Here is a 72,089-nt window from a genome sequence, read left to right on the forward strand (position 1 = left end):
TCTCAAGACATCACACAGCTTTTTTTGTGGGAAATCTCTTTAACAGAATAAAATATTATACAACAATAAATGACAAAATTGTCTTTACTCTACAATAATTAACAATAAATATCGAAGTAACGTCATAACACATACCAGCTAAACTTGACAGCGGTTATAAAGCATACGCAGACGCTACACTCACGTATGTCCCGAACGTGTAACGTGATTTAGACAACGATCCAGATGATCACATTAATCTCAGTGCTGAATAATCACCATACTAAGTACAAGAACTTAACGGCGTACTAGTTCCCGTAGTTGACATCATACTTGCTTATGTAAACATTTCAAATTAAAGTTTAATACTATTTGTAAGAGTTAATCTAATCCGTAAGGAAGAATATCTTAATATCCTACCTGATCTTCAAATAAATAATACTCAATCCTATTTCGGGTTGTCTGGAAGAAATGACTAACTAGCTATAAGACCGCCTCTTGTACTACATATTTTTAAGTTGTCTGTGTTATTATTATTTTGTATTTGCATATTGTTGTGTACAATATATTTTATAATTTCGACGACCCGTTGGCGCAACGGTTGTCGCACTGACTGTTGCGCCAGCGGTTGCGGGTTCGATTCCTGCTCACGACGGACATTTATATCGACCGATCGATTTATATATGTTAGTCGTGGTCTGGGCGTTGTGTTTGTGTATTGTGTGTTTCCGGACCCCCAACACAGGAGAAAATCCTACTGGGGAATCCGTTGAGTTTGTAGCGTTTATTAATTTAAAAAAAATTAAAAAATAAAGAGTAAATAAATAAAATAAATAAATAAATAATATGTTCATATTTAGTTGGTTTCTTAACAAGAAAGACGAGAACAACTATTACTGAATTTTGAAAGAAATGATCGTGAACATTTTAATACAGAGATAGCGTGTGATGATTATTGAAACCAATATAGTGGCCGACAAGCCTACAATCTGCTTGATGATAAACAAATACCGCGTCCAATAGCCGCTTGCAGTACCAAGGACATAGCGTGTTACTACCTAAGCTGTTAATTCAGCGCATCTTTAGGAGTTATAACCGTACTCACAATAAGAACAAAAATATACTTGAGAGTGGTAATTTTCGGCTCTGATCGTCTGTAAGGTAGAGAGAAATTTTCAGTCGCATTGCTCTATATATTTAGAAAGATACTAGATCTTTCTAACTACTATCTACTCTCATCTAGCTCATAAGAATATAGGTCTAACAATTTGATGATAAAATTGACAAATAAACCTCTATAAGACAAAGGTCTACTCCTAGGCACATATTGTATTTACATGTCCCTTAGTCCTGTTATCATTAATGAATATATAATTGTTACTTCCCCCGAAATTGGAACTAAAATACCGAGATCCCGAGGATTCCAACATAGCAAACCGTCTCACCTAAACAAAGCATATACCTACACATATTGTATCGATCACGCCCATAACTCACGAGTTTGGCTAGTTGCATTATTGTGAAAATAAGCCAGTGGCCGCTAAATTGTCTAAAGTGTATAATATACGTTGTCGGGGGCTTTTCTGAACTATTTTTACGATCCACAAATCTTCCATACAAAGTTTTGATAGATGTGCTTTAGTTTTGGCAGCGTTCACCACTAAAGCCCGGCTTATTTCCTTTTCGGCTACATTGACAAAATTAGTTATAAGAATATCTCATAAAATACACAATACGTAAATACAATACATGGATTATTTATCTTGGACCGGTAAGCTATTGTAGTATTGAAATACTTCGAAAATAAAGTGTCTTATCCAATAAAAGTTGTTCTATGCTTTTTTATAAGTGGCTGGCTGGTTTAATAGCATTAGGTCGATTCCAGTACTGGGCAGATATTTTTTATTTGTTTTTGAATAAATATTTTTTCTGATTTGGGAGCGTATTATTTTTGGTAACTCTGCCATATAAATATGAGTCCTAATTTGTAGAACAGCAGAGTAGTAAATCCCTGCCCTTCCCCAAATGGAAAAAGCGGCCATTCCGTGCATTTTTTTTTACACGTTTGCAAACGGATTTTTCCAAGTATTTTTCCAAATGTCTCATTAAAAAAATCGCTTCTTCCTCTATAAAGGAAATAATTTAATTCCAAAGCTAGTCAGTTAGATTAATCATTATTAAAGATTTAATTATATGATTTTGAACAAATGACCACAACATTTTTCAACCATATTGATCCATTTTTTTGTTGACCATACTTGCTGTAAATTTATTTTCAAAAATAAATAAAAATATTTAAAAAAATTGAGGCTTTTGCATGTCGATTGCGCAATGGCCCTATTGTCTAGGTCAAGAAAACTTTTAACTATGCTAAAATCTCAAGAAATATTTTTTTATTTGAGCTTGTATTAGAGGCAACACTTTAGCTTATTTGTACCTCTTCCAGAACTTTTCAGTAACTAGCCATCGACCAATAGAATAATAACAACAGTATGAAATCATTATAATACTAAATAATACTGTTCTCAAGGTTTTTTTTGTCCCTTTGAGTAACGTCCGGATGCAGAGCTCCGGGGGAGGGGAATTGGAGGTACGGTTGGCAACGCGCTTGCGATGATTTTGGTGTTATATATATATATATACTAGCTGACCTGGCGAACTTCGTATCACCTTATTTTTTTCTGAAATATAATAATAACATAATATATCAAAATAAAATATAGCCTATCTTTTAAGTTGGATCAAACTGCACACGGTGTGTAAATTTGACTAAAATCGGTTAAGTAGTTTAGGAGTCCATTGAGGACAAACATTGTGACACGAGATTTATATACATTAAGATATATAGGCTGCGATATTCAGTTACCATCAAGTGCGCTATACGCTTGTTTGTTAACCTTGCCTAAAACTGTGCGAGTTATTTTGTCCACATGCATAATATACAGATCATTACCCGCAATATTCCATTACACTAAGAGCCGCTATTCGCTGCAAACGAATAACTTTATTCATTTTAATGTGGATACCATAATATTAATTGCATTTTAATATGTTATCAACACTGAAAAGTGATACAGCGATGGTTTTACATAATACTCTCAATTCGATGTTGATTTTGTTTTATTTAGCAATGGAATTGAAATGACCCAATAGTGCAATAAATCAATGTGATTAAATCTGGGATAATTTGTCAGGGCTCAATGTATACTTAAAATTAATGACGTGATTAATGAACTCTTGTTTTATATGGTCAATTGTGTTTTTTTATCAATCCACAGTGAAGAAGTAGTGTGTATTAATTTCCTTTTTACTTTGCAGGAGACAATAATGTATAAAAAGTACATTTGATAAAATACTAGCTGTCCCGCGGTTTCACCGGCGTTAATTAGAAAAGGAACTTTATCAAATTTTATATTTGAAAAAAAAATTGAAAAAAGGCGCACACGTATAGAAAAATTAAATATATTAATATATAATATTATAGGTATGTAACATACAGATATGATGTCTCCAAAAAACTAAAAGTAGTCAATACAGTCAAAGAATATAGCCACCCCTCTCTTCCCGTGGGTGTCGTAAGAGGCGACTAAGGGATAATACAGTTCCACTACCACCTTGGAACTTATAAAGCCGATTGATGGCGGGATAACCATCCAACTGCTGGCTTTGAAATACACAGGCCGAAGACGGGCAGCAACGTCTTCGGTACAACATAGCCAGCTCTGCGGTCACCAACCCGCCTGCCCAGCGTGGTTACTATGGGCAAAACACATAAGTTCACGCCATTTTTGGCTCGAACTTGTTGAGGCCTATGTCCAGTAGTGGACTGCGATAAGCTGATGTGATGATGATGATGAATACACAATACAGTAATATACAAAGAATTAAACGAATTTAATTGACAGCATAAAATATTCCTCCATCAATTTGTAAGTCGAGATAATGACAATTAAGAAGCTTAGCTAAATTAATTTCTCTATTAATTAAATCGTTCCAATTACGTGTCGACGTTTTCGTGGATGTATTACGTTCAAGTTTGATTCGTGATATTATCATACTCGGATCAACGTACGAGCTACGTCACTTCAATCTGAAGTGACTTTGGTTTTACAAAGATTTTCTTTACTTACATATATATATATATATCTTGTTCTTTAAAGGAGTCTAAAAGTAGAGAGAGATAATTCGAGATTAAAAGGAGTTAAACTCGATAAGTTAAACTTCATTTGAAATCAGCTTCTAACTGTCAGACTGCTGCAAAGATATGTATCCATAGTAAGGACAATATATACAGTAAGGACTGTATATATTGTCCTTACTATGGATTTAAGGCTTAATCCACCGCATGTACACTACAAGATAACAATTAATTTCCCTATCGTGACGATTGCTATTATATCTTTGATAACGACTGGCATTTGCCTTCTCTACAATGTACATAGGGGAAATCACAAACATGTGATCAAAAATCTTACCCAACCGGGATTCAAAATCGTGTTCGACGAAAAGTTATTTGACCACACTATTGTAGTCGTAATAGCTTAAAACTATATTAAATATACACACTACAACATATAAAACATTTCTTCATAAATAAGACGCCATCTTTTTATATGTCATCATGTTTGTAAGTCGGCTAGTACTCAATTCACAGGTATTCAGGATGTCTATCATATGTTATCCATCCACTGTTTACCGGGTGTGTTTGGTGAAAAGACACGTAATTAATTTAATAACAGATTTATTAGCTTTTGCTTTACTGTAACAAGATGGAATCTCCTTTCAATGTTTCTAATATAATTTATTCTAATTTTATCAGTAAATAAACTGGAAGTAAATAAGTAAATGAAAGTCTTAATAAAAAAAATGTATTTAATTTCGACGAAACGTCGGATACAAGTTATGTTCGTGACGGAATTTTGAATAGACATCAGTTTGTATCGACCCTCACCGCAGGTATACCCATATCATTACTGAGGACTTGATGCCGACCTCCCGACCCTAATCTACATAGAAAGGGACCCCGAGGTACTGGTCCCGGGAAAATGTCCTTGATATCAATTGAAATGAAGATCAATTTCAATTTCGGTATGAAACACTTTTTATTAATTGAAAATATGGTAATATATGTTGTTGAAAATGTTACTCGGTTTGGGATTTTTTTCCTTAAAGAAAAATTTTTCTATCAATGTATTTTGCTCATATGTCATTACGACGCTCATATATGATATCACTCTGGTACAGTGGCGTGTGTTCCATGCACGCACTCAAACACCGGCAATTCTAGTCCTTAACTTAATATTTTACCGAAAATAAATTCTGAAATTGTGTTTGCTCGCAAACGAAAACAAGGCGACTTCAATTACATAACAACAAGACGGACAAAAGAAAAAGAAAGTAAATACGCATTATTAGATAAAACTCGATAAGTATTTGTCAGATATCGATTATGTTTAAATGGGACCTCATGACCAGCTTTCGATTAATAAAAGAATCATCGAAATCGGTCCACCCAGTAAAAAGTTCTGAAGTAACATACATTAAAAATAGAGTCGAATTGAGCTCTCCTTTTTGTAAGTCGGTTAAAAATATTTGAAAAGCGGTCAGACTGATCCTTCCATCAGATAAATATTATAGTTATGAAGATTTTTATCATAGCTGACATTGATGCTAAGTCATCCTAAGTTTTAACTTTATCTGGTTAGTTTTTATTACCAGTCATCACTTAAGAAATGGAGAACAATGGGAAACTTTTTAAACGAATTTTGCCGGAAATTTGTATAACGTCAGCATACAAATTGATTTCAAGTAAACTAAATTATTAAAAGTAACAAACTCCAAGCCTCAACAACAAATTCCAACAGCAACAAATAAAAGTTAAATCCAAAAAAAAAATTAGAAGCCTAGAATATCCTTTTCTTATTTTTATATGCAAATATATTATTTAAAGTTGTACCATCAAAAGTAAATCAAAAACTTCTTTATTAAAATAGGCTCTGCAATGTACTTTTGTCGTTTGTCTTTTGTCTTTTGTGTAATAATATTTATTGTTTCATTAATTATAGTAAATTTGACTGACTACCACTCAAAATCAAAATCAAAAATAGCTTTATTCAAATAGGCTCCAAGAGCATTTTCGAATCGTCATTTTACAAATTAAAACTTTAAAAATAAATTATTATATTTGTAAAAGTAAAGCTCCCACTGATTCGGAATGTAATTTCTGCAGAGAAGAATCGGCAAGAAAATAACTTATCACATTAATGATTATTACAACACGAAATATAGGTTCTGCTGTTTCAATTTTAAAATCCGTTGATACACAACTAAATAATACCGCTTTCAAACAGTGTTGTGTTCCTGTGGTGAGTAAGGTGATCAGAGCTCCTGGGGGAAGGGGGGTAGGGCCGGCAACGCGCTTGCGATGCTTCTGGTGTTGCAGGCGTCTATAAGCTACGGTAATCGCTTACCATCAGCTAAGCCGCGCTTGTTTGTCGACCTAGTTGTTTAAAAAAAAGTAAAAAAAAATAACCATTATAAATTCAGTTATTTAAGTCAGTGTTGATAACCCTATGTGGGTTTTCTTGCTCCTTGATTGACGGTATCAAAATGAATACAATTCTCATACCAATAAATACATGTTATTATTATAAAACCTCTTTCTCTTTGTTACGTTAGTAAATATTTCGATTAAATGTCTCTGATTGATCAAATTTCCAGTTTATGAAATAATTTCTTTTTCAAATTTTTTCTTCGCCATTTTTATTGTGTGAAATCTTCATTGTGTACACTTATACAAATGCTTCTAAAAGGCAGATTTTATGCTGCTGAACTTTTGTCAGCTAACTTAATATATGCCATTGTTCTTAGGCAATTAGGAAATGTTGTTAAAATTGTTTATTGAACTCGGACAACACGTGTGTTAATCTGAATCTGATCCATATAGATAGGATACAATACAAGTCAATACCCGCGTTGATTCCAGTATAGTGATTGCAGCGCTATTGGCTTTGCCACATTAATGACAGGATCCTAATTAATTTATGTATAAACTGACGTCAGTATGTGATCGTTTGTAGGCTACAATTATAATTGTAACAGGATTTATTGCTTCTAACTGTCTAGATTGCTATTTTGATTTTGGTGTTAGTTTTTAATAAGTATTATAAAATATGCTGGAATTGGTCGAGAAAAAGAATCGAGGTCAAGAAGAATATCCACAGCTGCACTAATTTTTCATTACATGTCTGTCTACATTACACGATTAGCCCGTTGGCGCAGTTTGTTGTAGCCTTACTTTTTGTTCCATGGGTTGCGGGTTCGCTTCCCGCCTGATTCTCTGTATATTTGTATTTATTTATTTATGCAGTTCTATGTATAATTATCAAAACAATATTTAGTTATATCAAACGGCTGTTACCTATAACACAAGCATTAAGTTGCTTACTGTAGGAACAGATGATCGTGTGTGTATGTTATAAGATATTTATTTATTTATTTATAATAATTTATAATATCCTCCACAGACTTATAACAGATCAGATTGCCATAATAATCACGGCATTGCCACAATGAATGCGACGCAATAATATTTCAACCTGTCCAGCAATCCCCTAAGACATATCTATTATAATATAACCGTGTCATTTTATATTATAAACATATAATTTTGATACATCTTTGTTTTGTGAAAATAAAATTATAGCTAATAACAATGTCAAATCGTCAAACTTCATAAATATTTACAATTTGGAAACAAATATTGCGCCATCGCGTTATAACCTGTCAGGTGTTCACACGTGATAAGTTAGAGGTTCAGTGGCTCAGCGATGTGAAGATAACTTTTCTGCAACTTTTACGACAAAATACTTTTAATACTATTTATCAATATCAAAATAGAAAAATCCCAATTTGACAGACTTAGCTTGGACTTCATATACAGTTGTAAGACAGAAAATTCTTAATTTAGCAGATTTAGCTTGCGATTTCTTAACAGTTGTGATGGTGACAGGATAATTATCAAATTAGTTGACAAGCAATAACACAACCGCTCTGGTGTAATGATGCGTGTAGGCGCCTAATAACCGACAGTTCGATTCCAGCTCGGGATGGATATTTGTCTTTGTACAAATATTTTTTTCAGGTTTGGATGTCTGTCCTTGTGGGTCTCCCCATCGTACCTAAGGAGAGTACTTTAAGCTGTCGGTCGGATTGTTATGATATACGAGAAGGAATAACAAAATTGTAACTCCAAGTTTCCGACTGCGCAAAGTAAACGTTTCCTTTCTGGGTTACGGTATTCGCATGTTTAAAATCCCACAAACAATTTTGGAATCTTTTCAACATAAATTTAAAGTTTTTATTAAAAAATAATAATAGATAAAGCTTATTACTCGGTGCAGGATTACATAGTTGATAAAGATGTGTAGACTTAGTGATGCTGTATTTTATGCAACATGTTACTTATTTTGTACTAAAACACGGTTTATATATTATTTTTAAAAAGAGTAACTGCGGAGTTTCTTGCCGATTCTTCTCTGCAGAATCTACATTCCGAATCGGTGGTCGCTTTACTTTTACATACATTATTTTTAAAGTTTTAATTTGTAAAATGACTATTCGAAAGTGCTCTTGGGGCCTATTTGAATAAAGCTGTTTTTGATTTTGATTTTGATTTACACCATATAGCGATCGTTACTTATAGTATGGAATATATTCGCCAACCCGCAGTGGCGCAGCATGGTTAAGCTTCAATCCTTCTTCTACAAGGGGAAAGAAACCTATGCCGTGCCTATGCTAATGGGATGTCACAGGCTGAATCGTAAATCGTGATTAAGCGTGAAGACGTGAATAAAGCTTTTAAAGCTTCAGCGCTATTGTCATTCGAATGAATTTTCTGTACATAAGTTTTTTTTACTAATTGAGTTTATTTCAAAGTACATGCAGATCATCATCATCATCATCATTTCAGCCTATTGCAGTCCACTGCTGGACATAGGCCTCCACAAGTTCGCGCCAAAAATGCATGAACTCATGTGTGTTGCCCATAGTCACCACGCTGGGCAGGCGTGTTGGTGACCGCAGGGCTGGCTTTGTCGCACCTAAGACGCACATGCAGATGAACGTTTTAAATTATTTAAAAAACGGGACGCAACACTAAAACCCCATGTATGTTGTCTTATACAGCAAAAATATTTATTTAACACACGTGTACAAGCAAACGGTAACGGTATTGTCGTCACGATAAATCCATCGAATTTCGAATTTCACGTGCTGTCCACACGAAAAGAAAATTTGAGTTTCATTTCTATTGAGGTAAAATGTTTCGGGGTTATTGCATGGCGTCATGCAATACAATTGAAGTTTTGACACGAAAAATAAACTTTTATTCCCAACATGAACTTATGTAATCATAAACAACATTTTTACATACAAATGTAATAAAAACTAACCAAATATTCACTGAAAAGTTATAAAAAAAATCTGTAAAAGTATTGATAGTCATACGGGCGCTTGAAATGAGTATCTTTACTGTTAGCTAGTTACCTTTGTATTATTATTGGAGGAGGGCACAGTTGAATATATCCTGCTCAAAATCTAGAGCAGCCTGATTGGGGAACTCGGCCTAGCCGTTTCAGAGATTAGCCAGAACAAACTGACAGACAAAAATTGAAAAAAATGTTATATTGAAAAAAAAAACTGGTAACAAAACACTGCTTACGTAAGATAAAATTCAACAAAATTCAATCCTATTACAAAAATACAAAGTTTTACACAAAAAAAATAAAAAAAAAAGAAATTGTGATGTCACCAATCGGTACTCAGTGTTGTTGAGACATCGTTGCCCCAACACTGATTTTCAGTGAGCACTGTTTATATGTAGACAGCAAAAAATTATTGGTTAATGGAAATTGGTAGGTATATGTCCATTGTATACATTCAGATATATTTAATAAAAAGCGGTTATTTTAAAATTACAAACAGACACTCCAATTTTATTCGTTTTTATAAATACACTAGCTGACCTGGCGAACTTCGTATCACCTTATTCTTTTCTGAATAATAACATAATATATCAAAATAAAATATAGCCTATCTTTTAAGTTGGATCAAACTGCACACGGTGTTCAAATTTGATTAAAATCGGTTAAGTAGTTTAGGAGTCCATTGAGGACAAACATTGTGACACGAGATTTATATATATTAAGATTTTATTTTATGAACACGTGCTATAATGCTAAAATTGTAACTGAAAAAGAAAACTGAAGCAAAAGAAAACTTAACAAAGTCATATATATCAAGGAAATTCAAGATAAACATTATTTTATTCTTGATCGTGTTCTTTATGTACTAAGTTAGTTCATCATTTTGGCCAAATTCTCATAGTAAATATGATTTTCATTTTTTTACTTTTCCATCTGAGGTAATAATAGCTGCGTCGAAATACACGTTAGGACTCGGAAACGCTATTTAGTCTTATGAACGACAATTACTGATTTATCAGAAAGTTTTACGACATCTATAATGTTGAAATATAGTTAATAATTTGCTGGTATTTCGTTATGTTAAATATCGCATTAAATCGTAGAGCAAACGGGCTTATATGGGTACAAAAATCTAAGACTTGCCGACTCACCATTAACCGTTTTCCTTATTCGTATGCTAAATTAATCGCCTTTTAACTTACTTCACAAAAGGAGGAGATTCTCAATTCAATCATTGATGGAGACAAAATTTTACGTATTCTCGTGTCAATCTTAGCCAAAAACAGGTTTTATCGTTCGTTTCAGCCTGTAATATCCCACTACTGGGCATAGGCCTCTTTCCCCATGTAGAAGGGTCAGAGCTTAATCCACCACGCTGCTCCAATGCGGGTTGGTGGATATATTCCCTACAACAATAACAACCGGGACCGATGGCTTAACGTGCTCTCCGAGGCACGGTGAGGAGACCCACAAAGACTGCACAAACACCCAGACCACGGCAAACACCTATATGGCCAATACAAATGTTTGTCATGTGCGGGAACCGAAACCGCAACTGCCAGCGCAACAGGCAAAATCCATGGCTGTGGCCGTTGCGCCAACCCGGCGTCAGGTTTTTACCAAAATTTCTATATTAAAACTACCGATATTTCAGCAACGTTGCAGGCGCCATGGTCGTGACTCATATTCACGTTGAGCGTAAAAGTTTAAATATTAATATTTTTCTAGTGATATTGTTGTCCAAATAGAGGAATATGCTGATAGAGATTTTGTTTCAGCCAATCGTCGCGTGATGGCGCATGGAGTGCGCGCGGACGGCGTGGTGCGCGACGCTAGCGCTGGCCGTGCTGGCGGCGGCAGGCCCGCGTTACAGCTCGCGCATCGTGCACACACACGCTGGTAAACATGACCATTACAAATTCACCTGATATCACATATATACCTGAATATGAGCACTGTGAAATTTGGTAGTAGAAATTAATTAAAATGAACGGGGATGAGTTCTTACTTAAGGAATGTAATTTGCTTGTAACTTCACGTTGCTAACTTCTTCTTCGTTGACTGGCTAACTTCAGGGTGTCGGTTTTTTGTGACGGTGTGCGTCCCCTAACGAGTCAGAAGAGAGAGAGAGAGAGAGAAGTAGAACTTCAAAAAAATGTAGTATATTATAATTTTTCAACACGTCTGTATTACTAAAAAATATTTACCCTATATATGTATAAAAATTGTTAGGTACTTCTGTGAATGACTTCAGGTCTTTTGTATGTTCACTCGTCGATCTCTTACAGAAAGGGTCACAGTATTGTGAAAGAGCTCCGTGATGATTAAATCCAAAGCACTTGTCATTTACAGACAATAGTCAACTATGAATATAAATGCTTAAAGTATCCGCAACTTCTAAGTAAATTTCCCACATATTTGTTTTATCAATGTAAGAACGATTCAAAATCATCTGGTTTTTTTGAAAAATCTTGAAAGAACAATGTCGGTGATTTTGTTTAATTTGAATACAAGAGTAAAATATATAAATGCGAAAAAAAAAATATGAGAGACAAAATATACTTAGCCATTTTATACGCGCCAACGTAGAAGTGAAACTGTCGTTCCATTTCATAATTCATGACGTAGCAGGTTTATACGACAGCGCACAAGCGTTGCGGAAAATTTTTGTAAAGTTCAAAATCATCCAAGCAGTCCACAGATAGTTACATACTACAATTAAAGTATCATATTCTATTATATCATATTCACTTACTCAAAAATTTTAAAAGATTTACAAAGTAAAAAATATTCACAAAAATGTAAAGGTGTAATACATTACAATGCGTATTAACAAAATTGCGTTCTCACATGTTAAATTCAATTTTATATACATATCATTAGCATTCAACAGTTGTCGTTGACTTCGTGACAGAAGCAACTAAAAATTCTCTCTAGTACATTTTAAAGCAAAACCGTACGCCAAATATCGTTGACACAAATGGAAATTGACGTAATCAGCTTAAACCGGCTCCAATTTAGTAATAACTGTTTAACTTCCGAATCGTTTACTGAGCAATGTACGCAAAGCAATTTAATCTGTATAATTTCATTTACCGCAAGAAATCAGGCACCATTTACCCGTGTCTAGCGTATGAGGTAGTGACGCTTCTGGATCAGGTATCGGGTTAGCATAATCCCGGAACAATTCAATCAGACTGGGATCCCGGGGTTGAATCCCGGAATATTGTGGGTGAATGCTGGATCTGTTTGGCAACACTGAGTGTACATGTCATAATAACTTCTCCCAATTATTTTATTTATTTTTGATAAATTTTGTATATTTAAAATAACTAGCTTAGTTTAAATAAGTAGTAATTTACTCGAAGTGCCAAATTTGTAATAAGTATTCATAAAAGGAATACCCAAAAGATAAATTGTGTTCGTCGGCTGTCATCGTACAGGTAACGAACTCGAGATTTAAATTGTATCTTTGTCATTGTAATTTCTTTCCTTGATCTTTTCATAGATTGTTGAGTATAATACATTGTCCACACAACCTGTACATACGTTAGAGATTGTTACATTTATCTAAATTCTTAAACATAAAAAATAAAAATGATGACTCGTGGATCCAAGGCGCGCCAGGCGGAGGAACAACTCCAGCTGGCGCTCCAGGAGCTAAAGACATACAGGGTACAGTGTGAGCAATTACTAAGGGAGAGAGACGAAAATGAGAAGGAGTTGGAGAAGATTTTCAAAAAAAATACAGAATTAAAAAAACAAATGTCACAAATGTATACTGAATATACTAATGTAAAAAATGAAAATGAAAATCTTCTCAAAATAGTCAATGGGTTTGACCAGTGCAGAGATGAGTATGAGGAAACCCTCAAATTCAACAGTGAATTGAAACATCAGCTGCATGAGGCAAATAAACAAGTTATTCAGCTTAAAAATATAAACCATAGTCTAACAGCCTCTCAAACCCAGTGTCTATACAATGAATTGGTTGAAAACGCACCAAACTTAGTGTCTTCTGTCTCAAACTTGAAAAATAATATTAGTGTAATAGATTTAACCAGTGATGACTCGAACACTACCATCCCTATGCCAAGTAAAAATAAATTAAAAAAATATATCAAAATTAATAAACTCATCAAAAAATGTCACAAATTCTTAAAAACAAAAAATATTTATAAAAAGTATAATAATATTTGTAAAGAGAAAATAGAAATTAAAACAAAAATGATATCATACTGTCAAGAAATTAATATATTAAAAAAAGACTATGAGGCGGATGTTAGCTCACTGCAGTCTGAGATTGGAAATTTAAAGCATAGTTTAGAAATATTAACATCTAAATACAGTACTGCTCAGAAAGAAATTGCTGAACACATATCTGCCATGGATGACCTGGTGAAACTTGGCAACAATAACCTCGAGCGTTTTGACTCTTTTATTAATTATCATAATTGCGAATGCCACATTTCAGCCTCCGGTCCAACAGGGCAGATAGATACTAGCTTAACTAGTGAATCCCTTACTCGGCCTGCGGGGACTCACACCGACCCCAAATATTATAATGTACAACTACCTGTACATTCCATATCTATTCCTGAGGAAAAAAATAAAATAAAAATTTACAGTGATGAGTTAGGAAAAGGTATGGGAGTATTATTGAGTGATTTTTGTGTGGGCCAGCGAGTAATCAATCATTGCATGCCCGGAGCCACTTATAATCAAATAGTAAATAGCATTTTGAGTGAGGCTCACTGTCCCAACACAACTATTATTTTATTAATTGGGAGAAGGGGTAATGTAAACAAACACCTAATGGAAAACATTTTAAATAGATTGAATCAGTTAAATATAAATAAAATTTTATTGTTTACACTACCTTATTTAGCTAAATTGCCACAGGAAAATAGGTTAAGATATGACATTAATAATCTAATGCACACAATAACTACTTGTAAGTATTTAAATGTAAATATTAAAAAAAGTAACAAAATTGATGTTATTGACATAAATAATTTATGGAACAATAATAATTATATGTTGACATATAGTAGGCTGAGCCTACCATTTTTCTTTAAACGACAGATAGCATCTGTGCTATCATATTATATACAAACAGACATAGCCAATAATCTGGTTACTTTGATATCTGCTCATATTGAGCAAAACTGTAATATGACATTTTCTGACGTGGAATCCGTTCCAAATAATAATTTAAATTAATTATTAAGACAACAGAGGAAACCTCTAGCATATTAATAATCCATGACATTAAATCAGATAAATGTCATAATAATTTGGTAAGGAAAGCCCACAGTTGTAAAAATTTATATACTGTAAACCTGGTGCACCAAAATATACAGGGCATGCTAGGTAAAGATCTTGAACTGGAGTTATTTATGAATGGTGAAAATATCAATATTTTATGTTTAACAGAACACTGGCTCTCTATTTCCCAGTCCATATTTAACTTCAGCGGTCACCAGGTAGCTAGTATGTTCAACAGAGAAAAAGCTATACGCGGTGGCTCTTTAATAATTGTAAGTAAACTTTTTAAATATAAAGAACGTAAAGACATTGTGAGCCTCTCTGTTGAGCAAACTATTGAATTAGCCTGCGTAGAGCTTGAGCACTTCATTGTTGTATGCGTATACAGACCTCCTAGTGGGTTATATGAGTACTTTGAGAAAGTATTGGAAGAAGTTTTGTTAAAATCAAATAATTCTAATAAGGCTATTGTTGTATGTGGGGATTTTAATATTGATTTATTAGATAATTCTAATATAAGTCTGAGATTTAAGTCTATGCTTCTATCATATAACCTACATAACTTATTTACTGAACCCACTAGAATCACTGCTACTAGTGCTACATGTATTGACAACATATTTACAAACTGTAAACCTTATTCTAAAGCTATTATTAATAAGTTAAGCTCAGACCATTGTGGCCAGTTAGCTTCCTTTTCTTATTCTTTAAATGTCAACAAAAATATTTTAAAAAAGACCTTTGTACCTATAAGTGCTACACGTGTGGAGAAGTTTAGAGGTAGTATTGTGGCAAAACTTCCTTATTTATCATACATTAATGACCCTAACTACTTATATAACTCTTTATTTAAATTAGTAAAAACTGAATTTTCTACAATATTCACTTCAAAAACAGTCAATTCAGGGGGTCTCTTGACATTTGGTGAATGGGCAACTACTGGCATATACAAGAGCAGGCAAAGGCTTTATGAATTGTACAGTGAAAAAGCCTATAATCATAGTGTATCGTTTGCTTCTTTTGTAAGTGCCTACTCAAAAATGTTTAGAAGAGTATGTTCCATGGCAAAATCCTTGTATATTAAAGACAAAATAAGAAATGCGCATAATAAAATTAAAATGACATGGAACATAATTGCTTGTGAAAGTGGAAGAGTCACAGATCGCAGCTTCGATTTTAAGTTAAATGTCAATGATAAATTTGTTACCTCAGACCGAGAAGTTGCATCTGAGTTTGAAAAATTTTTCACTGACATTCCGCTTTCTACAACGCAATCACTTAATTCGTCTCCAGGCATTGCCGAATTTTTGCTAAAGAAAAACGTTAAAGAATGTAATGTAATATTTACATTTAAACCTGTAAACCCCAAAGATATAATAATAGCCTTCAGAAGCCTGGACGTCAAGAAAACAGCTGATCTATGGGGTTTATCTGTAAAAGTCGTTAGTTCGATAATTGATGTTGTCGCACCTCATCTAGCTACTATATTTAATGGCTGTATAGAACATGGTGTGTTTCCTGATCTAATGAAACACAGTAAAGTAATTCCTATTTTTAAATCAGGCAGTACCCTAGATCCTAATAATTTCAGACCAATTTCAGTACTCCCAACATTTAGTAAAATTTTTGAAAAAATCATCCTCGGGCAAATGTTATCGCATTTTAATGCACACAATCTACTACATAAGAAACAGTTTGGTTTTACAAAAGGTCGCTCCACAACAGATGCTAGTGTTGAGCTAATTAAAAATATTTTTGAGGCATGGGAGAGGTCGCAGGATGCTCTTGGGATATTCTGTGACTTATCCAAGGCCTTTGATTGTGTGCACCATGAGACGTTGATCAGGAAACTGCATCATTATGGGATTAGAGATAAGGCACTCGACCTCCTGAATTCCTATTTGAATAATAGAATACAGAGGGTTGATATAAATGGTAAGAGATCTCCTGGGGCTCCTCTGGATATGGGGGTTCCACAGGGCTCTATCCTTGGCCCATTTCTCTTCCTTATTTACATAAATGATTTGCCATTTTTTGTACAGGACAAGCATGAGATAGTATTGTTCGCTGATGACACTTCACTTATTTTTAAGGTGAAACGTAATTTACTTATATACGACGATGTAAACGATGCTCTCTCAAAGGTTGTCTACTGGTTTGATTCAAATAATTTATTATTAAATAAAAAAAAAACAAAATTAATAAAATTCACGACACCTAATGTTAAACTTGTTGATAATGGTGTAGAATTGGGAGGAGAGATGTTAAAACCGGTGGAGTCCACTAAATTCCTAGGCATCACTATAGATTCGAAATTGCGGTGGGATCTTCATATTGAGGGGATAGCGAATAGGCTCAGCTCTGCAGCGTTCGCGGTTAAAAAAATTAGACTTATTACTGACGTAGATACAGCTCGCGTAGTATATTTTAGTTATTTCCATAGCATTATGTCATATGGAATCTTATTATGGGGAAATGCAGCTACTGTCAATACTATTTTTGTCCTGCAGAAAAGAGCTATTCGTGCAATTTATAGTTTAGGCCCTAGAGTATCATTAAGAGATAAGTTTAAAGAAATAAAAATATTGACTGTTGCTTCTCAATATGTGTACGAAAATGTTATGTATGTTCATAAAAATATACACGAATTTCCCAGGAATTGCGACATGCATAGCATTAATACTAGGAACAAACATAAACTTGCAGTGCCTGTAACTCGCTTACGCCGAGTCAGTAATTCCTTTTATGGACAATGTATACGCTTATACAACAGGCTCCCAGAAAACGTTCAAAAAGCTTCTATTGCTAAATTTAAAAAAATTGTGAAAAAACGATTGTGTAGTAAAGGATATTATTCGATTAATGATTTTCTAGAAGACAGTACGCCTTGGGAATGATGTGATCGCTTCCAGGCTATTTCAACTTATAAAATTATTGTTCAATTCGATTTGCTTTGGGAAAAAAAAAAAAACATTACTGTAAAAAAAAAAAATATGATATTAGTCCCGCTGAGTTTCTTCCGCCAGTTCTTCTCAGGTCAGAGGCTTCTTCTTTCCGAACTGGTAGTAGACTCATGACGTTCAGTAAGAAATTGTAATAATTTTATGCTGAATAAAATATTTTGAATTTTTGAATTTTGAATTTTTGAATGGCGTCATTCCGTTTTGTATTACAAGAGACGAGGGTGTCGGGCCCAATTAATAATTGCTAGGGCACCTCGTGACCGCTTAATTGGGTGGCGTGTTGGTTCTGATTCGACCCCGTCTAACCAGCCTTGTTTGATTTGAAATTGCTTTTTTTATTCATTAATAATATTTAATTACGTGGGTCTGGTCCGTTCTGTTCAGTCTTTTTTGTTTTTCGTTTTGTTTAATTTAATCATCATTTGTCGGTCGAGCTGATTTATTTTATTTTGAATCCGTTTTATCAAGATACAACATTTGGGGTTAAATTTTATTTTAATACTCTCTGTGAATGAAAGTTCTCGAAACACGACTGGTTCAATGTAAAAAACCAACATCATATATTGTTTATTATTTTATGCAAATTGGGCTTCTGGTAATGGTCAATGCCGGTATTAAAATTATAACATTTTCCATCTGTTCATTGTGCATCGTATTCGTTCATGTTTGTAGATTAGTGAACATATTATGCATTGTGGTTAAAATATTATACTTAAATGTTAATTTTGTAATGTGGTTTTTCGGTGTTTGTTCAGAACTTATATATTTTTTAAGAGGCAATCACAATTTTGTAAAATGTCCGTTGCATGAAATTACCAAAAAAAGGTTGAACATTTTGATGCCTAGAACTTAAAACAATTAAATTTAACTTTAGTAAACTTTGTTCTTTTCGTTTCAAATCCTATTTAAAATGTAAAATTTAATTTTTAATAAATATATAAATCAAGAAACTTCACTTTTTCAAAGTTATATTAACTTTGATTTACTTAGTTTTAAAATATTCCGACGAAATTAGAAGTTTCACCGAAGTCAGGGTTAAAATATTCAGTCCCTTCCATTCCATCAGTTCTTCGTCAAACGAGTGTTGAAAAGGGTGTGAAGTTTTCGGTTTAAATATAACCTACCTCTAAATATACCGCAGCTATCGAATTTTGGTCTTGACTTATTCATTTGCTCGAACCTCTCTTAAACGGTACCTCGTTCAGCTTCGGCACTAACCACAACTGCATGCCCTAAATGAAGTTATAATTAAACTTTGAAATATGTTGCGTAACAAGTTTACTTCACTTTAGAATATAATTTACTTTGTTACCCCAGCTACCTCTTCATTTTATGCTCATGTAAACTCGTGTATACGTCGCATCGATCTTTGTTTAATTTATTTAAAGCTGACTTCTCGTCCTGGGCTTGTATTTTAAATTAAATTTGTATCCATACTACTTTTGATTGCAACAAATTTTAATATCACTTTTTATTACGTTTTAGCTATGAGCTATTTAACGGATGGAGTAATGGTTCCTGGCAATTACCAAGCTATTATAACTTGGTGATTGCCTGAAACTTTTAATTTAAGAATAATAAAATCAAGAACAACGTACATTTATCAAAATATATAAAACAATGAATCAAAAATATAAATTTTAAGGAAGACGAACGTAAAATATAGATTCTTGACAACTATAAAAAAAATATTTTTATAAAAATAAAAATGAGGTTTGATTATTATTCTAATATAAAAAAATTGTCTATGTGTGGGTACGTCACAACGCTCTTCAATAGATGCCCATAAGTGAGATATGTAATACCAAATTAATTGGTTTTAGCAGAGTTGTGGTTCGGACATCCATCTCCATTGTCCATTATGTATCAATTTTGTATGTTGTACTGTATGTTGTTTTCTGAGTATGTTTCTGTGTAGTGCTTTGTAAAGTGTTAAATAAATAAATAAATAATTTAGATTACCCTAAAGTAATTATATGCAAGTTAAAGACAATCCATTGAACTAGCTAGTTTCATTCATATAACATCAGCATACAGCAGCAACTTTGGCGCAATGATCACAGCACTGGTTTGTGGCTGTTACGCTGGCGGTTGCAGGTTCGATTCCCACACATGATAATCAATTGTATTGGCCATACAGAAGTTTGTCGTGGTCTGGGCGTTGTGCTTGTGTATTCTGTGTGTTTCCGGACCCCGGACACAGGATAAAATCCAACTGTGGGCCGTAGAATGTGAAGGGTTTATTTAATTTATTTAATTTTTGTTATACAATAATGAAACAAAATAACTCCTTAACAATGACACTTCCAGTTGCGCATATTGCTGTTAGCTTGTGTATATATATTTTCATACTACCCTACATATTGTTAATTTCTTGTCTCGACTATGAATTGTTTATATAGTGTTTTGCGATGTAGCCAACATATACATTTTTGTTTAATTTTAGTATGTGTGATTTCTCATGTAAGTTATTTCTATTGTTTTGAAATAAATGATCTTTAACCTTAATCATTTTGTTATTTAGGAGCAATCAGAGGTATCATAGTGGAACCTGCATCGCGTCGGCTGGAGCCCGTGGAAGTGTTCCGCGGGGTCCCGTACGGAGCCCGACCGCCTCGCCTCGGCCCACCCCCGCCCCCGCCGTCCTGGCCGGGCACACGTCTCGCGGACACGTTCGCACCTGTCTGCCCACAGCGTTACCCAGACATATCGAACAAGTTAGTATTTTAGATATAATTTTTTAAACTTTCACAGATGCTACGAAAACTTTTCGTCTACGGAAATTACGACGATGCAGGCGCCTTGATCACGGGTGAGTCACTCGTAATAGTGACGTCTCAACGTTGCTGAATTATCGAAAGTTTCAAAATTACAACAAGTTTCCATATTGAATTCTTGATAAAGTTAGATAGAAAGGTACTAGATGGGTTGTAATGACCCAACTTCTTTTAAGCCCATAAGAGTACGATGTATTTTATTTCAATACGTTTTTTATCAGATAAAGATGGCGTACGTTATTAAAAGTAATAAATGTATATGCACCACTGATTGTTTTTTCTAATAAAAAAAATATCAGATCAATTTATGTGTGTGATCAGACGAATGAAAAAAACATGAGGTGTAAAATCTAATGAACGAATGACCTCTTTACGTTTCTCGTAACGACATCTATCGGAAAGATACTAAGAAAACGTCGTCGTCTATCCTATTAGATTCCGATAGACGACGACGTTTTCTAATAACGCAATCTATCAATCGATAGATGGCGTTATTTGAATTGTTTATTTACCATTTCATATGTTATTAATCTTTTTCTTAGACTAGTAAGCCTTTTTTGTGCCTATTTGAACAGTCTATCTGAAGGAGTAAATTCCAGTTATGCGTCGGAGCCGACACACACACTTCTTTTTTAATTCTGACCGAACGTATCGAGTCGTACCATTTTTCCATTCATGTCTGTTTGACTGTTCTTAGACATATCTACAATCATCCCTTATCATTGTTTGAATATCTACTTCATTATTTTTATTAATCCTACTTTCATATTTCTCTTCAAGCCAATAAACATTTTGATTATTATGATATCACATTAAATGAACTCATAAGCATTAATAAGCTGCACGCTTTGCTGTTTCGTGACACGTTATGTAATGTTTTCCATTATTATTTTCATTTACGTTAATTTAATTCACGAAATACTCTATAATGTATGTAAACTTTGTTAATGTAGAAATATTAAAAGCTATGAAAAGCTGTCATGCAACGCTATATCGTTTGTTATCATTTTTATTTTAAAAGCTGTTATTATGGGAGCGTCAGGCCAAGCCCATTACAGCCTACAAGATAGGTTAGCATAATGGTCATAGTAACTAGCTCTTGCGCTAGCGTAGTAGGTTCGATCCTGAAATGGATTTTTATAGTAGTTTTTTTAATGCTGGTCGTTTGTTCGATTCTGTGTTTATGGTGTGACCGCGGAGTATGAGGCGCTTAATATTGTTAATTCAAGTCAGTCTAATATCATTTTACGGTTTACGCTTTCATCTTATAGTGAGAATTTACGAGTATTTTACAATTCAGTTCTAGAACAAAGCGGATAGATTACAAAGTTCAAATAGTAGTAGGCACTAATACAATACCATATAAAACATTGTCTTGTTTCTTAGTATTTTAAAAAAATAATTTCTACTTTAAACAGGAGTGCAGCCCTTCAAAAGATGCCGCTAGGACTGTACAACGAACTCAAGGTCACCATCCCACTGCTTGCAAATCAGAGCGAAGACTGCCTATACCTAAACATATACGTACCCGGTAGCGGTAAGTATACAAATACAACATTACTCAAAACTTTATATTTATATTTTAATTTATTTGTCATTTTATTAATTATCGTTACAATAAAATAAAATAAATAAAATAATAAACGTTTCACACTCAACTCAAATTAAAAAAATAAAACATTCTTCTCATCTCAAACTCTTCAGCAAAAATGTATTCCATTTAAGCACCTATTTTATTATAATTAATATGAAATTATTATTATTAGTTGTAGGATGAGAATGGTAATGTACATTGCTGTTTTCGTTGTTCAGGCGCGCGTGGGGTGGAAGCGCCCTACGCAGTGGTGGTGTGGCTGGGCGCGGCGCACGAGTGGGGGTCGGGCAACGCGCTGGACGGCGCCGTCCTCGCCGCGCGGGCTCACCTTCTTGTCGTCACTCTTAACTATAGGCTAGGTTTATTAGGTCGGTTTACTTCAGGCAAATAAATGTCTTTGCCTTTAATAAAAACAACTAAAAATAGTGTAAGAGTAACCATGTATGCTTCAGGGGAATTAAAAAAATGATTTTAGGAAGCAGCAACGTGTTGAATTAAACCAACATATTTTATATTTTGTTGTTTATCAGAAGCATCGCAAATGCGTTACCGATCCCAACCCCAAACCCCCCAGAAGCTCGGTCACCTAACTCACGACAGGAAAACGACACTTCTTGAAAGCAGTATTATTTATCTGCGATCTTCTGTCGATCGAGGTATTTCCCCATTCGGGCTTGTTCAGATTTTGAGCAGGACGTTTCCTGCTGTGCCCTACTTCAGTTTGTAGAGAATAATAAAGAATAATAGAACTACTCAGCGGAATTTAGAAGTTTATTCAGCAGAAGCAAGCGTAGTCTTAAGTTTTCTTTTATTAGATAACTCTGAATAAGTAATTTACCACAAATTTAAATAGCTATGTACATACAAGCCATTTTCATTTTACCAAGTATTTTTCTAGGCTAAGTTTCAATTTTTCCATAGGTTATTTAACAACAGGCGCTTCAGACGAAGTGTCGATGTCTGGTGGCGCTGCACCATTAGACATCGCAGCGGCACTCACGTGGGTTCGACGGAATATCGCAGCATTTGGTGGCGACCCGCGGAGACTGACGCTAGCTGGACACTCTGCTGGTGCAGCGCTGGCCAATGTCATGCTGATGCTGCCTTTGACTAAAGGTTACTAATTGTGATAGTTAAAAAAAAAACTAACTTAAGTTCTTAGTGATAAAAAAATAATAAAAGTTAGGGTACAATGCATATTACTAGAAATAATCCAATGATAGTTTGAAAAGTCAATTTGTACTTAAATATATTCTTTGAGTAGTTTCCAATACATCATCTACTGTTAACCATTTTTTTTTTTCAAAATATTATGTCGTATTGTTGAAATTAATTAGTGCATTCTGATATTAATAAATCAAATACCATCAATTATCAAAATTATTTTAAATCAAATAGTCTTTCTGCGGGGACAAATCATTTAAATTACACGTATTTTTAAAAATAATAATAATAATAATAAATAAATATTTATTTTGTTTTCTCTCACACAAAATAGACACAAAATACAAATTTCAACATTAACGAAGCAAAATCTGTGTGAGCGACTGGCGACTGTACTAGGAGACCTGTATTACAGATTGCCAGTCCCTCCACATCTGGACCGAATGGAATTTAAATACATCAATTTGATCAATAAAATTATTAAATATATTATTATTAAATATCTAAATATCTAATATATTCTAAACATTTTTGAATATCATATCAAAAATTGACCGCTCCAGCGGGGTTCGAACCCGCGTCTCCGACGTACCGTGTCAGCGCTCTAGCCAATTAAGCTATGGAACGATACAGCGCATACAACGATTTCGCTTAAACCGTAATTTAAAATTATCATATCGAAAATTTCGCTCGAGCGGGTGTATCGTTCCATAGCTTAATTGGCTAGAGCGCCGACACGGTACGTCGGAGACGCGGGTTCGAACCCCGCTGGAGCGGTCAATTTTTGATATGATATTCAAAAATGTTTAGAATTCCTAATGTGGGTAACACAAAAATAAAATCTTAGATATTAAAAATAGCACGGTGTCGTCTCCTGTCAAAGATTTTCATTGTAATATGAAACTTTGAATAGTTACGGGTTTCTGTAAAGAGCTCACTATAGACGGCGCCACGGTTCGCTTAAACCGTAATTTAAAATTATCATATCGAAAATTTCGCTCGAGCGGGTGTATCGTTCCATAGCTTAATTGGCTAGAGCGCCGACACGGTACGTCGGAGACGCGGGTTCGAACCCCGCTGGAGCGGTCAATTTTTGATATGATATTCAAAAATGTTTAGAATTCCTAATGTGGGTAACACAAAAATAAAATCTTAGATATTAAAAATAGCACGGTGTCGTCTCCTGTCAAAGATTTTCATTGTAATATGAAACTTTGAATAGTTACGGGTTTCTGTAAAGAGCTCACTATAGACGGCGCCACGGTTTCGCTTAAACCGTAATTTAAAATTATCATATCGAAAATTTCGCTCGAGCGGGTGTATCGTTCCATAGCTTAATTGGCGAGAGCGCCGACACGGTACGTCGGAGACGCGGGTTCGAACCCCGCTGGAGCGGTCAATTTTTGATATGATATTCAAAAATGTTTAGAATTCCTAATGTGGGTAACACAAAAATAAAATCTTAGATATTAAAAATAGCACGGTGTCGTCTCCTGTCAAAGATTTTCATTGTAATATGAAACTTTGAATAGTTACGGGTTTCTGTAAAGAGCTCACTATAGACGGCGCCACGGTTCGCTTAAACCGTAATTTAAAATTATCATATCGAAAATTTCGCTCGAGCGGGTGTATCGTTCCATAGCTTAATTGGCTAGAGCGCCGACACGGTACGTCGGAGACGCGGGTTCGAACCCCGCTGGAGCGGTCAATTTTTGATATGATATTCAAAAATGTTTAGAATTCCTAATGTGGGTAACACAAAAATAAAATCTTAGATATTAAAAATAGCACGGTGTCGTCTCCTGTCAAAGATTTTCATTGTAATATGAAACTTTGAATAGTTACGGGTTTCTGTAAAGAGCTCACTATAGACGGCGCCACGGTTTCGCTTAAACCGTAATTTAAAATTATCATATCGAAAATTTCGCTCGAGCGGGTGTATCGTTCCATAGCTTAATTGGCGAGAGCGCCGACACGGTACGTCGGAGACGCGGGTTCGAACCCCGCTGGAGCGGTCAATTTTTGATATGATATTCAAAAATGTTTAGAATTCCTAATGTGGGTAACACAAAAATAAAATCTTAGATATCTAATATATTATTAAATATATATAAAATAATTATTAATTATTAGCGGTTTTCAAACATTTAAGTTGCTTTGAAACGCTCTGAGTTCCTAGCCTTCACCCAGGTCTAATCTCCCGAGTGCTAGTGCTCAGCGGCTCGGCCCTGAGCCCGTCGGCGCTGGCGCCGGAGCCCGCGCTCGCGCGGGAGCACACCGCGCAGGCGCTGCGGTGCGCTCGAGATGCGAGTGGTGAGGAACATTGGTGAGTCCTAATAAGGCAACAAATCACTCAAAACCCAATTAAGTGCCATCATGAGATTGTTTTTACACTTCAGCCTGTAATATCCCACTATTGGACATAGGCCTCTTTCACCATGTAGGAGAAGGATCAAAGGTTAATCCACCACGCTGCTCCAATGCGGGTTGGCGGATGGGGTTGGGAGATTGTTTTTACTAAATTGATTTTGGTAATCTTATACGATTAAAATGGTTATACCAAATCATAACATTTAAATGAAACAACTTTTTCCTCCTCCCGTGACCGTGGTTGCTGTAAAGTAACCGAAATGTCGGGAATCAAAAAAGTTAAATCATTAAAATGAAAATACGAAAAATTTGTTTAATTTAAATTAGTAAAATTCGCGTAAACATTAGAAAACAAAATCATAACATATTCTATCAATATAGTGATAAGATGAATGAGAAACAGCACCTATAAAAAGTATAACATAAAATAGCTTAGAGCATATGTAATTCAGGTATCATTAGTCGACATCATAAAACTTAGCTAACGTAGACTATTTTATTCAGGTTAATAGCATGTATCCGCTCCCGTCCTCTGCCGGTACTGCTAGCCGTCGAAGCCCCACGAGCCAGGTTCCTAGCTGGCTGGGCCCCGTCAGTACCTGTGCGAGACTCGCAACTTCAGACCCCAACAAAGGCCCTTCATGCTAGTGAAGTGTTCTTAGATTGCGCGCTCGCGGTAGTCGTAACGACTACAGAAAGCTACCAGTACTTCAGCGAAGATGAGGTGCGACATGGCTTTGAAGAAGAACACAGGTGTGTGACGTAAATTTTTCCATCATAAAAATACTTCATAATTTTTTATTTGACTTCATTGCGTAAAATATTCAAGAAGCACAAATTGTAACTGTTAAAATTTAAATTTAAAAATAATTAGGACGTTAATAATACGATTTTATTTTCTACTCCCCGTAAAAAAAAAGAAAAAGAAGAGAACACGAAAAGATAAATATTTTTTAAAGTTAAATTTCCTTCCTAAGAAAAAGAGACATATCTTATATATGCATATATATTTTAAAGGGGCGCTTCTTTATATGTATTACTAGCGACCCGCCCCGGCCTCGCACGGCTGCAAAAACTATCAGTGTTCCTCTACTATATTATGCATGTATTACACATATATTCCTTTCTCCGGAATCACTCTATTTACTAAAGAAAATCGCATCAAAATCCGTTGTGTAGTTTTAAAGATCTAACCATATAGACAGCGGGAAGCGACTTTTTTTATACTATGTAATGTTTTGTAGCCTGACTTAGCTTGCTACATATTTAATTTAAAGAAACCCAAGAAACAGAGAATCAAAAACAAAATATAAAAATAAAGATTACAAAGATGTATAAGGAGCAACATCTAGTTTTGTCTTTAGACAAATGTTTCTTAACAACAATTTCACGTCCAAGACGAATTTACAAAAAGTTTAATGTAACAAATAATTAAATAATTCAATCGTATCATCAAATCAGGAACCGCGTCCTCCGAACATACGTCAGAAACGTGTACCGTTACCATCGCAACGAGATTTTCGCCGCCGTTCGTAACGAGTACACGGATTGGGAGAAGCCGATCCAGCATCCGATCAACATCCGTGATGCGACGCTGGAGTCTCTCAGTGACGCCGCTGTGGCTGCTCCTGCGCTCAGACTGGCGCAGCTGCACGCGAAGCGGGGCGCGAAAACATATTTTGCTCATTTTGCTCATCAGAGCAAAGATTCGGATTATCCTCAGGTGAAATTCACTGTTCAACGATCTAACTCAACACATTAAACATATACGCCATTATTGTATGTAAGTTTTTATAAATCAAAGATAATATCTTACTTTAAGGAATGATTTAGATAAATAGATTCGTTATAAAAAAAACTAAGCATGACATTAACGCCGGCAATTTTTTGCTGATCACTTTTCATATATCTCTAAATCTTAAGCAGTTAAGTGACTAGCTGTTCACACTGACTGTGTTCAATTGTAGTTCTTTAAAACTAGTAGCTTACTAACTTAAAACTATTTTGGACAGCGTCTTGGCAGTGTCACTAGTGAAACCTTGCCCTACTTCCTCGGTTTGCCTCTTGTCGGTGGATTGCCCTTTTCGCCGAGGAACTATTCGAGGGGGGATGTAGCTGTGGCAGAAACTACCGTCGCTCTGTTGGCAGGGTTTGCTAAAACTGGAGACCCGACTCCTAAAATTGATGACCAAAGAAACGAGGCCGTCAACTGGCCTCAGTACGAACTGAACACGCAACAGTATTTGAGTATAGGTGAGTGTTGCCAATCTTCAAACACAGCAGATTTAGTTCGAAGCATGCTGCTTTATAAAAGCCTTGCCCATCGCCGTCCAACAGTATAAGCTTTTGTATTATGGAAAGATTTTATACTGTACAGAATGTTAGTGAAAAGCAAGACAAAAATTTTCAGTGTCAGAAATATATTAGAATTTTTTTACAGGTTCTGAGTCCAACACGATATAAGTGATCATCATCATTATTTCAGCCTATCGCAGTCCACTGCTGGACATAGGCCTCCACAAGTTCACACCAAAAACGCCATGAACTCATGTGTTTTGCCCATAGTCACCACGCTGGGCAGGCGGGTTGATGACCGCAGGGCTAGCATTGTCGCGCCGAAGACGCTGCTGCCCGTCTTCGGCCTGTGTATTTCAAGCCAGCAGTTGGATGGTTATCCCGCCACCGGTCGGCTTTTTAAGTTCCAAGGCGGTAGCGGAACTGCGTTATCCTTTAGTCGCCTCTTACGACACCCACGGGAAGAGAGGGGTGGTTATATTCTTTATTGCCGTAACCACACAGCAGATATAAGTGATAGATCATGCATTACCTGAAAACAGAGAACAAAATCATATACATTTTTATATAAGTTACGTATCAACTTAATGATACACAATATTACTATTTATAAAATGTTAAATAACCTATAATAGTAATTTATATACGATTTCGTGCAGTTCTTATAGTTAAAACTGCGGTAGGGCTCAGCAGGAATTTCCTGCTCAAAATATGGAGCAGCCCGACTGGGGTAGTACCTCGACCTTACAGAAGACCACAGCTAAATAATACTGCTTTCAAGCAGTGTTGTGTTCCTGTTGGTGAGTAAGGTGACCAGAGCTCCTGGGGGGATTGGGGATTGGGTCGACAACGCGCTTGCGATGCTTCTGGCGCAGGCGTCTATAAGCTACAGTAATCGCTTACCATCAGGTGAGCCGTACGCTTGTTTGCCTAGTGACATAAAAAAAAAGTTAAAATCAAACATTGGACTATCCAAAATGCTGCTATCAACTAAATTAACAATTCTTTCGTAGGCACAAAAATGCGCGTGAAAAGTCACTACCGCGGGCACAAGATGGCGCTGTGGCTGCACCTGCTGCCGCAGCTGCACCGGCCCGGCGCCGCGCCGCGCCACCACCAGTTCCGCGCCGCGCACCCCGACATGTTCGCAGGTGGGCTACTCGTCAGATTGTACACTATATACAAAATTCTATATATATTTCTATTTGTTTTGTCTTTAAAAATTGTGTAAACCAAATACTATGTACAAAACCGACTACTATGTTCCGGTAAGGTCACGGTTATTCTAGCATTGACAAACGTCAGCGATTTTGCTGAATATTCAACAAGTTGTTAATGAAATACTGCTGAATTCATTAAATATCCTTCTCACAAATTTATGGATTTTAGGGTTCCATACATTCAAATCAAATTAAAGGTTATATATTATGTCTTGTTATACGTATGTTGTACCCTGGTTCATTTACTATTTTTATAACTAAGCAGCTACAAACTAACTGAGAAGAACTGAACTCTATTAAAACTAACTGTATTTATAAACTTTATCGTAAGAACATGTCATAACAAGTGATAACAGGCTTTAACTTCATGCAAAAAAATTTACATACCATCATAACGGAAGCAATTTCGTTTTTTGCCAAGCATTAGAAAATCATTTCGTATAAATGTAAGATCGTAATATACATAAAAGTCACTGACCTATTCTCCAAACCACAACTCAGATGGCCTAGACACATTCACACATATCTTACACACATATCTTTGAGCCACGCGGACAGTAATTTTCTTTTAATTCTTGCTGTTAAACATCGAAACTGTTTTAAAATATGCCCAACATTTAACATAACCACCGCTCTGGTGTAGTGGTGCGTGTTGCTGCCTAAAACACCGTCGGTTTGCGGATTCGATTCCCGCTTGGGATGGATATTTGTACATTTGAACATTTATTTCTTTCCGGTTTGTATGTCTGTTTTTGTTGGTCTCTCCCAACATGCCTCGGCGTGAAACAGCGTGATTAATTAAGGTCCAATTCTTCTCCAACATTTAGAAAGAAGCCTATGCCCAGCAGTGGGATGATACAGGCTGAATGCACATTTTTCATTTCATACCTATATTATTTTTTTCTAAAAATAATTTCACCTCGAAACCTCTCGAACCAATCTACCAATAAGAATGTTGACCATATCGTAACTTTTTAATATCCCGACATCTGTGTTTTATAGAGACACGTATTTTACGGTCATTGTTTTACGTCGGATGAGGTATTACGAGGATGGTCCGCCTCGTAACGGAAACTCATAAAACACGTCGCTCTGTTTATCCTACAGTGTAAAAATTTCAGGAACTTTCTACTAACACGAAAAAAAGTGTGTCAGCTCCGACGCACGACTGGAGTATACTCGTTTAAATCGACTGTGTAAATAGGCACAAAAAAGGCTAAGAAAAAGATTAATACCAAATCAAATTGTAAATAAACGAATCAAACAACGCCATCTATCGAAACCCTATTGAGTTCCGATAGATGGCGTTACGAGAAACGTAACGTCATTCGTTCAGTAGATTTTACTCCTCATAAGATTCTTAAGGAGTATACACCAAAGAAAAACATGACTACCTAATAAAAAAACCAACTACTAACAACATAACGACGTATGTACCAATGAAGTACGATAAAATTAGAAATAATTTCGTAGTTTTTAAAATAAAAGGTTTTAAAACTAAAAGTCTCTCTTCATGATTTCCCAAGCATAATCTGCAATATTCGTCATTGTATAGAATCCGACAATCCGTGCTCAATACAAAAGAAATATAAATATTACGCTTATAAATTGTATGTTTATCTTAATAAATTAAAATTTAAACTCGTATTTAAATGATTGCTCTTTATATATATACTAAAGTATATTTCATATTTCATTCCAAGCTAAGCTTACTATTTTTATCTTCAATATTAAAAATTATCAAACCAACATTCCACACGACTTAATACAAATAAAAATTAAAATTTAACTCACGATAAAAATACTCAGATAAATATTTTTCCTGGATTATTTTCACAAATGACAGATCACGAATAATTATATTTTTCAAGGCTCAATATCACGACGGCATACGGTTTGCTTGGCGATTTTAAAATGGTGGGTCTCCTGACCTTTGTTTGATTCGATCCATTTTCGTGCACAAAGCTCTCAGTTGACGCTTACTTGGAGACGAAAATGGGAATACGTAAAGGTACATTGTTTGTGTGGAGACACGAAATATATTATGTTACAGGAATGTGCTTGATATGAGACAAATTGTTATTGATATTAATATTGGGTATAGATTTAATGAGGTATCCAGTGGCAAGAGAATCACAATATATAAAAATAATTATGTATGCTTGGATAGCCTTTATCGTTTTATTCTAATTATAATTGATTTAGTAATTGATGTTTAAAAAAATTGTCCAAATTAGTGATTTGAAGTAGGCTATGTTTTAAGTAATTTTATTAATTATAATTATATTCAATATATTTTATCTATAAACATAATTAAAATTGAAGTTTCTGTCATTGATTTCAAAATAACTGTTTTTAAAGTGCGTATATATTATACTTGTAGTTACTTACTAGATACTAAAGCACAAACAAACGATTTAAAAAAAATTGTCTGTCTGTCTCTCTTTTTGTTTGTACGGGCTAATTTTCGGAATGGCTCAACCGATTTTTATGGAACTTTCACTGGAATAAGAGTAGGTTATGGAGCAACATATACGCTATACAAAAACAAATAAAATCCCAAAGTAAGAAAAAAGAGGTCACGTGGCATCATATAATTTTTATATTATAATTCGCATTCGTATAATAAATAATGAGTAACCAGATACAATCTCCCACGCGAACGAAGTCGCGGGTACAGATAGTTTTTAATAAACATACATATACGCTATGCATAGATCTATATTTATTTAAATGACAATTTCCTAAATTTCCTCGCAAACGAAAAGCAGGACAATAGCAAAATTCGCCAAAGAGCCAGATAACCTAATTTCAAATATTTAAGTATTGATTAGTAAAACTAATTTCACTTCTTGCTACAAAGCAAATTAAAAAAAATACGGAAGTATGAGTTCTGAACGTGCTCGAAATACGATATTTCCAATTTTTATCAGCGCTGCGTTGATCATTAAAATTCATAACAATAACTCATTTTAATTAATATATTGCTACAATGTACTATAGTTACAGTTATCAAGATATAATTAACTTAATTAATAATTACTAAATAATGTAAAGTTATTTCACAAATACCATATTACAGTGAAATTAATATTTGCAATTAACCGTTACGGATATTCATTGACTACAATTGCTACCAACTATTGCCAACTTTTTTATTTATACAACTAAGTCGGCAAACAAGAGTACGGTTCACCTGAGGGTAAGCGATTACCGTAGCTTATAGACGTCTGCAACACCAGAAGCATCGTAAGCGCCTTGCCGACCCTATCCGGAAGCACTGAACACCTTACTCACCAACAGGAGCACAACACTTCTTGAAAGTATTATTTAGCTGTGGCCTTCTGAAAGGTCGAGGTCGAGTTAGTACCCCAGTCAGGCTGCTCCATATTTTGAGCAGGAGATTTCCAGCTGCGCCCTACCTTCAGTTCTAGTGATATTACTATACTTAGTAATACAATTAATTAATTAATGTAACTTTGTTTAAAGTTGATACCTACAATTGGTAGTTAGTGTTGAATTCAGTTAATTTTAATTCCATTGTTCCAACTGCCGGTTGAAATATTTCGTTCTCTAAATTTAAACTAAAAACTAAATATAATTTAATAACTGTGCTGGAACATTATCCTCCTTTTCGTTCAGTCGGTTAAAACTAAATAACTCACTTCCGCCTGACTATCTTGTTTAATATTTAGCTTTAATGGATGCGTCTAGTTAGCGAGGTGTGTTGTCTCCTATCCACGGCCATTAGAGCCATTACCTCGCACTTTGCAAACTACACCCTCATTAACTGCTCCGTAAAAGTTCTTCCCCTAAATAGTGCAGAAATTCCCGGATTTTCCAAAAGATTTAATAGATTTTAGTTTACGCGCGAAAGCGTATCGCTCGCAATTTCCTTCCGTCATCTAATGATAGCGTATCATTTTTTTTTTTTCGTCGTTTAGCAATATGACTTTCGATCTTCCGTCGTATACTTTCTCCAACATTTATTTTCCTCCAATCTGTTACAATATGAACATGTTAAGACTTGCGAAAACATAAAAATCGGAGATAGATCTACGCCCTAATATCATATCACATGGCTCATATAATAATACGAGTCTTGATGGCACATCAAACGATTCGGAAGGAAATAATCGCGAAGATTAGAAAAAACATCGATGTAACTGATACTCACTAGAGGGTGATAGGGAGAAATTGGGTGTGGGGGGAACCGGGGAATGGGGGGGGGGATGAATTCATCACTATTTTTTTATACACGACTAGATTTGCAAACAAGCGTATGGCACAGCTGATAGTAAACGGTTATCGTAACCTACAGTCACCTGCTACACGAAATGGCATCGAAAGCATGTTGCCGACCCCTTGACACTCCCCAGAAGATCTGGCTATCTTCCTCACCACAAGAACACAACACTGCTTGATAATAGTATTATTTAGCTGTGATCGTTAATTATAGATACTCATCGCCTCTTTCTCCATATCGAGTCCGCCCTCGGTAGCAAGCGAAACGCTTCGACAGTGAGCGTCGCTAATTGTTACAAACCGCGTCGCTCGTCCCGTGCTATTTTTACTTGACATTTAATTTTGATTTAAGAATTTAAAAATTCTACTTAATAAGAATATTTGAATGTTTGAAATGTTGTGTTAATTTAATATTTTTACGTATAAATATCAGTATGAAATATTTTATCACTCTTGACGTGTTCAATTTGTTTTCTTCTCTTGATATTTGAGCAACATTTTGATCAAATATATGTCCAATATTGGGCCACATTTATAATTCTTCCATTGTTTATCATCAACGTCCAAAATGTATCTTCCAAATATTTATATGGTGTTACGACAATAGTTTACTACCGTTTTGGTGCTTACCCATTTTTAGATTTATCGTTCATAAATAAAAAAATTCTATACTTTCGTTAATTACTACTGAAAATCATTTAAAATTACACAATAGCACTCTTAAATTTATATTAGCTTTGTATCTTCGATCGTAGAATGTTCGCCCGGATGAGTGTTGACAATCAATTACGGCCATAAAAGCAATATTGCAGGCAGGAAGATGGCTCCATTGTACTCAGTGGATACACTTGAGTGGATGCAGCGATGTTCTTAGTCGCAAATAAATATTATTCTTGCATTGTATATCATATAACAACCGCCCTGGTGTAGTGGTGGGTGTAGTCGTCTAAAACACCTACAGTTTGTAGGTTCGATTCCCGCTCGGGATGGATATTTGTATCAGTACAAATATTTGTTTCCGGCTTAGATGCTTGTCCTTGTGGATCGTTGGTCCAAAGTAGGGAATATATCCGCCAACCCGCAGTGGAGCAGCGTGGTAGCAGTAGATTAAGCTCAAATTCTTCTCCTAGATGTTGGAAGAGACCTATGGACAGCAGTGGGATGCTACAGGCTAAATGCGAAAAATAGAGATTTTGTCACACAGTGACCACGTCCCCTCCATTGGTTTTTGTAATAGTTTAATATGTAGTATGTATATGTGTGTGTTCATTGTATGATATTATCCAGCCTACAATCGACCATAAAAAAACTGTTTTAGCATACATACATACATATAATCACGCCTCTCTCCCGTAGGGGTAGGCAGAGACCACTTCTTTCCATTTGCTACGATCCTTACACACTTGTTTCGCTTCGTCCACTTTCATTATTCCCTTCATACATCGTCTTCGGTTTAAGTTACTTTTGTTTTAAATGGTATAGAAATGAATAATGATAAGAATCAAATTACAAACTTACGTTTACATAAATTATTGCATTTCAAATGTAAAAAAAGAAATTGAAAAAAAAAACGTATTTTTTATATAAATAATATTTTACGAAAATCCAGCTGCAATTATCTATTTGCCTTCGTCACGCTTCAACCTTTCAATCATTGTGAAATTTCACAGATGAATGATCCGAGAAACGGCGACGGACATTTCTTTGTTACAACTGAATAAATATGAACCGTTTTCCGCGATATCACGGAGAAAAATTTATTAAACTAGCATTTTTTTTTATAAAACGTGCTGAAATAGAGTTAAATGGAATAAATGAGAATAAGGCATATAGCAAAAAGGAGAACATTATATATCTCTATTCCATTAGTTCTAAAAATTGATATTTAACACAGTCAAAATGATTTTCATGAATAGTGTTCCCGGTTGTCATCAGAGACACCCGATTGTTACTCATTATTGGAGATTTATTCGCCAACCCACCGTGACGCAGCGTAACCCTTCTACATATAGAAAGAGTCGTATGCTCAGTGGTGGGATGTTACAAGCTGAATTAACCAATCAACTAAAACATATTGTACAAATATATGTCAGTAACAGAATTGTCCACAATTATTACTAACAGTGTTACTAAAAGGTTTAATCACGTTGCTACTTTTTCACCGATCTTCAAAATTGTATTGAGTTTGTCATCTCGATGACGCCGTTCAATATCTTTCATGTCTGCTTCGTTCTACGTGATATTGGCGTAATCATCTGGCTTTGGCACTATTGAAAGATTAATCTATGGAATTAATACTTAGCATAAAAACTCAAACTTCATGTCGTGTTTATACTAAATTAAGTAACAGTAAATATGGCTAAAGCAAGCAAGCAAAGCTGTACACACATATATAACATAACACATGGTTTATACATTTTGATCCAAACAAAATACAATTCCTAATTTCATTTCACGCTTCTCTTGCAACGTATTTAATATTTTGCTTTTTATTCGATATCACAAAATGTACACAAATCACCATTTACTATATTTTTATAAGATTTATTGTATAAAAAATTCGCTATCTTTGACAATAACTCCGTTTTCCGTTTCGTAATAAAATTGGACTGAATACGCCATATTGTCTCATTATGTAAGTGACGCCATCGCATTGCAGTTTAGCCCAGTTGGTACGAACTGCGTAATAATATACTTACGTAATAGAAAAACAACTTTAACATTTATCTCGCTACGTAAGTTACTTTGTTACCTTGCTGTTACGTTTGCGCTTTTTGCGCAACGGTATTTTCTCATCATAATAAAATTTAGAATAATCTATAATATTACGTGAAGCACAAACTTTGTATCCCTTTTTGCGGAAATTGCGCGGACGGAGGAGTGTGAAATTTCGCACACTTATAGTTTATATAGAGAAGAAGTGCAGAATGCTAATTTTTTTTTTTAATTATGCATAACAATACATTAAATCAAATATTGTTTTCTAATGTTTACGCGAATTTTACTCATTTAATGAAACAACTTTTTTCGGATTTTATCGCGGTTTATTATTAACTTTTGATTCCCGACGTTTCGGATACTTATATAGTCCTATCTACGCAGAATACATTCTGCGTAAATAGGACTATATAAGATATTGATGTATGTCGGTAGTTTCGAATAACTTTGTAACGTTGGGACGTCTGACACCTCAGTCCTCCCGTGACCATGGTTGCTGTAAAGTATCCGAAACGTCGGGAATCAAAAGTTAATAATAAACCGCGATAAAATCCGAAAAAAGTTGTTTCATTACATTAAATCAATATGTTAAAAAAAAAATTCTCACACTACCATGCATTTGAGAGACACACGTATATACATAATTATACTATTTTGCTTAATGTTCAAACTTATAAATTTGAATCAATTATGGTCGAATTTCGACCACTGAGCGACCACTAGTAATATTTACATTCCAAAAACTTTACCACATAGAAAATTTAACTAAAGCTAAAATTGGGTAACTACCATCTTTTCGGTTTTCATTATTTGATGTCCAATGTCATCAGTCTCTGTAACGGTTAGACATATAACTCTCTACCAGCGTCTGTGTTTCCAGAAAACTATAACCTGGGGATCTTTAAGTCGCGAGTGAATAGGTTACTTCTAGGTAAGCGTGCTCCAACTTAGACCGCATTTTCACTTATCATCAGGTGAAATAGTGGTCAAACGCAAGCCTATCATTGTATAAAAGAAAACATATATTATACTTACAGTAAATTTATCATTTAACATTGTTTCAACGTAACAGCGACTGTCTATATGAATAAATTATAAAATAAATTACCATATATGTAAAAGCAAGGGTGTTTTTTAACCCGACTGGTTAGACTAATTTTTATTTGTTAGGAAAATATACAGATCGAAACCAAAATGTTTGCTTTCGACTTCAAAATTGTATAATATTTTGTGTCTAAAGGTTGTAATATGCATACGACTCTGGGGCTAACGCTTGTTATAATACATAGCAATATACACATGACAACACATTTGCTTACTTAGTTTGTTGGAATCAATCCAAAGTCTACAGGCAATGTCTACAATTTGTCATTGGTTATGTGATTCCGCCATATGCCATTATTAACCTACTTCAAAAATTAAAGAGGTTCTCAATTCAACTGTATTTGTTTATGTATGTCACCTCAGAACTTTTGACTGGGTGGATCGATTACGAAGATTTTTCTAATAAAATATGGTGCGTGTCATTTGGTCCCATTCAAATTTAATTGAGATCTGACAAAAACTTAATGAGTTATCACTAAAAATACGTACTTATATGACATTTTTTCGTAACTTGTTACTGGGTAGACTGATTTCGATAATTATTTTTTTAGTCGAATTCTGATGCTTTCCGAATGGTTGTATTTAAATTTGGTAGATATCTTTTAATGAAACAACTTTTTTCGGATTTTATCGCGGTTTATTATTATCTTTTGATTCCCGACGTTTCGGATACTTTACAGCAACCATGGTCACGGGGGGACTGAGGTGTCAGACGTCCCAACGTTACAAAGTTATTCGAAACTACCCGACATACATCAATATCTTATACAGTCCGTCAGTGTATAAGATATTGATGTATGTCGGGTAGTTTCGAATAACTTTGTAACGTTGGGACGTCTGACACCTCAGTCCCCCCGTGACCATGGTTGCTGTAAAGTATCCGAAACGTCGGGAATCAAAAGTTAATAATAAACCGCGATAAAATCCGAAAAAAGTTGTTTCATTAAATGAGTAAAATTCGCGTAAACATTAGAAAACAATATTGGTAGATATCTGCCGAGTGATTATTGTTTTATCTCTAATAATGCGTATTTACTTGACCATTTCAGTACCGATGTTGTATTACTGGTCGATGTTATTGTAATTGAAGGTCGTTTTTGTTTTCGTTTGTAAGCAAACACAATTATTTTACCTATTAGATATACAATACTACATATAATCTTTTATTGCACTCCTAATCTTGACTTGACTTCGAGGAGATAAGTCTGTTTGTTCTTAAAGCTACCTATAGTTAATAATATAGTAAAAAATTTGCAGTTGAAGTGAACAAATAAATCTTATTTCAATATTACTTTAAGTTTTGAGATTCTCGATAGAAACTAAATTTAAAATTTATTGTTCCTCCAGATCTGTAAATTGATTTTTAAAATTCGAATTCATTCTTAATTTGAATATTTAGAAATAGATTTAAGTAGAAACTTCCAGATTAATTCGGACTAAGAAAACGCCATAGTCTTAAAATTGCTTAAATCACTTTGACACCATGTTCTGATTTTAAAAATGTTTTCTCCGCGCTTATACCAAGAAGTTTTAGATCAATATCCGATGCTCTGTTATTTCCACACCCTCATGTTTGATAAGACTTGAAAGTAAAGAAATAAAAGACTATAAATAACGTTCAAGTTAAATATAACTACTTTTTATTTGTTTAAAGAGTATTTGTTGAGTTTTTTGTCGTTTATTTTTCAGGAAATACACCCCAAACCCAAGTCCAAATACTAAGTTAAAATAAAATATAATTCAGTAACTAATTTATTTATAGAACCGCCAATTTTTTTTTTCCAATTCAGCCTGTAACATTCCACCGCTGAGCGTAGGCCTCTTTCTCCATGTAGGTGAAGGAACAATACAGTAATTAATAGATTATTTAAGTAGAGTTTTTTTTTTTATATAGCACTAGGTCGACAAACAAGCGTACGGCTCACCTGATGGTAAGCGATTACCGTAGCTTATAGACGCCTGCAACACCAGAAGCATCGCAAGCGCGTTGCCGACCCAATCCCCAAATCCCCCCAGAAGCTCTGGTCACCTTACTCACCAACAGGAACACAATACTGCTTGGAATCAGTATTATTTATCTGTGATCTTCTGTAAGGTCGAGGAACTACCCCAGTCGGGCTGCTCCATATTTTGAGCAGGAAATTCCTGCTGTGCCCTACCTCAGTTAGAAAAAGATATTAAATAATAGTAAAACTAATTAATATTTATTACATAAAAACTTGTATTTAAAAACGCTTTTATCCGTTTCACGTAGATTTTGTGGTAGTATAAATCCAGCTTAGAGATTAGTTGCTGAAGTTAGTATCGCGTTTACTATCATTACTCTCAAAAACCTCATTCAGACCGCTTCCTTCGGCTTCGACCGCTGACCTCGTTCCAGCATTACATTGGTTAAGCAAATTTCTGCGCAAGTTCAGGCTTTTAATTGATTGCATAACTTTATTTACAAGTTTTGCGGACGTTAAACGGAACATTTTAGCGCTATTTTACTGCTAAAATAGTATCGTGATCGTATATCAATGGTTGATCAATCGTTTAAAATTAAGAGTTTACGTGAGTAGTGTTTTTTTAAAGGTCAACAACACACTGGCAACTCAACTGTTTTTTTTTTAAATATATAACTAGGCCGGCAAGCAAGTCTACGGCTCACCTGATGGCAAGCGATTACCGTAGCTTATAGATGCAAGCGCATTGCTGACCCTACTTACCTCAATCCCCCCAGGAGGTCTAGTCACCTTACTCACTATAGGAATACAACATTGCTTAAAAGCAGTGTTATTTAGCTGTGATCTTCTGTAAGGTACTAAGGTTCTGTCTGTACTACCCCAGTCGGGCTGCTCCAGAATTTGAGCAGAATATATCCCTATCTCAGTTAACATACGAGTACCACTTGAGTGACCAGCACCAGACCAGCGTCAGGTCGAACTGATGGTAAGTGGTTACCAGATCCTATTGATTACAAGCAATGCCGAGATTATCACTAGCGTGATGCTGCCTACCCCCAACCGTCACAGGAGCTCATTATTAATATTTAAAACGCATTCAGTTAGTCATTTATCCTATATATGGCTATTTTATGTATATCATAAAAAATAACAATCCGGCACATTAAAATTATCTCATTATTTATAATTACGTAATTTATTACATAATAAAATATGCATTTCAATTAACCTCCTGCAATAATTAATTCATTTTACCGTTGATATAATTTAAATGTTAATTTATATTTTAAACGAGAACTGTATACCTATGATCTCTTAAATCAAATTATTTAAAAATGTACTTTTTTAATTTTATTTTATTGAAGGAAGAAATAACAAGGTAAAAATAATTTAAAATTTTACTATCAGAATTAATTATGATTTGTTTATATGATAAACAAAATCTTATATTAAATTTGTTACGAATGTTCCAAATGAAGTTTAAAATATATAAAAAGCTTATAGTGAATGATAAAATAATTTTCATTTGCATTATTTCATTAAAAACTCATTCAGTGACAGTTAAAGAAACATTATGCAATGAAACAAACGTTTTAATTTTTTTTAATGAAGTGGGAAATGTTTAAATATAAATAACCACCAACGCTGCTGCAACTATAAAGCATTCTGCAACTCTAATTGCTGACAGCAATTATAATTTATAATATTTACAATACCTAAATGAAATAAGCTTACTGTGTGCTAGCTTTTATTGACAATTTGGCTTACTTGAGAAGGTGGAATGTTAGAACAGTGATTCAGCTTGCAATATCCCACAGCTGGGCATAGGCTTCTTTCTCAATGTAGGAGAAGGTTCAGAGCTTAATCTGCCACGCTGCTCCACTGCGGGCTGGCGAATGTATTCCCTGCTGTAATAATAAACTGATAGACTAACTTGCTCTCCGAGATATAATAAGTAAACCCACAAGGACAGACACCCAGACTGCAAAGAAATATTTGTACGAATACAAAAATACATCCCAAGCTGGATCGATTCCCGCAATCATCACTCCACCACAGCGATGTCGCTGAAGACTCATTTATTGTTTACTAATATAAGAATCGAATACTACTATCGAATAATACTAAATAAGAAGGTTGTTATCATGTACACCTGATAGCGATCGTTACTCACAGTAGAGAATATTCGCCAACCCGTATTGGAGCAGCGTGGTGGATTAAGCTCTGATCCTTCTCCTACATGGGGAAAGAGGCCTATGCCCAGTAGTGGGATATTACAGGCTGAAGCGTAATATAAGAATATTGAGATTTTTAACCGACTTCCAAAAAAGGAGGAGGTTCTCAATTCGACTGTATTTTTTTTTTTTTTTTTTTATGTATGTTACATCAGAACTTTTGCCCGTGTGGACCGATTTCGACAAATTTTGTTTTAATCGAAAGGTGGTGTGTGCCAATTGGTCCCATTTAAATTTATTTGAGATCTAACAACTACTTTTCGAATTATATCTAATAATGTGTTTTTACTTGACGCTTTTTTCGTCGACCTACGTTGTATTATACCGCATAACTTTCTACTGGATATACCGATTTTGATAATTCTTTTTTTGTTGGAAAGGGTATATTCCTAGTTTAGTACCGTGATAAGGAAACTAGGATCTGATGATGGGATCCCAGAGGAATCGAGGGAAACTCTCGAAAATCCGTAATAACTTTTTACTGGGTGTACTGATTTTGATAATTTTTAATTTAATCGAAAGCTGATGTTTATCATGTGGTCACATATAAATTTTATTGAGATCTGATAACTACTTTTTGAGTAATCTTTAATAACGCGTAGTTGCTTGACTATTTTTTCGTCGATCTACGTTGTATTACTTGTCGATGTAATTGAAGTCGGTTTTTTTTCGTTTGCGAGCAAACACAATTATTTACTGTTCACTTAAGTTTGTAATGATATGGCAAATGAGATTACTGTATTACTTTTCGTCATTAAAATACCTTTTTTATTTTTAAGCAGCATTTAAATTTCAGCTTTTAAAAAAATTGTAATACTGACATTTAATTAGAAATTATTACCGTATTTCAAACGTGGTATTATTTTGTAGTAATTACTTTAATTAACTAATAAAAATACGTAAAATATGATACTTAACCACGCGATCGCAGACATTACAACTTTACTACCTAGCTACTTTATTTATTAACGAGTTATTATAGAAATAGTACTTTAGCCTTTTGTACGTGTCTACATTTTTTTTTTCGGTGTAAATTTTTTTCTCTTATAGTGTACAATAAAGAGTATTTGTATTGTATTAGACTACGAATTTAGGACAAGAAGAATAATAAAGAACATTTAATAGTAATAATAAATAATAATTAAACTCAAAAAACACTCATAAGATCTTTCTCATATTTGAATTACTACATGACAAGTACAGGTTTTTGAATATTGTTATATATTATCTGTATTACATGTGTATATTATCTGTGTTTTGTATATCAATGTTTGGTGATAATCTGTATCTGTGACGGGGTGGATTAAACGAGTTGTAAACCCGGCTAGCTGTTTTTCTGTTGTCCCGAATAATAAATTTTTCTTTTGACATATTTAATAAATATAAAAAGAGTCATCAATATCGGTACACCGAATAAAAAGTTGTGAGAGTAACATACTTAAAGAAACAGTCGAATTAAAAATCTCCTTTTAAAGACGTTTAAAAAATAAAGAAAATGTACATATTTGAAAGCTTAGATTTGTACAGACTGTCCGTTATTTTTGTAATAATTCAGCAGATAATTTAAAAGACCAAATCGATTCAAGCCCATTATTTTCTTAATCACATCAAGCCCAAGATTTACGTTACGAGGGGAGAACAGGGAAGAAACGTAGCCTTACATTCGTAGCCAATTTTCCTTGTCAAACTTTCGTTAATAAAAAGTGAAATAAAATACTATTTTATGAGTACATTCGACGGCCTCTAAATTGATTTTATTTGTTAATTTCTCGGATACACGTCAAGTGTTTTAATCTTTCACCTCAGCCTGTTGCAGTCCACTGCTGGACATAGGCCTCCACGAGTACGCGCCACAAAGCCAGCAGTCGGATGGTTATCCCGCCATCGGTCGACTTTATAAGTCCCATGGTGGTAGTGGAACTGCGTTATCCCTTAGTCGTCTCTTACGACGCCCACGGGACGATAGGGGGTGGCTATGTTCTTTAATGCCGTAGCCACACAGCATAGTTTTAATCTTTTAGCGTTGATTTTTACAGAAACTGTATGTTTTTTTGTGAGCTACTCCATATTAAATTATAGATAGATTCAGTTTTGGGAACGTCAGTTTGACAGGTGTCGGGAAGTTGGCGGGTAGGGCGCTATAAGGGTACATGATCATGGACGATGACGTCGATACGATAGCTCTATGAATTGATTGTAAAATTTGTGATGGATGTAGCTAGAAGTAAACTCCTGTAAACTCTACGACAGTTAACCACTTCGTAATACGCATATTCAAAATTTCTAATCAGCGGGATGACAAAAATAGGGTATAGAGAAAAAACAAAAACGTATATATATATGTACAGTATACAAGTAAGTAAATAGACAAAACAAGTATATAAATATATATATATATATTTCTTGTATTTAACTAAAGACAGTAATTTTATAAAGATGAAATCAGTTACCGGCAGTTAGTAATCAACTTGTTCGGATCATCTAACAAATCATCATCAATATCATGTGACAAAGAAAGTGTTTCAAACAATTGGTTTTGCTTGCAAAAAAACGAATTCATTACATTTATTATTATTTTAATTTTCCATTAAATATTTTGATTTTATTTTTAATCGTTCGGTAACACAACGTAGGTAGACATAAATACGGCTATGGAAGATAACTCGTAATAAAACGTACCAGTCGGATCTCAATGAAATTTAAATTAGACCACATGACAACCACCGCATTACGATTATAAAATAAATCATCGAAATCGGTACATCCAGTAAAAAGTTACGAGGTGACCACAGATAAAAAATACAGTCGAATTGAGAACCTTCTACTTTTTTGACGTTACGAGTAAAATGGCCGTCAGTGAAATTAAATAAAATCGTCAATTTATGTAAGTGCTTCTAAGTTACAACATGTCTTGCATTATAAACAATCCTCCCACCTCTCACCTCTACAAATAAGATCCCCCAGTAACTTAGCGAGCTTATTTCCTTTTAGTAAACAGCAGTGCTAATATTTTTGGTCGTAAACAAAATATTTCGCGCTAGTGTATCGTCTCAATGCGATCCTCGGTGAGACGGTTGGAGTTTCATAGCTTTAGTTAAGTTATGTCAAACATTATTAAAGTTGAAGATTGAATTACGAAAATTGTGAGGTTTGTGAAACTATTCTCATAAATTTAGTTTTCGTAATGAACAACGCCATGAATCCAAAAAAAATACAGGTGACATTGTGTTGACATTGTGGTGACTTCAATTACATCGACAAGTAATGCAACGTAGGTAGAAGAAAAAAATAGTCAAGTAAATACGCATTATGAAAGATTACTCAAAAAGTTGTAATTAGGTCTTGATAAAATTTAAATGTGACCACATTTTAAACATCGGCTTTCGATTAAATTAAAAATCATTAAAATCGGTACACTCAGTAAAAAGTTATGCGGTATAATACAACGTAGGTCAACGAAAAAAACGTCTAGTAAAAACGCATTATTAGATATAACTCAAAAACTAGTTGTTAGATCTCGAATAAATTTAAATGGGACCAATTGACACACACCACCTTTTGATTAAAAAAAAATTGTCGCAATCGGTCCACCAGGTCAAAAGTTTTGATGTAACATACATTAAAAAAAATACAGTCGAATTGAGAACCTCCTCCTTTCTTGGAAGTCGGTTAAAAAAGTATTAAGGCTACGAAAGTAAATGAAGACATAGTACATCGTTGAATGCTACAAAAGATTCAGTGGGTGTGTAGTACCTCTATTACTTCTAAATGTACTCAGAACTAATTGAAATCGATTACCCTCGAAAAGGTATGTTGAGATTTTTTCTTTCACTGTCAGTTACATTAATCTGACATTTTTGTTTTTGTGAATATTTTAGAATTATTTTTGTAAATTTAAATCTATTTGCATGTAATTACATACGTTTGTTTTCGTTGCTTACTTAACATCAATTTATCGTAAACGATAAAAATATGATCTTAAAGTAATTTTTATTAATTATAAATCTTACAAATTATCATAGCTAGTTTGATTAGGACCAACCTGTGTAAACCATATATTCATCTTGACAGAAGACGTGATGACAACCTCTTAAGATTTAAAAGAAATGATAACTTAAACCGAATATAAAATCATCATATCAAAAATTTCGATCTAGCGAGTACATCGTTCCATAGCTTAATTGGGTAGAGCACCGACACGGTCAGTCGGAGATGCAGGTTCGATCCCCGCTGGAACGGTCAATTTTTGTTATGATACAATGTGTGGGTAACACAAAAATAAAAATCGTACAAAAGAAATGATAAGTTAGCGTATGACGTAAAAGAACAAACTAGGAGTTACTCCCTAGTTTTTTCTTTACGCCAGGGAGTGTCGCACATTAGTTTAGAACGACCAAACTTTTCTCAATTGAATGAATACGGACTTATGGCTATTTATCTTTTTTTATTGATTTCGATTTTCTATGTTCAAAAATAAAGACTAGTTTACTGGCCGCAGGAAATTAAATAATATTGGACAAAATCGATTTTAAAAAGTGCAGTATCACTTACGAACTTTTAAGGATAGCCTTTAGTATAAGGGGAATACTGTGGCAGATAAACTGTAAGTGCTCTTTGCTCTTTAAAGGAAATTCAATTCGACAAACAATATCGTACGATTAGCAATAAGTCTAAAACTACAAGGCAGTACTCGAAAATGCAACATTCAATGCAAACTTTGTCAAAGAAGATGCATCTAATGTAATGGTGCAAGAAAGTGAAGCCAATTACAATGGTTCTGCATATTCTAAGTGGTTTCGCTTGGATAGTACTTTAACGGATGATTCGTCTTCGTCCAGAGGCCACACACTATTAAGGGTCGGAATTTAAATTAACTCTTATGTCAATATCAAAATCAAAAACAACTTTATTCACATAGGCTTCCGAAGGACCTTCGAGTCGTCATTTTACAAATTAAAACTTTCTTGAATGAATTGGTTTTCAATAACTGCTTTTAAAGATGCTAGGATACTTGCCAGATAGAGATTACTCGTATTTTTTTCTTTATAGTTTCTTGATAGTTTAGAAGCCTAAGGATGGTTGTTACTTTGTATATCAGTATTCGGTCGGATGAATAAATTATTGGCTAAAGTCAAGTAAGTGCTTATGCTTCCTAAGACTGATTATTCCTACTAATAATACTAAGATATTTCGTAGACTAATACGACTAGTGCAATTAAGATAAATCTTGTTAGCTAACCAATGGTAAACATAAACGTAACAATACAAAACATAGAACGATATTCTGGTAAGAGTCTGGCAGTACAGTGGCTCTGAGCACGAGATGTTTTTTTTGGAATTTTTAATTGACTATTCAGGATAGCTTTCAAATTTCACTTTTTAATTAAATTTTAAATTCTAATAAGAAATTATTTAGTTCTGAAATAATATAAGGAAGAAAATGAGATAATATAAATATCGCAGGGAAGCCGATGAAGTCATTATTAATTACCTACAGCTCGAGTTCCTGTATAATGAGCAGATAGTGATGCCCAATAGGACATCGAAAGACTATCGATAGTCTGCTAAACGATAGCTTAGTTACTGTAAATATTCATAACATCAATACAATTGTAACGATCGTCGACGCATTTTTGATGTTACCAACAATTGTGTTTATATTTAAATAAAATAAATAAATATAACGGTGGTCTATTTCTACGGTAAACAAGTTAATACTTGTAGTATATGTGACTGACATAGCTACATTTCTTTTCAATAAATACATATATTACACCCAGACTCCAGATGAGAATCTAATCCTCAAGCCCCGAAGCAGAAAGCAGGGTCACTGCAAAGTGCGCGGGTGGGCTAATCAAATTCATCCATAAAATGATGCAAGAATAAGAAAACATTTAAATAAAAACATTACAATAAATATATGACAGAAACAAATTAAAACACCAACAATAAATTTGCAAAATCGTAGCAAAGTATCGATATCTTCGATGGTAATCTGTGGTAAACGGTGTTGGTATTGCGATAAGTACTTTTTGTATATATACTGATGTTGTTGATACCCATTGTAATACTGTTTGTTTTCCCAAATAAAAAGAAAAAAAAAAAAAAAAAAAATCTTAATACTCAAGGTCAAAACGACATCACGTTTATCGACATTACGTCATCACTACGGGCAGGTAAACAATACTGTGAGCGTCTATCAGAAACCGCTACTAATTGCTACCTGTCTTGTAATTCTTGCTTTTCGTTACTTGAAAGAATTCTCATTACAATATGACGAATTTATTTCGAAATAAGGATGTGAATAAAGGATTTATTTAAATAAAAGTGTACTTTAACAATGACAATGAATTATGAAGTATTTTTTGTTGGCGAATTTATGTTATGTGAAATATTACTTTCATTAAGGTCTTAATTTAAAAATACAAAATCGAATGTAGTACAAAAAATTGACATAATACAAACATCAAATAGACATTATTCATATTTATATTTTATAAATGGTAAACAAATTAAGTTAGCTCTTATTAAATTTAATAATAAATTCGGAACCAAATTTGAATACGTATTAAATGTCATTTAAAGCTTTGCTGCTTGTTCTACTAAAACTTTCTTTACACATTTTGTTTCACAAATACCAACAAGTGCACAAACGCTTTCAAAAACTGGACGGGTATTTAGAGCTGCGCTCGTGAACGTTAAAATGTAACTATTTGATAGTACTCTAGCATTACCAGAGTACAACGGAAAGTTTTAGTGCGGCGTTAGCGCGTAAAGCTTCTAGTATATGCATGCTCTTTGACCAAGGCTGAAATTTTACACATTAAACAGACAGTAATCGTTTGATAAAAAATTTCCATTTTCCATTACTGAAACTAAAAAAAAATACGTGGTGATTCTTTTGAAATGAAAGATTTTAGTAAAACTAAACTAAAAATGTATAATTATTGCATATTATAAAAACAAAGTCGCTTCCCGCTGTTTGTATGCTTAGATCTTTAAAACTACGCAACGGATTTTGATGCGGTTTTTTTTAGTAAAAAGAGTGATTCCAGAGGAAGATTTATATGTATATTTTTGCCACCGTGCGAAGCCGGGGCGGGTTGCAGCTATTATTAAAAATTTAATTAAAAAAACAATAAACGTTAACTGATTTAATAAATTTAATTTGTTCACAGAATATTAAAACAAAATATTGTACTTATCTCCTGTTTTTTTTTTTGTATTTTGCTCATTATTGGAGTACAATAAATACTTTTTACTAAGTTATTAATATGATTTCTATAATTATAGGCACTTGATGACAGTGATAGTGATTGGAGACAGACCAGTGAATTGAATAAATAAAATTAACGCGCTTAAATTCATGACGACACACATGTGAATTAACTTACTTTAGTCCAAAAAAAATAATTAAAACATACGCTAATTTTATTTTATCATTTTACTAAGCGATAAATGAAATGAAACTTAATGTCTTTTATCCAAAGGTAAATATCATTTCAGATGGTATTAATTATGAGAGCACCGCGTCGCGTTACGTTGACGCAAGTAGACTGCTAATCCGGCGGCTCGACTCCGCACATCTGATTAATGCATTCATAGCGGACTCATTGTACTGTAACAACAATGCGGCATTTGTATCTCGTAATTCTTGTATTTTAATTTTATACCGTGAATTACATTCCTTTGTATGTTCTACGTGAAGTTGAAATAGAAAACTCTTTTTCCACTTTTCTCCCTCTCTCACATCATATCTGTGCTTTAGATATTTCTTATCTCTTTCTCCGTTAGCTTAGATCGCGAACGCCTTCACATCAAGAAACTCCATGTTAAATATCTCGCCAGTTCATCATTACAGCCTATACAGTCCGCTGCTGGACATAGGCCTCCACAAGTTTACACCAAAAATAACGTGAACTCATGTGTTTTGCCCATAGTCACCACGCTGGGCAGGCGGGTTGGTGACCGCAGTACTGGCTTTGTCGCATCGAAAATGCTGCTGCCCGTCTTCGGCCTGTGTATTTCAAAGCCAACAGTTAGATGGTTATCCCGCCACCGGTCGGCTTTTTGAGTTCCAAGGTGGTAGCGGAACTGTGTTATCCCTTAGTCGCCTCTTACGACACCCACGGGAAGAGAGGGGGCGGCTATATTCTTTAGTACCGTAGCCAAACAGTACAGCTCTCGCCAGTTCCTTTTAAGAGAATCTTCATCTAAATCAGGTAGTAGTCTCACATTATCGTAATACATTTATCTATAATGACGACTTACAGTATTGATAAACCCTCGTTTAACTGAGGTAGGGCACAACAAGAATTCCCTGCTCAAAATATGGAGCAGCCCGACTGGGGAAGTACCTCGACCTTACAGAAGATCACAGCAAAATAATACTGTTTTCAAACAGTATTGTGTTCCTGTTGGTGAGTAAGGTGACCAGAGCGGCTGGGGGGATTGGGGATTGGGTCGGCAACGCGCTTGCGATGCTTCTGGTGTTGCAGGCGTCTATAAGCTACGGTAATCGCTTATCATCAGGTGAACCGTACCTAGTTATATAAAAAAAAAACAAATCTAAAGTTTACTCTTTAGAACGCTTTCAATGATTTCTCTTAATGCTACAAGCGAAACATAATATGTGTCACAATATCACGTGTGGTGTAGCATCAAAACAAAAGCATTAATTTTATTTACGGACTCGCCCCAAAACTGTTGCCAAAAGTATAAGACAATACGAAGCCGAAGGCAGTTAATTTCGTGTAATAACGTCAAGGAATAAGGAAATAGTGGCGCCTGACATTTTACCTTCCAATATAAATCTCGCAGCCCCAAGTACGTTTTTGGTTTATTAAAGTTTATCGTAACTCTGTACTTAGTAAAATATTTGTTCGCAAATTTTTTCGCCAGTTTACCCACTTACCAAAAATATGGCGCTCGTGATATGAATATTCAAGTAAACGAAAAGCTCTTATCGAGATGTAAGAAAAAGTTTTATTAGTTATACATTAATATTTAATAGGAAGCAATTTTCGACAAAATAAAAACATAAAATTTATACGCACATAATTACCAGAAAATATCTACTGGAGTACGAAATTATAAATTAGTATAAATTTATTTTTATTTATTATTATTATAGTAGCTTATAGATGCCTGCAAAACCAGTGCGTTGGCGACACTATCCCCAATTCCCCTCAGGAACTCTAGTTATTTCACTCACCAACAGGAACGCAACACTGCTTGAAAACAGTATTATTTAGCTGTGATCTTCTGTAAGGTCGAGGTACTCCCCCAGTCAGTCTGCTCCATACTTTGAGCAGAAAATTTCCTGCTGTACCCTACCATTTTTGTCTTCATGGACATTATATAATACCATTAATACTCTAGAGTATTCCAGTAGATAAAAACTTCTAAGTAGAATTTTCCATTGCTTTAGGTGACATCTTCCCAGAACTGTACACAACGCCTTCACTGGAAGAAGAAGAGACTCCAGAAGAACAAGAGCCAGAGGTTGAGGAGTGCGAGCCTTCACCATCCGCGCGACCAGCTCTCGCCGCTCTCCCCGGCTCTCAACCTGCCCCCAAAGAAGACTCACTGACCAATCTTGACAATCAATATTATAGGTAAGTTTGATATGGACATAAACAATTTTGATGCAATGGTGGCAAAACGTCATCGATAGCCGATATTTGGACAGACGCACAGAGGTGATATATGGCTTAGAATAATTATTTATGTCTAATCTGTCAGTTTTTCCTTGTGATTCTTTTAAAATTCATAGCACGCTCAAAGCTGTTAGTTCCATCTTTTAGTAATGCACAATGAATAATGATCGTTACACTTGGGAGTGAAGTATTTGCCTAAAAGCACTTTATAAAAAAAAAACTTCTATTATATTTGATCGTTCTTCGATTCGAATTTTCAAATATTACGCTTTTTGACTAGCCCATTGGCACAGTTTATAGTGACCCTGCTTTCTGCTCCAAGGGTTGTGGGTTCGATTTCCACCCCGACTCTGGGTGTAATATAAATATTTCTTTGTGTATTTACATATGTATTATTTATAAGTAAGTTTGTCGAAAAAAATATATATGTAGCTATACCAGTCGGCTGAGTGCCACTTACGCATGTTCCTGTCCTGTGGGAAATTCAGAACCAAAAAGTAATACGTAAGTATTAATCCATGTCTACAACAATTTCAGTTTATATTATGTTCTTTTTCATGTCCTTTTCCTAAAGATTGTTTGGAAGAGATCGCTCTTTAGCGATAAGACCGCCTTTTGTACACATTTTTTTTCTAAGTTACGTGTATTGTTTCCGGGTGAACAATAAAGTATACTTGTATTTATATTTTAGCCAAGTTTCACCATCGTTTGCTACGTTAACTGGAGATTAACCTGAAATTACTTATAAGCACTTTTCTCTTCATTTTATATTTTAAACCATAATTTTTAGACTGTTCTGTTAATCACCTAAACATAGATTTTTAATTAACGATAACACATTATAATCCGAGAGAAAAGCTTGTTATTGGCATTTTTCTCATGCAGTGTCATGTGTTTATAATTATATACTAATAAATTTTTAGTATCGCCAGCTTATCATATTATCTCTCCCGACTCAGTAATATCTGAAATCATTTGAAATAGAAACTCTGCATGCATAATGATATTTTCAAATTCAAAATACAAACTTATATCATAAATTGAGGTGCATATTTCTTAATTTTCAATTTTTTGTATCACCCTCAAATAAATACAGTGTGTCCAAATTACAGTTATAGCTAAAGAAAGCCACTAATGTAAAATGCTACGAGATGCCGTTTAAATTTTGTAAAGACGGTTTTTATCTTTACATCTTAAGTACAGCTTTAATGGGAAATACGTCAAGTATCCTCAACAGATCGAATTTCATAAATGTATAATTATATAGTTACTTGTGATAATTTGCTTAGACCAAAATGACAAATTAAATTCATAGAAAATATATGGAGCGAATTCTGCTCGATATCAACTATTTTTATAATTTAACGTGTAGCTTTTCAAAGTGTACTTTCTCCCGATTTCATCAAAAATAGAGTTTTCAAATGCATCTAACAAAAAAGATCTCATTTTTAAGGCCCAAAGCAACAGCAGATAAACGTTTATTCCGTCCTCACGCCCGGAGCTATAAACAAGATTGATCAACGTATTTCACTCGGAGTAATCTCGCTAATGTGTTTACCTGTTTCCCCGCCGAAATTTTTGTCCCCGACTAACGTCTTATTGTAGACTTATTTCTCTCTACAACGAATTTTCTCCGCGACTGGATACGACTGATAATGATAATTGATGACTAACAGCTCTATTAACCGGACTTTCCCCGGTAATGGTGCAATATTTCAGACAGATGTTCAGCTGTAAATAATATTTCCATCTCCAAGGAACGGCGCTAACTGGGCTGGACTAAAAGCTATTGAAGCTGAGTAATATATCTTTGACTTTGAATTATCTTCGCCGAAGGTTTCGGATAATAGGACGCTAAAATATTCTTTCAAGTAAAAATTCATTGTAAGGGGAGAACTTTGCTTGAATATGTTATGAAGTTTCGTCTAAAGATATAAATTTTGTTCTAGATAATATTAAAAGTTTAATGTTTATCGATACAATAAAACATTGAAGTTTAATTTATTTTTTTAAAAGTCTATCGATTTGGTTTGGATTTTTTTTTTCTTGTTAGTACATAAAACAAAATCAGTATATCATGCTCCACTGAAATGTACACATGGAAAATAAAATATACTGCATTTTCTTCTCTTTATCGTAACTATTTAAGATATTCTCAAGTTTCACTACTTAATATCTTTTCATCCTCAGCGTTTCCTCATCCTATATATTGCTTTCAGATAAGCCAACGTAAAAATACATTTAAATCGATTGAACTGAATTGCAAGTTTTTATTAACTTAATCGACTTTTACATCGTCTCTTAAAATTTCGATTCCGATCATGGCCTTTAAAATATTCTTGTTCATTATTATAGCAGTAATCAAGCGCTTAATCCAATGTTTCGCCATCTTTGTAAGGGCCAATAATTCTATAATATTTATTTATCTATAATAATATCAGTTGGGGTTGAAAAGTTCGTAGGCTAAAACACAGATGGCGCTACTAATATTAAATCCATATGATTTTAAGTTAACGATAAACTTCAAAAGACGTGTCCAACTTTCACAGCTGTCAGAATATCGTGACATTAGTTCAATAGTCATAGCAAATGACTGATCTAACTTATGATAAATGTTTGGTCCGATTACATTCAACTCATAGGCTTATTAAGAGCGAAACGTTAATAGTTTATTTTTGTGCATAATTTCGTTTCTTCCATAGTTACACCGTGGCGCTGGGAGTAACTGTCGGTGCTGGATGTTTCCTTCTAGCGCTGAATCTTCTGGTATTTGCTGGTATATACCTCCAGCGTGGCAAGAGACGGAACAACCGCCGTCCTAGAAGAGAAGGTATCAATCTAAATACTAATTAGTAACTATTTCTTCCATAGTTTATCATGCAAATTATATTTCAACTATTGATTTTGTCTCCTAAACTCGATAATACGTCTTATTTTAAATAACTTAAAATAATATAACTTTACAGCAGAATTTTCGTCCAAATTCAATGCAAATTTAAAGCCAACAAAATATAAAATCAAACAGAATCGGTATATTTCAAAGAAAAGTTAAGGTTGGAAAGTTTTGAAAACGTCACGTGCAATAGTTGAAACTAAAGTAACTTGAGGGAGTTATAGTTTGCATGTACAAGTTATTTGGTAGCTATAGTTCGAGTAACTTCCATACAACGATTTCAATAATCTCTATCTCTGGTTTTGCTTGCTAGCGATAGGTTTTTGACATAATTTGTAGGGAGCTTACGTCAAAAGTCTACCTCTAGTAAGAAAATTCAGAAGTAGATAGAGTATTGAAAGTAGCTGTTATAATCAAAAGTATCTTGATAACAGGTAGTTGCAGCAGTCGGGGAACAGGTTCGATGAGTGACCCCGGTAACGTGACATCGCCGAGAAAGAGCACGCTAAAGGTAAAAGTGTTGTTCAATTCCCAAATTTTCTATTTCAGAACATTTGTATTGTTGAGACATAATATCTGCCTTGTTTGCACTTGTATGCCTTGATGATAAATTTAATAGTCGAAAATTAGTTATTATCGTACTAGATATTAAAAAAAGGAACAATAATTATTTTTAATTGACAATTTCCAATATAAGAACTTTTATTGAAATTTTATTTTTGCATTTGAAATCTTAAATAACCAGAAATAATATAAGAGACAAAACATTTTACAGTTAAGCATAATAAATTATGGAAATAAGACTGAAGTTAATAATAGCCTAAAATTCGGAAGCGGATAAAATCACAGATATGTATATGTCAACATGAATCACAGATATATATAATTACTTTATTTTTTATTTTATTTTTATTTGGGAAACATACAATTTTATATGACATTATTAAATTATGACTAATTACAATAACTGAAATCAACAAAGTTTCCACTATTAGCATTAAGTAAAGTTTCCACTATTAGTATTATCTATTAGTATTACCTAAATAATTAAACCGATTAATTTGGAAATTACTCTGTGTAATGTTAAATTTTTATATCATTTTAAAAATACTATAATTTATCACTGAAATTACACTTTAAAGAACTTTAAAAAGCCGTGAAATACAAACGAGTGTGCTTTAGACCTCACGACTGAAGTAAAACTCTTTTAGCTCCATCTAACTTATATCTCCCTCTCAACTTACGTTCGCTTCGCCCGTTAACACTTTTCGTAACGCTCTCGTCACGCATCCACCAGCTCAGTCTCCAAATCAAGCGTGCGTAAGGAAGTATTACTTCAATAAAATTACCATAATTGAACTTTTAAATAATTAAGGCAATCAATTTAGCAGTTACTCTTTTTATCATTAAATGTATGAAGTAAAGTAACAATATTCCGTCACTAAAAATAACACAGAGAACATATAAGGATATTGGGATGCTATTAAAAATTCTCGAACATAACGCTTCGCTACCCTAAAGATGAGTTGTCATTAAGTGCAGCCATTTCACAATTCGAAATGATTGATGCTCAAAATGGCGGGATAATGCGAGGAAGTGACGCGGCAGTTCCGCTTATTGCAACATCGCTAGTCTGTCCTAACCATACTAGGCAATCACGGGACCATCGATCTGTAGTCTTAAATTCAAAATTAATAAAGCGCTCGTGAGATAATAATTATAATGCATGCCTGTGAATTGTAATTTAAAAAAAATCGTGTTTTGCTCATAGCATTGCGCTCGCGAACAAAAACAAAGGGGGCCGCATGACAAGCACCTTTCAATTAAAAAACAAATCATTGAAATCGGTGTACCCGGTAAAAAGTTCAGACGTAACATACATAAAAAACAGTCCAATTGAGAACCTCTTGCATTTTTAGACGTCGGTTAAAAATTGTAGGTTTGATCATGGAGCGGTGATGCGCACGACTTTATTATACTCGTAAGTGCTGATGTTAATATGGTTGAATTAGTTTGACAATAATTTACCAATGTTTCAAATGAAAATATGAGTCCAATCGCTTAACTGTACGTAAAACAAGAGATATTATTTGGATTACATAGCGACGTGTTGTTAATTTTATATGATCAAAGTGCTTTTGTGCAATGAACTCTGCATAAGTGTATATGGTGTTAGTTTTTATGGTACGTAGTTGCGTTGTGACACTGGCTGGTTTTAAAATCAACGTGATTGATTCATGGGAACATAATCTTGGAGCAGCGGTGTTGAAAAAATTCTAAAATATTTATATCCACGACTAGACTAGCTAAGAGAGCTGTAACATTTTTTTATCTCAAAAAAATTTTTTTCATGTAACTATGTTCGCAAACAAGCCTACGGCTATCTGATATTAAGCGATTACCGTAGCACCTTACTCACCAACAGGAACACATCATCATCATCATTAGCCTTAGTCCGTCTATTGCAGACGATTTAGACTCTGTTAGACAGACTTAGTGTCGCCTAGGACACTCTTCAGGAAAACGCAGAGTTGCCTAAGCTCTGCGCCACCCTCTCGACCTCACTGGTTAGGCCCATAGGAACGACGAGTCGATACGTGTGGAGCCAGTCTTTCGCATTTTAGAGTTATGCCACGAATGCTTGACGGATACCCCATTCCGGGTTTCCAATGAAGTTTCAATGAAGTTCAACAGCAACACAAAACTGCTTGAAAACAGTGTTATTTAGCCGTGATCTTCTGTAAGGTCGAGGTACTATCCCAATCGGGCTGCTCCATATTTTGAGCAGGAAATTTTCCACTTTACCCTACCTCAGTTACAGATGATACATTCTAATTATTCATTTAACTTTTGTGCTTTAAATACGCATTACAACCAACCAGAGGATATTCATCATGCTACGGTTGCATATGTTCGAATCGAAGGAATGAAAATTCTTACAAGAGCTTTCTTTTTTAAGTAATAACCGGAGTATAATTTGAATAATGGGGTATTCAACCCTATCCTAGCCTCACCAACTTCTGACGAGGACAAAAATGTTCATAAATTAGTTGTAACGTATTTGAATAAACTTAGATCGGACCGATAGAGGTGTCGTGGTCACTGTGTGACAAAACCTCCTACTTTTTCTCAAAAAAAAAGAAATACATTTTTTAATGTCTTACATTTTTGATGTTTTCCTAGTTTATAGACATTGATTTAAGTAAGTGGATATTATAATTACAGAAGATTAAGGTTTTTCTACAGCGTTTCTCTTGATGAAATGTAATTCCTGAAAGCTCGTAGCATAAAGCTCGGAGAGGACCTTTTAAAGTATTTGAAAGGTTTGAATATAACTCAATTTGGTGTAGAAGATATTTTACTGAATAAAACTTACATTTTCAAAAAAAAAATCAGTGTTTTATTGGAAATTTGAAATAAAATGGTAGTTTAGCGATAAGACCGCCTTTTGTACATTCCTTTTTTTTGTTATTATTATTATTATTTTTTCTTGCTTGTTTCTTTTTCTCTTATGTTACATGTATTGTTGTACAATAAAGTATATTTCTATTGTATTGTACTGTATTGTATTGTATAAAAGTAGTATCTGTTAGTATTAAGGATGATTCACAGCACAGCGAGCAAGGGTCGGATTTTGTCTCAATATATCAATATTTATGATAATTTCTGATATTTACATTTTTTGTATTAATCAATAATATTAGACTGGGTTGAGGTTATGGGCCGATGTTGATGGATATTTCTTCTCAGAAGTATCACAGTCCAGACATACCCTGAACCGATGTTATCCGTATCGTAGTTTTGCTTTTTATTACAATTTTCAATGAAACTAAAACTTACTTGAACAGGCATTTAGAATTAGCACAATTACATCCAATCTTGCAGTGATAAAGATACCTTTAAATTATTAATTAATTTGAAAGTCCATTATCATACACACATTTTTAGTGAAAACCACTATGGATCATAACAATCTATTAACATATTTCCCGACTTCCACAGCGCAGCAGCGAGGCAGAGTTAAAAGAGAGACCGACCAACGCACCGCCAAAAAAACGCGTGCAAATTCAAGAGATATCTGTCTAGAAGACTTCTGAACTCTCACGACGACTAAGTAAATCATAAACGACTTCTGAATGACATTGTGAACGGTAGAGTTAACTTGTGAAATTAGTGGAGTGAAATGTATCTGCCGTGGAATGTAGTCATCGGTTCGTCACGGGTGGACGGGCTTCGTGCGCTCCACCGACTCTCCTTGCATCGGTAGCTCGATGCACGTGTATTACTTGATTTAACCCTTGATATGTATAGTAATGTATCCGACTTTGACCAATAAACGGTTATCGGTTATTTCCGATTCATCTTGAAACCACAGACTACGGATCTGTAATTGTTTAATGGGCTGAACTGAATTGAATAATCGTAGATGCATGATTGAAATATTAAAAAGTTTGACTGTTAACAGACTTATTATGGGTGACTGGACTAATATATGAGGCATGTCATGACGTATGTCGATTAAAAGGTTTGTAGTCTGGTCTGTAAATATTATGTGTAGGTGTTAAAGATGATGATTTTCAATTGAAAACGGTCTTATTTGTGTGGACTTTAGTACTGAGATGGAATGGTTCCGTTGCTTAATTCATTTCCGTCTTGACTCCGTATTGTGATTTTAAATTTATGTGAGTTCTTTGAGTTTCCGACTTGAAAATGTAAACAAGTGTTGTTATTGCTTTTTATTCTGAGTAACTTAAAGAACTAAGAGGGTGGTCTTTTATTTTATTTATTTATTTATTTATTTTTTGTTTTCAGACAACAAATATAAATTTTTATTCGGATAAAACAATGATTAGAATGACAAATTGCTTAGTAGTATTAAAATTCACCTGTAATAAAGGATTGGTATACGATCTTTAAGCATTGTTTGAAATAAATGCTTCTTATTTTTTTTTACGCGTTTTAATTGCTTTTTTTTTAATAATTTTCGTAGCGATTATTTTTAGGACGTTTAACATTTATACTCAACGGGGCGGAACAAAGCCATAAAAGTAACTTACAACTCGTTAACATGTGTGAAGTAAATGAAACCACATGACGTCATATATAATAAATTCATTTGATAAATTTCGATTTTGATCATGCAATAAAAATTGTTTTTTACCATGAAATATGTTTCCAGGGAACAATAAATAACAATTTTTTCATTCGAAAAACAATGCGAAATATTACCATGCGTTTAATTCTTTTGAGGATTTTAACTGAATCGTCTTTATAAATCGTATCGTTATATCTAAATATATTTTATATGAATCCGTTGAATCAAATCTACTACTAGTTGATATACCAATGTTTAGTTGTTTTATATCATATATCTCCGTAGTTATAATCTGTAAAGTATGTTCTACGTTTACCTCAAAAAAACTTTATGAAATATTTAGAAAATTTTGTATAAAGTACTTACTATTACTGTATAGGTCGATATTGTGATCGGTAAGAGTTGATTTATTTCATGTCTGATTCATACTTTATTTAGAATCATTGTCGATGATTTTTATTACATGTAAATTTTTTTTATATACTATCTATTATATATATTATGTTATCTATCTACTATATATATTTGTGTTTTGCTGTTACATTGTTGTATTAAACGATATTATTCTGTGTATATAAAATGTATGAGTTTAATGAACTGTAAATATTAGAATTGACGTGAATATCTGTGACTATAACAATTTTCTCATGAATGCAACGGGGGTTTTAATAAAAACCATTTTTCCTGAAAATTTGTTTCACTACCTACTTCCATTGAATCTAAACTAGAATTTCTATGTAAATATCATATTATTTGTCAATTAATGTACTATTTTTAGGAAAAGAAAACAATATCGAGCAGACTTTGTTGAAAGTATTTCAAGCATGGGAAAAGTGAAACGAAATCAAAACACATGTACACATAATAAATATATTCTTGCCTGTCTTATATTGAATTTATCAAGTCTATTTAGATAAATGGAACGTAATACGTTTAATAATCAAGCAATACAGTAAGGGAACGCTGGTTGAATCCACAATGTAGCACCGAACAAGAATCTGATACGAATTTTCAAGGCGCCATTACCCTCGATCGAGCAGCGACGCCCGCCGGTATTGTCAAAAGAAAACTTTTAATGCCCCCGACAGCCAGCAACTTCCGAAATTAACTATTCAACGGAGCTACCAACAAAATTATACTGATCTTTATTGTTCCATATTTTTTCAGGAAATATCTCTTTACCGCCCCGTCCGGGGACGTCTTTTGTTATCTCGAATTTCCTTTTTTCTCCATTCACTTCGAATTTAACGATAAAGTGTACCGTTAGACTTTGATAAATCATTTCCCGGGCTTTTGTAATATTAAAATTGTATTATAAACTTAAGGGAGAGTTGCTAATCGATATGGAATTTGATAAGATGGGTTAGATTAAAACGCTGCAACTCATCGAGGGGAAACTGGGGCGTGCGCTCGTGGAGACGGGTGTTGAAAAACTTAATAGCTTTCACAATCCAATAAAGCTTCGAGTGCATATATTTTGCATATTTTAATGAAAAATAAATACTTTGTTCATAGTATCGATTAAGTTGACGTGGTTCAGCTGACAGGAACGAGATAGTTATTATAAGGAACCTAAGGAATACTAAGGGCCATTACCCAGATATTCATTAAATTGAAAAAAAAAACGAGTGTCCTTTAGACCTCACAAATAACTTAAGTAAAACTTACGAGACGTAACTCTCTCTTTCTCTCTTTACTGAATTATGTCTTCCTCTTGTTCTCGAAATTTTCGTTCGCCTTCCCCGATAATACTTTCCGTAATGCTTTCGTCACGCATTCACCAGCTTACTCCCCGAGTCGAGCCTATGTAAAGAAGTTTTAATAATAATAATAGTAATTTTATTTCAGACATAGTCCATACAATCAAACAGCATTATACAAACATAATTAATGAAGAAACAGAGAAATAAAAAAAAATTAAAAAAAAAGTTTTACTTCAAAACAAACTTCAATATACATTTGACAATAGTTTCATTGCTTTTAGTTATTTGAATACGATATTATTGTATTATTGCCACACATGTACACACTTTGTTTTTGTAGTTATTAAGCATATATTCCTTAAAGATACAAACATTTTACTGCAAATAATTTGACTATTCCTAAGCATATTTCAAACCAATTGTTTTTTAATGATTATCTAATATATAAAATTCTCGTGTCACAGTTTTCGTTGCCATACTCCTCCGAAACGGCTTGACCGATTTTGATGAAATTTTTTGTGCTTATCTGGTATCTATGAGAATCGGGCAACATCTATTTTTCATCCCCCTAAATGTTAGGGGTAGTCCACCCCTAATTTTTTTTTTTTTTTTAGACAAAATTTTTAATTTCTATTTTTTTATGATACAACATTAAAAAATACATACAACCCTAAATTTTCAACCCTCTACCATCAACCCCTATTTAGCGGCAAGACAACGATTGCCGGGTCAGCTAGTAAGAATATACGTTTCATGAAAAATATTTGTTACGATACTTATTTCTGTATTATTAAACTCAACGAGCGACCCGTTTTAATTGTTTCACGCTTTTTCACATTCATTAGTCCTTGTCAATTTTCGGCGAAGCTGGATTTAATTCCATCAAAAGGCAAACAATGGCGACGACGTAAACAGGCGGACGAACTCTAAAACATCATTCCTTCGACGTTTTGTTGTATCGGGCGTCGTAAGCAGATCACACATTGTTAGGTTTGTTGTTTGAAAATATTTTATTCGTATTTTAAGTTTTACTTTTTATCATTTTTAACCGACTTCCAAAAAAGGAGGAGGTTCTCAATTCGACTGTATTTTTTTTTTGTATGTATGTTACACCAGAACTTTTGACCGTGTGGACCGATTTCGACAAATGTTTTTTAATCGAAAGGTGGTGTGTGCCAATTGGTCCCATTTAAATTTATTTGAGATCTAACTACTACTTTTCGAGTTATATCTAATAATGCGTTTTTACTTGACGCTTTTTTCGTCGACCTACGTTGTATTATACTGCATAACTTTCTACTGGATGTACCGATTTTGATAATTCTTTTTTTGTTGGAAAGGGGATATCTCTAGTTTGGTACCATGATAACGAAACTAGGATTTGATGATGGGATCCCAGAGAAATCGAGGGAAACTCTCGAAAATTGGCAATAACTTTTTACTGGGTGTACCGATTTTGATAATTTTTAATTTAATCAAAAGCTAATATTTATCATGTGGTCACATATAAATTTGATCGAGATCAAGAGATTGAATCTACGTTGTATTACTCGTCGATGTAATTGAAGTCGGTTTTTTTTTTCGTTTGCGAGCAAACACAATTATTTTGTTTATATTTTTATTATAATATTTTCAATGTAACGACTTATGTGATTATTTCTAACTCTCATGATTGCCTCTTTTTTATTGCAATTTTTTTGCACTGCTGGTAAATCCTTATTTAAAAATAATAACTATGTGTTATATACAGAGGAAATTATATAATATATAAGATAGAAGTGCGATTAAGGCGCCGATCCCGGTTGTTATCATAAACGCCTAATAGTGATCGTTACTCATAGTTGGGAATACAAGCTGCATTGGAACATCATTGAATTAATTGAATTCGTTTTTTCGGGATTTATACCATGTACCTTTTTGTATTTGAGGCTCCGATATTTTTATTCTTCCGTGACCATGGCGCATGCAACTGCGCCGAAATATCGGAGCCTCAAATACAAAAAGGTACATGGTATAAATCCCGAAAAAACGAATTCAAATAATATTAAGAACCATGGAAATTTAAAACAATATATCATTGAATTAAGCTCCGATACTTCTCCTACGTGGAGAAGGAGGCCTATACCTAGCATTATATTACAAACTGAATCGTAAAATGTTTATTCTTTATTAAATGCAAACATATACAGAATAATACATAGTATTATGAAAAATATACCATCTGACATACGCCCCAATTACTTTCAAAAGAAACCTTGACTAGCCCTATGGCGCAGTTTGTAGTGACCCTGCTTTCTGCTCCGAGGGTTGTGGATTCGATTCCTACCCCGAGTCTGGGTGTAATATAAATATTTATTTATATGTTTATATAATGTATTATTTATAAGTATGTTGATCGAAAAAAAATGTAGCTATATACCAGTCGGCTGTTACCTATAACACAAGCATTAAGTTGCTTACTTTAGGAACAGACGACCGTAGGAGTATTGTATAAATAATATTTATTAAAAAAAAAATTAAAAAAATAAACGAACAGACATCATTTGTGTAATTTTTCTTACGAAGAATTCTTACAATATGCCTTGAAGCGTATTTCACCCGACCTTTAAAATGGAGTGCAGTCAATTTATGTTCGAGTATGAATGGGCCTGGATTTCCATCCCACCATCAATCAATTTGGACTTGCCTTGCGTCCAATGTCGTCCCTGACAACTGCTATATAGATATTTGAAGACCATTCGTTTAGATTATTATTGTGTAACTAGCTGTGCCCGCAACTTCGTCCTCGTGGAATTTAAAATAAATAAATTTCTTTAATAAAAGTAGTCCAAGTTACTCCTTATTACATCAGCTATCTGCAGTGAAAGTCCCGTCTGAATTGGTTCAGCCCTTTCAGAGATTAGCCGGAACAAATAGACATACAGACAAAAATTGTAAAAAATGTTATTTTGGTACATGCACCGTGTATAAATCCATATGCATTTAGCAAAAAGCCGTTATTTTAATATTACAAACAGACAATCGTCTTGATATTTTAACTGACTTGAAAGAAGGAGGTTCTAAACCTTACTCACCAACACAATACTGCTTGAAAACACTATTATTTAGCTTTGGTATTCTGTAAGGTCGGGGTTACTACCCCAGTCGGGCCGCTCCATATTTTGAGTAAAAAATTACCTGCTGTGCCTTACCTCAATTTAAATGTGATCTCTCTCTCTCTTGTCGGTCCCTCATGTCTGGGGATCGTGGTCAGCATCAGGGTTGCATCTGGAGCGAATGATTTGCCTCCACCGGTCTCTGTCCATGGCGTCTCTTACAACCGTGTATAACTTAGTGGCAGATGAGTTTTTGACCTGGTCTGCCCATCTCGTTGGTGAACGACCGTGCGATCTTTTGCCGTCCGTGTTCCCAACCACAATAATTTAATCATATATTTTATCAACTTCTCCTCACTAATGTGTTAGACTCGATTATCTCTTTGATAGAGCGTGACAGATGACGTAGCATTTAAATTAGTTTTTCTCTCCAATGCAAATCGCTTCTCGTGGCGCTCTTCCTGCCCACTGGCATTTTAACTTGCTAATTAGCGTTAATGCATCGGTTAGCTGAGTTAATTGTGTTATTTCTTTATTTTACACTTCTATATAAATAAAATGAATATCTAAATGTATAGCCGAGCCCAAGTCAAAATGGCTTCAACATACTTTTTTAAGGTTGTCTAATAAATTAATAGATAAAGCTTATTATTCGGTGCAGGATTACATAGTTGATAAAGATGTGTGGACTTAGTGACGCTGTATTTCATGCAACATGTTACTAATTTTGTTATTACAAAACTACCACTGATTCAGAATGTACATTCTGCAGGGAAGAATCATAAAAAAATCGCAGTTACTATTTTCAAAAATTGTTACTGGAAAGAAATTTTGCAATGTCTTGTATGGAATATAACGCCGCTAAACCCGCCCCGCTATAATATAATCCCTATATTAATTACGAGCTTTGCCCCGCGGCTTAGCGCGTTATATTGAGGAAAAAGCAATATAAAGCATCACCATCTTCATCATCATTTCAGCCAGTCCACTGCTGGACATAAGCCTCCGCCAAGTTGCCCATACTGCCCATGCCCTCGCGGGGCAGGCGAGTTGGTGACCGCAGGGCTAACTTTGTCGCAACGAAGATACTGCTGCCCGTCCTCGGCCTGTGCATTCCAAAGCCAGTAGTTGGATGGCTATCCCGCCATCGGTCGGCCTTATAATTTCCAAGGTGGTAGAGAAACTGTGTTATCCCTTATCCGCCTCTTACGACACCCACGGGAAGAGAGGGGGTGGCTATATTCTTTAATGCCGTAACCACACAGCTTAAGCACTCTGAAAATCATTTTAGAACTTACTCATAATTATAAATATTGTCCATAAAACCCAGATCGTTACAATATCAAATAACAATCACCCACATTTCAATAAGTATCGCTAATAACCTTTATAGCATACGTCATTAAAATACATACATATAGTAATACCGAACAATTTACTGCTGACACGCACTCACAGGTAATTAGAATAACCGTAGCTATATCATATATATTAATTAATAGCGATCCGATAGCTGTAATCAAAACTATTACAGGGAAACACTCGGGTCTCTTTGATGATAAATGAAGCTAGCGATATTAGGGATGTACTTAATATTGAGAATATTACCGATCTAGAATTGCGTCTGTGTTATGTTTAATTTTGACGATGAAGTCTGTAATATCACACATTAAAAGTAAAACGTAGTGTAAGTTTGTAGTGACCCTGCTTTCTGTTCCACGGGTTGCGGGTAATATTTGTATTTATTTATATACGTATTTTTATGTATAATTATAAAAAAAATATTTTGTAAAGCTTTAGATTAGGTAAAACCGAATTTAGGGACTGTGGGGGGAAGGGGGGGGGAGAGGGTGGGGAACGCTACCCCTGGTACCACTGTCACACCTCAGAACCCCATGGTTATGGAGATATCCATGGTTAAAGTTTTGAGGTTAGAAGAAGAATTTCGAAAGTTAGAGGAACGCTTGGCTCCGGCGCTGCCGGAAGTGCAGCCCTTCCGCCCTTGCGTGCGAAAGCACGCTCACTCATGCTCCGTTCCGCGGCTGAGGCTGGTCGCCTTCGGGCTGCCCTCCCTCCGCGCCTCCGCGGCACAAAAAAAAACACTAGGGGTAGGACAGACCAAGACCACGTGGACAGTGGTGTGCTTCGATTCGGTTTTGGGTATTTTTCGAATTTCCAAACCTATATTCTAGCACGCAATGTTACTAATTTTATTAGAATATTATGTCTGACGCGTTATTTTGTTTAAAAGTGTCGATTTGTCACACAATGCAAACAGTACGAGCTCAAAGGTATTATAATAGCTTTAAATTCTTCTTCTAACCTCAAAACTTTAACCATAGATATCTCCATAACCATGGGGTTTTGAGGTGTGACAGTGTTACCTTGTATAGATTCCCCTACACCCTCCACCCTCCACACCCAAAAACCCCATAATTCGGTTTTTCTAATTCGGTTTTACCTAGTCTAGATCTTAGCCAAATATTTAGTTATATCAATCGGTTTTACCTACACATATAACACTAGCATTAAGAATAACACAAGCATTAAGTTGCTCACCATAGGAACAGACGACCGTGTGTGTATGTTATATGATATTTATTTATTTATTTATTTATGCACGCACGTAAGAAGTTATACTTCATTGGCTAGCTACCTTCACGTTACGAAAAAAAGTCGACATCAATTACATCGAAAAGTAATACAACGTAGGTAGACGAAAAAATAGTCAAGTGAATGCGCGTTATCAAAGATTATTCAAAATTTGTAATTAGATCTCCATGAAATTTAAATGTGGTCACATGATAAATATCAGCTATCGATTAAATTAAAAATCATCAAAATCGGTACACCCAGTAAAAAGTTATGTGGTATTATAATACAACGTAGGTCGACGAAAAAATTGTCAAGTAAAAACGCATTATTAGATATAACTCAAAAATTTGTCGAAACCGGTCAACCCAGTCAAAGTTCTGAAATAACGTACATTAAAAAAATACAGTCAAATCAAGAACCTCCTCCTTTTTTGGAAGTCGGTTAAAAAGTAATAAGGATAGGAAACAATTTTTTCTCATAGAAAATTTTAAGTTAATATTATTAATATAATAATTCACTGGCTGGATGAGTGATTAATCAAAGTATAATACAGTCGATCATATTATACTTCATTTATTAAAGTAATTTTTCTACAAAAATAAAAGCGGAAGGAACCCATTTAATATCATTATAGCGCGCACAATTAATTTTGATATAATAAATGGACCTTGTTTTAATACAAATTAATTATGTGATTTGTAATTGTTCTGTGTAATTTATAAAAATAATTTAATTATACTTGTAATAGGAAATTTATTATATTTAATTTTCATTTAAACAATTATTTTAAATAATTAATACAATTTGGTTAAATGTTGATTCAATTTCACTTATATTACACAATTGAAATATATTTTATTGAGAATTTGTGTATCTTTTGTTACATTTATTTATAGAGCGCACGTCAGAGGACAATTTTTCTATCTCAAAGCTTTTTTTCTTTTGATATATCCATCAGTCCTTAACAGTTTACTACTGGATAAAACCTACGCCCTCATAATCCAGCGGCTTCCAGCTGTCTTCAATGTCGTCAGTCTACCGGTTGGAGGGCCTTTTTGTTTTTATAAGAATGGGGGCAAACGAGCAGACGGAGCCATCTGATGTTAAACGGCTACCGTCGCCCATGGACAAATGCCCATGGGCCTGTTCTTCTTTTGCTGTAACATGATAGTTTTATTTATATGAAGCCTGCTAAAATCATAAATGCAATATTGTTCGACTATTAACTGACGGCCTCTATTAACCTTTAAATGACGGCCTCTGTAGGTGTTATAGATGACGTTCCGCTTACCTTAAAACCTAGGCCATTTTGAAATTCTACTCTGTCTTTATATGCGAGCTACTCTGGCAAAGTACTTTTGGATAACCATCGAATATAATTTTTGTAGCTCTAAAAATGTCGATAAAGTTAAATAGATTAACTGCAGCATACAACTAAAGAACCGCATTTGGAAACGAATTATTTATAGCGTAGAATGTTTTCTATTGTATTTATTTATTGATATAACAATGTAACTGCGGTAGGGCATAGCAGGAAACGTTCTGCTCAAACTATGGAGCAGCCACAGCTAAATAATACTGTTTTCAAGCAGTATTGTATTCCTGTTTGTGAGCAAGGTGACCAGAGCTCCTGGGGGATTGGGTATAGGGTCGGCAACGCGCTTGCGATGCTTCTGGTGTTGCAGGTCTATAAGCTACGGTAATCGCTTACCGTCAGGTGAGTCGTAATCTTGTTTGCCGACCTAATCAAAAAAGTGTGTAATCGAGCAGAACGCTATTACTGGTCCCGTTTTCTTTTACCAGTTCTAGTGTAATTGAAATGAGAATTGCTTTTCGCAGATAGTGTTATTGTGTCCATTAAAAATAATTTGCTACTTATTTTCTTTTTATAGGGTTCCTTAAAGCTTTTGTATGGCAAGTTAGAGGCCGTTCGAGTTTTGAGAGATTTTCTGTTATAAAAATTTAACCTGAAAAATAATAATAATAATAATAATAATAATATTCTTTATTGCACACCATTAAAAGATACAAACAAAAGTTGTACAATTAGAGGAAGATGTACAAAGGCGGTCTTATCGCTAAAAGAGCGATTTCTTCCAGACAACCTTGGGACAGCGCATAGAAAAGCATAAAAAATAGAAATATAATTAAGAAGGGACATTTTTAATTAATTACTCATATGAATTCATCATCATCATTTTCAGCCTATCACAGTCCACTGCTTGACTCAGGCCTCCACAAGTTCGTGCCAAAAATGGCGTAAACTCATATTTCGCCTATAGTCACCACGCTGGGCAGGCGGGTTGGTGACCGCAGAGCTTATATGGATTACTTTAATTTAATAAGTGACTAATTAAAATATATTCTTAAAACCATTACTTTGGTGATATTTTTTTTACGAAATATACAAGTACTTGTCACTTGCAAAGACTTCATAGGAGGGGTACTTTGTTTCCAACACAACTTTTTCGTGTTAATATATCGTGTTACTGATTTTTAATAATACTAGCCCACAAACGATGTGCTCCGTACCTTTGACCTTTTGAATTTGGAGACCGTTTGGTCAAATCATCCCATTTTGAGTAAATTCCAAAAAATGACTAAAAAGGCTACAAGTCGCAAAAAATGTTAAATAATACTGCTTTTGAGCAGTGTTGTGTTTCTGTGGTGAGTAAGGTGACCAGAGCTGCTGGGGACGATTGGGGGTAAAGGTGGTCACGCGCTTGCGATGCTTCTGGTGTTTCAGACGTCTATAAGCTAAGGTAATCGCTTAGCATCAGGTATGCTGTACGTTTTTTGCTGAGCTAGTAGTATATATATAAAAATAAAATAAAATAAGTCAGCCTTCTTTAACAAGTGCAAGATTTTGTGACGCGATTTTTATGTGAATTGGTGATAATATGGAGAGCTAAAATAGTCTAGATCTCACAATAAATAACATTTATTTAACACTAACGATGAAACACAAAAGAGTGACCACAAATTCTATCAATCTATAATAAAATCTTAAAGAACTCATCTTACGATCCATCGGTTCCATTTAAAAATCGAACGATTGAAGACGTAATAATTTTATTCCATTTTCAATTCTCACCATCTATATTTTTCCTATTGTGGAAGCTGATAAAAGGGTGTTAAATTGCAGTCCTTTCAATTCCTAATCCTTTAAGCCTCGCTTCGTTACTTTGTTGAAAAACTATACCGTCTCGAACCTTGGTAAAAACTGTTTTTAGAAGCGAATGAGGTTTATACTAACGTCGAAAGAAAATGTTAAGGACATGGAATAGTCATATGTAACTGTTATTCGCTCCCGAAATTGCCTTATTTACATCTCACGTGAAGATGTTATGTTTTATTACGAATCATCATTTTGTTTTTGTATTAATATATAGTTATACATGTATTTACTAAACTACTGTTGGGAAAGTTGTTTGACACGGTCATTTGTTCCCTAAAATAAATTAGTGCCTGTGTTTTGGGTAACAGTCGAAATGTAAGCACGTTTTTGTTCTTTTTCAGTAATTACTTATCATATTACGTACAACGTGACATTTAACTGATGTCTAATACAGCAGGAAATATCCCGCTCAAAATCTGGAGCAACCCGACTCTTCTGATCGACCGGCAGTACTTCGACCTTACAAACGAGTCTAAGAGCTTTATATGTATTGATTTATTTAAATTTTAATAAAAACGTTAGTAAATGCATATCTAAACTGTAATTAAGATAATTAAAACAATAGCCTTGGATTTGAATATTTAGAGAAATAGTCATACCAATACCCATTCGCTCCAATAAACCGGATAATGTTAATAGTCATCGATTTCAACTTAGGCTCATTATTCCTGTTTATCAATAACACTGTGTATGCGTAATAGCGTTAAACACATAAGCTGATAATTCAATAACATTTCAAATGGATTTATAATTCTGATTTGTTCGTAATCTCGACATGAAAATGTTATTGTTGTTATCTATTATTGAAATGTCAAATAAATTAGTAGTTACAGGACTCCGCTTCACTTCTGTTTGCCTAGTACTTTAAAATATGTTACTAATTTTTAAAATGATTGAAATAGTCAATTATAGGAACAACAAGTGGTGCAAGCATTTGTAGACTACAGTAACCAACTACCATCAGATGGGGGGAGGGACGTAAGCTTGAATAATAAAGAATAGTAATTTTATAATAACAGTAAAGTAAAACATTCAATATTGCTATAACAATACATAATCATCACTCATCACATTTGGGACATTTGAGACGTCAAACGGTACAGTTCACATCTGTGTATTCTCGCAATTTAAATAAAAATACGTACTTTTACCCTCTTTGAAACGCGTGGTTGTGAGTGTTGTGTGCCTGTGACGCTGTGGCATTGTGGGTGACACTCTGGGTGAGTTCTTTCCCAAAGAAAACTCGCGATATAATAATATATATCCACTCGCATAATATTATAGTAGAGGGTACTCTGTGAATTGAGTGTCTGCGCATTTATTGCTATACAGATCATAGTTTATAGCCTTGTCGCATCTATCGTGGAATAGTGGAACTAATTAGTACCAGTGCAAACATGGTTAATTGTGGGGGATGCGGTAAATTTCTCTCGCCGACAGGTGCCGTCACCTGCTCCCTGTGCCCGAACAAATTCCATAGGGCGTGTGTCGGTATTTCGGATAGGGGTCAGGTTTGCAGAGACTGGTCCTGCCCCGCTTGCAAGCGGAACTTTCGGAAAGGCGACAATAGCCAGACGCCAGTGAAGGGGATCGAGGAGGCGAGTGGGAGCCCCTCTAGCTCTCCCGGGGCGACGTCCAAGGACGTCGTCGTGGAGACTGCGGCCGTCGTCGTCGACCTTCGACGCGAGGTCGCAGAAAGCATCGCCGCTATGAGGGAGTTTCGGGAGGAGCTGGTACAGCTGCGGATGTCTCCCTCGAATCTCAACGAGCGCATGAGTAGCGTCGAAGAGAGGCTGGACGCTCTCGAGAAGCACCAGGACGCCGGCAGCGCGGAGGAAGTCGTCGCACTCGAGCGCAAGGTCGAAGAGCTCAAACTCGAGCTCAACGAGCGGGACCAGGAGGCGCTGCTGTCCGACCTCGACATCGGGCACCTGCCCGAGGACAAGGGCGTGAGCGCGACGCACGAGGTGACCGTGCTGGCGGCGCGGCTGGGCGTGGCGCTGGAGGCGCGCGACGTGGTGTTCGCGGAGCGCGTGGGCGCCTTGTCCTGAACCCCAAGAAATCCAAGCTCCTCGTAACTGGTTCTAGAAAAAAGATTGCTCTGTATGATAACATACCCATAAACATAATGATAGGTGGGGAAAGGGTGGAGCGTGTGGTCAACGTTAAGAGCCTGGGCCTGGTGCTCGATGGCGACCTCCGCTTTGAGAAACATATTATGGAGTGCGCCCGTAACTGCTTTTATAGATTGAAGCTTCTATATAACATTAGACCCTATATCAGCGAGAGACTAAGACTAACCTTGTGCGAGTCACTCATACTATCTAAGTTAAACTATTGTGATACCGTCTATGGTCCATGCTTGCTTGTTAGAACTTCAAAACTCATACAGCGAGTGCAAAATGCTTGTACACGGTATTGCTTTTGTTTGTCCTCGCGAGCTCATATCACACCTGTATTAAATAATAGGAACATACTGAACATGGAGTCTCGCCGGAGGATGCACTTG

At 34.7% G+C, this 72,089-nt stretch overlaps 1 protein-coding gene and 1 long non-coding RNA gene across 2 annotated transcripts in view; one reads left to right on the forward strand and one right to left on the reverse strand.

Moving 5' to 3' along the window:
- Window positions 1-11,263: 11,263 nt before the first annotated feature.
- LOC123669264 (neuroligin-1-like) lies at window positions 11,264-58,000 on the forward strand. The gene is made up of 14 exons (XM_045602877.1): window positions 11,264-11,363; window positions 20,220-20,412; window positions 21,891-22,009; window positions 22,285-22,434; window positions 22,988-23,182; window positions 25,421-25,556; window positions 26,105-26,353; window positions 27,062-27,323; window positions 27,613-27,853; window positions 28,909-29,046; window positions 50,793-50,979; window positions 53,724-53,851; window positions 54,349-54,425; window positions 57,917-58,000. The coding sequence occupies exons 1-14, from the start codon at window positions 11,264-11,266 to the stop codon at window positions 57,998-58,000; spliced, it is 2,259 nt and encodes a 752-aa protein (XP_045458833.1).
- Window positions 58,001-71,622: 13,622 nt separating this feature from the next.
- The window catches only part of LOC123668688, an 865-nt gene continuing 398 nt past the window's right edge, over window positions 71,623-72,089 (reverse strand). The window contains exon 3 of the long non-coding RNA XR_006745624.1: window positions 71,623-71,664. This is a non-coding gene — a long non-coding RNA (uncharacterized LOC123668688). The remainder of the gene's footprint in view (window positions 71,665-72,089) is intronic.

This window comes from Melitaea cinxia, chromosome 3 (genome assembly GCF_905220565.1).
Source record: "Melitaea cinxia chromosome 3, ilMelCinx1.1, whole genome shotgun sequence".
NCBI lineage: Eukaryota > Metazoa > Arthropoda > Insecta > Lepidoptera > Nymphalidae > Melitaea > Melitaea cinxia.

What these genes read in the sequence shown, in the direction of transcription:
- LOC123669264 (XM_045602877.1), top strand. Translation starts at nt 11,264, where the DNA reads ATGGAGTGCGCGCGGACGGCGTGGTGCGCGACGCTAGCGCTGGCCGTG. An exon ending in TACCCAGACATATCGAACAA is followed by an intron (nt 20,413 to 21,890) that starts GTTAGTATTTTA and finishes TACTTTAAACAG; the next exon opens with GAGTGCAGCCCTTCAAAAGA. An exon ending in GATGCTGCCTTTGACTAAAG is followed by an intron (nt 23,183 to 25,420) that starts GTTACTAATTGT and finishes GCCTTCACCCAG; the next exon opens with GTCTAATCTCCCGAGTGCTA.